The sequence below is a fragment of the Jaculus jaculus genome, chromosome 14, assembly GCF_020740685.1.
Source record: "Jaculus jaculus isolate mJacJac1 chromosome 14, mJacJac1.mat.Y.cur, whole genome shotgun sequence".
Classification (NCBI taxonomy): domain Eukaryota; kingdom Metazoa; phylum Chordata; class Mammalia; order Rodentia; family Dipodidae; genus Jaculus; species Jaculus jaculus.
Genome location: NC_059115.1, coordinates 19,842,283 through 19,912,706, shown reverse-complemented (window position 1 = coordinate 19,912,706; position 70,424 = coordinate 19,842,283). Strand labels below are relative to the sequence as shown.

The following is a 70,424-nucleotide window of genomic DNA, read 5'->3' as shown; positions in this document are numbered from 1 at the left end:
TCTTGTGCAAGAAACCACACTTGGTGTAAGTTCAGTGATCACTGCCACAGCCATGCCATGTCCAGGAGACAGAGTTCCACGCCTCTCCTCCACTTTCTCCAGCTCTAATGCTGCCACATTTTTCTGCCATGGTCCCTCAGCCATACAGGGGTGATCCAATTTATGTCTGAGCATTGCCCACTCTCTCATTCTCAAGACTGTGACCAGTTAGGAGTCTCTATGATCACCAATGCTCACTGCAAGCAGAAGTTTCTTGGACCAAAGTGGACAGTGATTTTAATCTAGAAGCAAAACACAAATACGTAGTAGGCATAAACAGAGCAACGTTACAGTGATAAGAGTACAGTCATCAAAGGACACCTCTGCATGGGTTGGGGCACAAGTGTCAACAGGGAAGGGGGGGGTGTCACTTCAGAGCTCCCAGGGAGAAGCCAACAGTGACAGTTCCATGTTCCTTTTCCTGGTCTCGGACCACCGGCACGTCCTGAGTCAACAAGGAGGGCACTAGTGAAGTGTCAGAGCCCGGCACCATAGACACCGGCACCCCTGCACAACCCATAGGCTCTCACATCAGAGTCAGTGGCTAAAGAATAACAGGTGGGCCTGGTGTACTGGCACACGCCTGTAATTCCAACACTCCAGAGGCAGAAGTGGGAGGGTTGCTGTGAGTTTGAGGCTACCCTGAGTCTACATAGTGAATTCCATGACAGCCTGAGCTAGATTGAGACCCTACCTCAAAAACAAGAAAGAAAAAGAAGAAGAAGAAGATGAACAAACAACAACAACAGGTGGTATAAGACAGCTCTACCCCAGCTGGAAATTGGGGTGCCACACTGGAGAGGGGCAGACCTACTCACCTGGTATAGTAGATCCAAGTGAGGCCATAGATGAGGAGGAAGACAGTTCCCATGACAGACCCCCTGATCAGAGTGAAGACCAGTGGCCAGGAGTCCTTTTGCTTCTCATCTGCAACAGACAGGAAGAGGAAAAAGGAGGACATGACATCCTTGTCCCAGCACTTCTTTCCACCACATATCCCAGCACCTCTCCAGGTGACATGCCAAAACCCCGACAGCTTTCCTGCCCCTTATTTCTGCACAGAGAGGCTCTGCTGAAGGTGCTGGGAGCTCAGCGGGTGCTGAAAAGTTTGGACAGGGGAAGGACAGGGCCAGTTCTGGGTTTATGACCCTTCTGAAGTGAACACTGAGAGACATGGGCTATAGTGGGAGAAATTGTGGAGGAGGGAGAGTGAAGGTGATGAAGGCAAAAGTCTCTGTATGTGGGGAGAACGGGGACAGGGAAGGTAGCAGATAAAGAAGTGGATTAATGAGTCCCTGTTGGGAAGGGACTCTCTCAAGAACTATTGAACAATACAATAGCATAAGTGCAGAAGGAAGAGTATGATGATGAAGAAACCCATTGAATACAGCTCTTGTCTGGTGAGGCAAGACAATATGGATTCAATCCTTAGAACTCATGGGAAATTGCCAAGGAAGTTTGTGAGTGTCTAGAAGCCCAGTGATGGGGAGGCATAGAGAGGTCAATGCTTGATGCTCATTTGGCAGCTTGTCAAGCTTTGGAGAGCTCCACGCCAAAGATACCCCTTCTTTCAGAAAAGGTGAACTGTTCATAAGGAATGATACCACAGGATATAAGGTGGCATCCAAACATACAGGCACACATATGCATGTACACATTCTCATATACATATCTATTCAAGAAAAAGAAGATGTCGCAGATGTTGTTGATGGACAGAGATGCCATATCTATGAGCAGGGTGGGGTGAAGATAAACTTGGCAATGGATAGGAAATTGGGGGAGATGAGGAATAAGCTCAAGGCTTAGTAGGGAAAATGGGTGGATGCTCCTAGCAACGCAGATGGATGGGAAAGCCAAGCTGGGAACAACACACAGAAAATTATGGGCAATTATTTGACCAGGAAAAGGGATAGGGAGGAGACAATAGATATTTCAGGAGAGTGGTACCTGTGGATTTCACCATCAGGAGCATATAGAAATTTTCAGGGAATCCTGGGATGCATAGTGAAAGGGCCTTGTCGCACACAAACAAAATAGAAGAAAAAGAAAAGAACCCTAGAATTTTAGAAGGCAGGTCCTGTGATTCACATAAAGGATGACTGGAAGATAACCAATCTTTGGTTTTCATTATGAGAAAGGCAGTATGATGGTTTAATCACTCTCCAACTTATCACTATCCATATTGTAATGCAGAGAGACTTTCTCCCATTAACCTCTTTTTGAAAGGTTTTATAAACAGAGCACGAAAAAGTGAAATGTACAATATCTCGTCTGAGTAGTGAAGTTTCTGTTTTCACTAACTGTGATTCTTTGAATTAGACGCCCCTGTAAAATCATGTGGGTGAATGCTTGGTCCCTAGCTGGTGGCAATTTGGGCAGTGCAGCCTTGGGGAGGAGGTCTGATGTTGGTGATGGGCGTAGTAGTGGCGTAGCTCCCCTTGTAGTGGCGTAGCTCCCCTTGTCTGAGATCTGCTCCTCTCATACTGCCGTTTTCCACGTGTGGTGGCCGACGTGATGTACAGCCCTTACTCATGTCATGATTTCCCCTGCCATCATGGAGTGTCCCCTCAAGACTGCAATCCAGAATAAAATAACTTTCCTCCATCAGCTGCTTTTGATCAGGAGCTTTGTCCCAGAAATGAGAAGGGAACTGCACATCATCACGTATTTCTATTGTCTGATTGAGACCAACCAAAGTTCTGGACTGTTATGTCAATCCCAGGTGTAGGAACATCAGGCTCTCCTTGAAAGAAAAGTTTTTTAATAGATTCTGAATATTCCCACATCACAAGGAAGACTAGAATATTCTATGACAAAGGGCACTCCTCCACAGCCCCTATTGTCCCTCATTCTTCTCTACACAAGCAAAGTATTAGATAGTGAATTCTTTTTAGCTGTTCACATTCTCAGGAAGTAAATTTGAAGCTCAGAAATTCTCCCTTCAGGACATAAAGCCCATACACTTGCTGGTCACTAGAAAAACTCCAGCTGACCTGTTTTATATCACGAGAGGCTTACCAACCTGAGTCAGAAAATTCCCTGAGGTATGTCATAGTAGTGAAATTCACTGGGCTGCTCTAGGAATGACAGCATTCTCAATCTCTAAACTCCCTTGTTCACCATCTGGCAGTGAGGGAACCCCGACAGTGCCATTCTGGACAAAAACCTTGGCCCCAATGTCTGATGAGGAGAGAGATTTGAGTTAAGACCCTTGTCTGTTTATTAAGGATGGTATAGCAAGAGTCTTTCCTTTGGGAAAAGACATAAAAACTGGTGACGCAGCTGGTGTGCTGAGTTCAGTGAGTGAGAGATGCATATGGAACAAAATAATTTCTGTACTCTATCCTGACCCCTTTACCAAAATACAGTCTGGTCCAGCTTTTATGAAGCTTCTAGAGCAGAAAGATTTGCCAACGTGGAGCTGCTTTTGATTACGTCCTCCCAACTGACAGCCCTGGACAACTGGAGAATAATATTTTTCCCGCTTCACTGCACGTACCAGTATCCAGACACAAAAGTGCCCAGTGCTCTGAGCTCCTCTCCCCATTCACACTATCCTCACAGGCACATGGGTTCTAGTATAACCACCCAAGGAAGTGTTGCACAAAACTGGTGTGTGGTTACTCCAACCTGGTAGACAATGGAACGGTTGTAGTTTGAAGAGGGAAGATGAACACAGCCTTGTGAACTTGATATGCCCAGGCATGAGGGTGGCTGCCAGCATTGGAAATGGAGGAAACAACCTGCTCAGAAAACCCTAGCAAATGTCAATCAATTACCTGGGGCAGGCAGGTTCTAAGGAATATCATGCACTAACCCTAGATATCAGGTCAGGGCTGCCAAGGAAAGATAGGTGACTTGGCCACAAAAGAGGAAAAACACAGTTTAATGTTTAGTGGGACTTGTGCCTTAGTTCCTGGACTCTGAAAATGTCCCATAAGAGAGGTGAAGATTAGGAAAGATCCATGCATGGTCCACTTACCTCTTCTGATTTTGGCCCAGGCCCTGCAAATTTTCTTGTTCCCACTTAAAATGGAGAAATTCTGAGTTGGCTCGTATCTAAAGCAAGTCTGAGACCCCCACACTACATCCATTTCCTTAGAACACCTTAGTTCATAGACCTTCTCTGGAAAAATATTTGCTAGGCTGTTCTTCTTACAGTCACAGTGGTTGGGCAGACATGGACCATGAAGTGGAGGTCTCCAGTCCATGATTTTTTGGGGTCCAAAGGAGGGAGAATTGCAAGTTAGGTCACTCTATGTTACAAAGTGTGTTCATATCAATATGCGTCATGTAGAGAAGCCTTGTCTGGACATAGATGTGACCAAAAGCTGGGTGTATAACTTAGCTGTAGAGTGAATACCAAGAATAACCAACCGCTAACTGCCTAAGTGCATGGCCCAACAGGAGAGTGTTTCCAAGAATACCCTAGCATCTAGGCTTAATCATCAGACCGCCACATGTATTTCATTCTTGAACTGTTTAATGTTCGTTTATGTCTATTTTGTTTGGGTTCACTTAAATTTTATGCCAGGACAAACACCTCACCTAAGTCTGACCTGAAGAACAAGTACATTGTCTTACCAGCAAACTCTTGGGGCCCATTCCCTCCAGTGGCTTTCTTCTTCCCGGCTAGCTGGCTATGGGAAGAAAACAGTGAGGCTCTTGGTGGCAGAGAAAATCCTGGTCTCACAGCCTAAATCAGCTGGAACCAGGCTTTTCTGTGAAGCTAAGGGAAATGTTGTTTGTGGAGGGCCTGTGAAGGATGGACAGGTGCTGACCTTCTCTTGTCTTGCTCCAACCCAGTGGTCACTCACCTTCCATGGCCAGACTCAAGGAGAGACGTTGGGAGCCCACAGTGTTCTGAGCCTGGCAGGCGAAATCTCCTCCCACTTTGAGATGGTGTGGAGACAATTCCAGCAGCCCAGGGTTGGAAAGAAGCAAGGGGTCCAACCTCAGGTTTCCCCAGGTCCAACTCAGTCTAGCAGGGGGATTGCTGTCAGCCACACACAGTAGGCTCAGAGACTTGCCCTCTGGAATGTGGAAAAAGGAGCCATTCTCCAAGACAATAGGCTCTGTAGATAAGGGTCCATGTGACAAAGAGATTATAACAAAGAACACAGGAGACATGGGAGGGAGGTGGACACATCAACATGGACTAGACTACAGGAAATCCATGCTTTCAGCCATCTCCAGCAGAGATGTAAATGTGTCTGGTTTCAGTGAGGGCAATGTGACTGTCACTCTCAGGGAAGAGACATCATGTGACATAGATATATTTTGAGCTTAGGACCTCAGCAAACAAATACACACAAACCCCCACACACAGATATAGACAAAGAGTAATCATTGCACACTGTTTTGATATATCAACGGCACGGCTGCTTTGGATACAAGAAGTCACAAAATGGGGTCCCTCCATGCAGTGGGCACCACAGTCAGGAAGAATGAGGACTGTCTGTGTTACTACCATCCATTGACCCCTCAGATACTCTTCTGGGCAAAGCCAGGCTCATACAACCTGTGCAAGCACCGGTCACTTCTAGGGAGGCGAGTGAGCCCCTGGGGTCAGACTTCTGTGTGTTGTGAATGTTTGCTGTGACCGAGCACTCATATAAAAACCATTGGGGGAATAAAGAGCCAAAGATGAAGATTGATGCATAGATGGATGAGAAAGTCTCAGAATGTGTGGTTCTGCCTTATGAATGTTCCCCTATCCCTTTGGTCGCCAGAGAATGAGTGACACATGCTAAGCAAGCTGAGGGACAATAGATAGGACAGAACACTGTCTCCAACAAGGGATCTCTGCCACTGGAATGCGCTTAGGGTGAGGTAAGGCTAGCCCTGCACCCCCATCACAAGGAAGACTAGAATATTCGATGGCAAGTGCAGACCTCCATGGGCCCTAGTGTTGTCCCTAATTCTTCTCCACACATGCAAAATATTACATAGTGTGTTCTTTTTAGCTGTTCATGTTCTCAGGAAGTAAATTTGAAGCTCAGAAAATCTCCCTCCAGGACATAAAGCACATGCACTTGCTGGTCACTAGAAAAACTCCAGCTGACCTGTTTTTTACATCAAGAGGCTTACCAACCTGAGTCAGAGAATTCCCTGGGGTATGTCATAGCAGTGAAATTCACTGGGCCCCTGTAGGAATGCCAGCATTCCCAATCTTTATCCTTCTATGTTCACCATATGGCAAGGAAGAAACTCTGAGAGTGCCATTCTGGACAGAAACTCTGGCCCCATTGGCTAGGGGATTTGAGTAAGAACCTTGTCTGCTTATCAAGGATGGTATAGGAAAAGTCTTTACTTTGGGAAAAGACATAAAAACTGGTGACGCAGCTTGTGTGCTGATTTCAGTGAGTGAGAGATGCATAAAGGAACAAAATCATTTCTGTGCCCTATCATGGCCACTTCACCAAAATACACTACAATCCAGCTTCTATGAAGCTTCCAGAACAGAAATATTTGCCAATATGGAGCTGTGGTTGATTACAACCTCCCAACTTACAACTCTGGACAAGTGGAGACTGATATCGTTCCTGCTCCACAGCACTTAAAAGCATCCAGACACAAAAGTGCCCAGTGCTCCGAGCCCCTCTTCCCATTCACGCTCTCCTCATGGGTCCTAGGGTAACCACCCCAGGAAGTGTTGCAGAAGAGAGGTGTTTGGTTATTCCAACCTGGTGGACAATGGAATGGGTGTAGTTTGAAGAGGGAAGATAAACACAGCCATGTAAACTTGATAGTCCTAGGCATGAGGGTGGCTGCCTCAATGGAAATGGAGCAGACAACCTGCTCAGAAGGCCCTGGCACAATGTCAATCAATTACCTGGGGCAGGCAGGGTCTAAGGAATATCATGCATTAACCCCAAATATCAGGTCAGGGCCGCCAAAAAAAGATATGTAACTTGGCCACGAAAGAGGAAAGGTTAAAGCTTAGTGGCACTTGTGCCTTAGTTCCTGGACTCTGAAAATGTCCCATAAGAGAGGTGAAGATTAGGAAAGATCCATGCATGGTCCACTTTCCTCCTCAGACTTTGGCCCAGGACCCTGCATATTTTCTTGTTCCCACTTAAAACTATGAAAATATGAGTTGTCCACTATCTAAAGCAACTCGGAGATCCCCCACACTACACCCATTTTATTAGAGCACTTAAGATCACAGACCCTCTCTGAAAAATTCTTTGTTAGGCTGTTCTTATTACAGTCACAGTGGTTTGGCAGATATGGACCATGAAGTGACCTCCCTTCCACATTTTATGGGGTGCAAAGGAGGGAGAATTGCAAGTTCCAGGTCACTCTATGCTACAAAGTGTGTTCATATCAAACTACGTCACATAAAGAAGCCCTGTCTGGACATAGATGTGACCAGAAGCTGGGTGTATAACTCAGCTGTAGCATGAACACCAAGAATAACTGCTAACTGCCTGAGTGCATGGCTCAACAGGAGAGTGTTGCCAAGAATACCCTAGCATCTAGCCTTACTTATCAGACTGCCACATATATTTCAATCTTGAATTGTTTAAAGTTTGTTTATGTGCTATTTTGCTTTGGGTTCCCTTAAATTTTATGCCAGGGCAAACACCTCACCTTATTTCCAGACCTGAACAATGAGTATCTTGTCTTACCAGCACACTAAGGTTGCCCGTTCCCTCCAGTGGCTTTCTTCCTCCCGGCTAACTGGCTATGGGAAAAAAATATTGAGGCTCTTGGTGGCAGAGAAAATCCTGGCCTCAGAGCTTAGCCCAGCTGGAGCCAAGCTGTCCTGTGAAGATAAGAGAACTGTTTTTTGGGGAGAGCCTATGAAGAATGGACAGGTGCTGACATTCTCCTGTTTTGCTCAAACGAAATGCTCACTTACCTTCCATGGCCAGGCTCAAGGAGAGACGTTGGGAGCCCACAGTGTTCTGAGCCTGGCAGGTGAAATCTCCTCCTACTGTGAGATGGTGCGGAGACAATTCCAGCAGCCCAGGGTTGGATGGATTTAAGGGGCTCACAATCAGGTTTCCCCAGAACCAGCTCAGTCTAGCAGGGGGATTGCTGTCAGCCGCACACAGCAGACTCAGAGACTGTCCCTCTGGAATGAGGTGAAATGAGCCATTCTCCAGGAACGTGGATGCTGTAGAGAAGGGTCCAAGTGACAAAGGGATTAAAACAAAGAAAACAGGAGACATGGGAGGGAGTTGGACACATCAACATGGAACATAGACTACAGGAAATCCATGCTTTCAGCCATCTCCAGCAGAGATGTAAATGGGTCTGGTTTCAGTGTGGGCAATGTGACTGTCACTCTCAAAGGTACAGACATCATATGACATAGATCCTTTTTGCCCTTAGGACTTCAGCAAACAAATACACACAAACCCATACACACAGATATAGACAAAGATAATCATTGCACACTGTTTCGATATGAGGTATATCAATGGCACAGCTGCCTTTGATACAAGAAGTCACAGAATGGGTCCCTCCATGCAGTAGGCACCAGAGAAGGAAGAATGAGGACTTTCTGTGTTGCTACTATCCATTGACCTCTTAGATACTCTGCTGGACAAGCCAGGATCATACAACCTGTGCAGACACTGGTCACTTCTAGGGAAGTGAATGAGCAGCTGGGGTCAGATTTCTGTGCATTCTGAATGGTTGCTCTGTGGTCCCGTCTCTTTGAGCAAGCACTCACATAAAAACCATTGGGGGAATAAAGAGTCAAAGATGAATATTGATGCATAGATGGATGAGAAAGGCTTAGAATGTGTGGTTCTCCCTGATGAATGTTACCCTATCCCTTTGGTCACCAGAGAATGAGTGACACGTCCCAACGAAACTGAGGGGACAAGACATAGGAGGGAACACTGTCTCCCAAAGGGGATCCTTGCCACTGGAATGAACCTAGGGAGTGGTAAGTTGACCCCTGCACCCGAAAACCACAGAGGATCTACCTACCTCCTCCAATTCCTTCCCAGGTGGTCACAGTCAGGTTCTGTGGAGCATCTAGGACAGGGAGACATGAAAGGCAATCAGTAGGAGGCTCTGTACCCATACTGCTTAGGAATGGTGAGGGCATGACCCTCCTGACCTGCCCAGAACCCAGATTTTAGCAATCATTACTCAGAATTCAGAAGCTGACCCAGACCCCAATGCTCTGGAGACCCCACTCCATTAGACATCCCAATGTCTTAGCCTAGACTCACATGACACATTGAGATAGGTGGTCGTTCTCCTGGTCACATTGGGTCCAGGTAGAGTCACCATGCAGGTGAGATTGGTGCCATGGTCCTGGGGCCGGGGCATGAGGCTCAACACCAAGGAGCGAGTGGTTCTGGGTCCCAGGGTTGTCACAGAGCCCACAGTCCAGGATACCATGGGGGGTGGGCCCGATTCACATGCCCAGGGAGCAGAGCAGGTCAGGTTGCTGGGCTGGCCAGCCTCTAAGGTCTCTGGGACGTCGATGTGGGGGTTGTGAGTGAGGGCTGGTGAACAGAAGAGGCACTGAGTGAGGATGGATGAGGTCCAGCTGTGGGAAAGTGCAGGCTTTGATCCACCTACACCCACCAAGCTCTGATGATCCAGCCCCAGCCTCCCTGAGGTCAAGGTGACATCCTGGCCTTGTCCTGTGACAACCATAACCTTCCTATGTGGCTGAATAGAGGTTTATGTTGACTTACCTTTCACATTCACAAGTAGATGTTTCTGATAGTTCCACTTTGTATCCCCTCTCTCTAGCCGAAAGAAGTATGACTTCCTGTCCTTCTTCCTGGCATCTCTGATTTCCAGGGTACAGTTGTTGTCCTTTGGATCCCCAACAAGGGAGAATCGGCCCAAAGCAGCCTTCTGGACGGGTTTTTCTGGCTTGTTAGTTGCCACTGGAGAATCATTTCTTGTATTGGATCCTTCCAAGAACCAGAAGCCATAAGCTGGATGTAAGTCAGTCCAATAATCCCGTTGGTAGGAGAAATTGCAGGGCACATGGACACAGAGGCCCTCCTGCACAGTCACCTGACTTGGCACATTCAGCACGTAACCCTCAGGGTATTTCCACACGCCATCCACCCTCTCAGGTCCCCAGAGCAGCAGGAGCAGAAGGAGCGGCAGCATGTCTGGCTGTAGCTCAGGGCCGCCATGGACAGTCTGCTCTATTGGACGCTTCTAGAAGGAACTGGAAGGAGGCCCCACAGGAAGCTGGGGGAGGATGTGACCGTGATTTTCTCAGCAGTCTGTCATGGCACACTCTGCACAGTGGCCTGGACCCTGTCCCCAACATATTACTTTCCAGGGAGAAGATGAGAGATCTTCCAATAGCAGGAACTCCCCATGGGAGGAGGCTCAGTGGGGAAGTGGCAGGTTGAGTGAAGGGTTTACCTGGCCCAGATTCGAGGCCAGCCTTCTTTTTACAATCAGTGACATGAGCAGAGGAGACTGTGCAGAGGTGGCGGTGAGTGTACTTCCTATTCAAACCCACAGGGGCCTGGGAGTATATCTCTGCTGGGAGAGTGATTGCTCTGTAAAGACAAGGCAGTGGGTTCAAAGCCAGCACCTCACAAGCCTAACCAGGTGTTGCATGCCGGTAATCTCAGCATTCGGGAAGCGGGTGGAGGCAGGGGAATCAGGATTTAGGTCATGCTTGGCCACATAGTGAGTCTCAGATGAGCTTGGGATTTATAAGACCTTGTGTGAAAAAATATAAACATATATAATTAAAACAAGCACACCTATGTCATGTACGGGGACATGGCCCACAATAGACAAAAAGGAACTGACTCTGTGGTCTCTGTACAGTGGAACCTGGTAGAGAGGATCGTCAAAAGAGAAGAAGAGACACAGGTTGTTATTCTGTCACAACAGGGGACATCCTGGAGAAGCTTGTGCCCCTCCCTTCTTCTTTTGAGGAACTTTTTATCTTTTTTGGTTTTTCCGAGGTAGGGCCTTACTCTAGCTCAGGCTGTCCTGGACATCACTATGTAGTCTCAGGCTGTCCTCGAACTCTGGGCAATCCTTCTACCTCTGCCTCCCAAGTGCTGGGATTAAAGGCATGAGCCACTATGCCTGGCCTGAGGAATTTTTTATTAAGTATTTATTTATTTATTTGCACAGAGAAAGAGAGAGAGAGAGAGAGAAAGGGACAGTGAATGGGCAATTCAGGACCTCTACCATCTGTAATGATCTCTGGACACTGTGACACTTGGTGCAAACAACCTTACATGGTTACTAGGGAATTAAAGCCAGGTCATTAGACTTTGCAGGCAAGTATCTTAACCACTGAGCAATACCACCAGCACCCCTGAGGTATTTTTAATTTTTATTCCTTCATTTATTTGTGTGTGTGTGTGTGTGTGTGTAAGTACCCAGGAACTCTGCCACTACAAATGAATTCCACATACACAAACCACTTTTGACTTCTGACCTTACACAGATGGCTGTGGATTTGAACTCAGGCCTGCAGACTTTCCACACAGGCACTGAGCTTTCTCTCCAGTCCATGACTACAAAAGATGAAAATAGCATATACACAAAGAATTTAAATTTGCCCAGCGTTTCAATGGCCAGAAGGGCTGGGCTCTCTGATCTGCTTCCTACGGTCTTCAGTTTCTTAAGAAGAGCAGAAGGTTGCAAAGAAGAGGCCTGGGGAAGACACCGAGAGAGGGCACGAAAAAAGGGAACTTGTGACACCCGATCAAGATAAGTGGGCGTCCCATTCAACCCCTTCCCCGAATTTTAGAAGGTAAAGTTAAAATCCCTCCAAAATTCACAGGTTAAGATACTCTTGCCAAGTTTGTAGAGAAGGTTCAGTGTTTAAAGCACTTGCCAGCAATGCCAAAAGACTCAGTTTTGGTTCCCCAGGACCCAATTAAGTCAGAGGTACAAGGTGGCACATGCTTGTGGAGTTTGTTTGCAGTGGTTGAAGATCCTGGAGCAGCCAATCTCTCTCTCTCTCTCTTTCCTTTTTCCTTTCTCTAAAGTAAATAAATAAGTAAATAAATCTTCACCCCCACTGTTATAATAATGGAAGGTAGGGTTTTTGGATGGGGATTCTGCCATGGGGTGGGATCTTTATGAAAGACATGAGTGACCATGATTGTAGAGAGCCTCAAGAGGTCGTTTGCCTCTTTGAGCTCATGAAGACATGGAAGGACACCATCTGTGAGAGGACGTGCCTTCAGCGGACATGTCTTCTCCCATATCTTGCTTTTGGCCCTCCTAACCTCCCTATCCATAAGTAATAAACTTCTGATGTCTGTAAGTCACTCTGTTTTCGCTGAATGCTCCTGCAACCCACCTGACTGGGACAGGAAGTGATTTCCACAAGCTGCATGGGTGCCGAGCCTCACGCGCCATTCTCTGCACAGCAACATCTGGGTGGGAGACACACCGCTCACCGCACGATTTTATAACCTCCATGGCTAGGGAAGCACAGAGTAGAGAAGGGAAGGGATTTTGCTCTGCAGGAGTGGAGCGTCAGATCTGAGGAAAATGAGGGAAAACAGACATGGCAGGGGCTTTCATGTGGTCAATAAGGATTTGTATTCCAGTGGATTCCTCAGTGCTGGATCCCTAATCCTCTGTCTCACTGTCCCTCTACCCTAAAATTTCTCAGCCATATTAGTAGTGCACTCCTTTATGGGACCAACCCCGAGATCAAGATCTAGGGCACAGCCGGCAGGGATGCTCGATGCCTCTCCCAGACATCCTGGTTCAGGAAATCCCTATTCAAAGCCTGGGAAGCATGCGACTCATGACCTAGGTGCCCGCACAGGTTGAGGTGTGTGCAGCACAATGGAGCAGTCTGATCACACTGACCAGAGGACCTATGTCGGGAACCAGAAGGTCGGTAGGGGAAGCAGGGAGAACAAGGTCCTTAGGTGCTAGGGTGTAGGCACTGCAAGAGGTGCAGACTTGTTTTCTCCTCACTGTCCTTCTGTCCACCCTCTGCAATGTCCTAAAGATAATGCTTTGTTCCAAGGCAGAGAAGGTGGAGAGGCCATGCTGCCTCTGCATACACGTTCTCATTGGTCATCCCAACATTCTTCAGTGAGGAGCAACCCCTTCCTCATCACAAAGACAGGGCACCTAATGGCCACAGAGACTCAGTGAGCAGTCATGAAAGCAGCCCAACAGTTGCTTACAACAGGACATTTGTCTTGTCCCTTACAACAGCGAGTCATCATCGTCCTTTCTGTTCCTTTTCTGTGGGCGTGTCTGTCTGAGTGTGTGCGCTTGTACACGTCTGTGTATGCGTACGTGGAGGCCAACGTAGACATTGGGTGTCTTACAACAGCTCCCACCTTAGCTTTTAAAATATTTCTTATTTATTTAATGAAAGAGACATTAGCAGGGATACCAAAGAGAGAGAAAAGATTGGCATGGTGACGCATGCCTTTAATCCATGCACTTGGGGGCAGAGGTAAGAGGAATTCTGAGAGTTCAAGGCCAACCTGAGACTACATGCTGAATTCCAGATCATGCTGGGCTAGTGTGAGACTCTACTTCAGAAAAGTGAGAGAGAGAGTAGAGACACAGACTATGAGAGAGCCACCACCACTTGCAGCTGCAAACAAACTCCAGTGGCATTAGTTTTACTGGGTGCTGGGGAACTTAACCCTGGCCACCCGGATTTGTAAGAATGTGGCCTTTAATACTGAGCCATTTAAAAGTCTGCACTGTTGTTTTTTAGACAGGGTCTTTGATTGAACCTATGAGTCACAGATCCAGCAAGAGCAGCTGGCCAGGGAGCCCCAGGTACCTGTCTGTCTCCACCTCCCCCATGCTGGGATTACTAGCATGGCAATGCCCCCTTCCCCCGTTTCTCCTCCTCCTCCTCTTCCTCCCCCTCCTTCCTCTTCCTCCTCCACCTCCTCCTCATTCTTCTTCTTCTTTTCACAGGATTGCTGCATTCCACACTCAGATCCCCATCCCTGCACAAGACCTTTATCTGCTGAGCCTTCTGCATGGTCCTTCCCTTGTCCTTCAGTGTGCATTAAGACTGCAACACGTTTTTTTGGAGGGGGGGGGTTGAGTTGGCATTTCACTCAAGCTCAGTCTGACCTGGTATTCAATACGGAGTCTCAGGCTGAGCGGGAGCTCAGGGCGATCCTCTTACCTCTGCCTCCCGAGTGCTGGGATTAAAGGCATGCGCCACGATGCCTGGTGAGCCTACAATATTTTCAGCACTAGAGAGCAGAGGATGAGAAGGTCTGAGTCCTGGCAGCACAGTTGAGAAGGAGGCCAAAATCTTCCATACGTTCTCTCATAACCTCAGTGGTGGCATAGGTGATTCAAGTCACTCTAATGGGAGTACAATCTTTGGCCACATCTTAGTGTGACATGTCAAAAGTTCCCAGAGCAAAACTAGGGCTAGAGTGTCTCAGATGTTGTCTGTTGTCTTTGTTTATGGATTTGTTTGTCTTATGTATACCAGGCTTCATTCAAATTCACTACCTGGCAATGACCTTGAACTGCTGAGTCTCTACCTAGACCTCCTGCGTTCTGGGATTACAGCGTGAGTACTGTGTGCAAGGCCAGCGACAGAACCAAGAGCCTCTGCATGCAGGACAAACATATGTCCAGCTGAGGCGCATCACCCAGGCCTGACAGGAAATGAAGCCCAGTGATAAGACACCTGTGGAGTTGGGATTCCTTCACCTTAGCCAGGCTGAATTGTGGTGTCCAGAATATGCCCATTTTCGCACCGATCACAATGCAAAGCAGAAATTGATGAGGCCACAGCACTCAGAAGGTCAGTGGGACCCGAGACCACTGCAGCTTCATGCACGGTCACTGATCCATTAACTCATCTCAGTGGTGTGGCCTAAGGCTGCTCAAATGCTGAGCAGAATTTAGTGTGTTCAGGGAGCCCCATGAAACAGGGAGTGCTGAGAACTCACACAAGGATTTGGAGATATACCACCCTAAGGAAAATGTATGATGGCACACAGAAGACTCTGGGGGATGTCAAAGGTAGCTCTACCGTCTCACCAAGATGTTGTCCCTGATGTATGTGATTTTTGACATGCAGTTGGGTCCTTTTGCCTATTCACAGGAGCCCTTCACCCAAGTGCAAAGTGTAGACTAAGGACCATCTGCATACTTACAATGCTGACTGTCAGTGTATGTGTGAATGTTTGTGTGTGGGGGCATATTTGAGGAAGACAAAGAGAGATGTGGTCAGAAAGACCAAGAAAGATAGTGCAAAGAGATAGACACAGAGAGATGCAGACAGAAATACAGACAATAACATAGACACAGGAGGAAGACCGAGACAGAGTTATAGAGACCAGGAGGCATGGATAGACAGCAGAGATATACACAGGAAACAGACATTGAGACCCTGACACAAGAGGTGGCCAAAGAGCCCACAGCAATGTTTATAAAGAGAATGTGTATACTTGGTTCACAGTTTTGGGATCTCAGAAGGTCTCATAGAGTGACTCCCCATGTGCTTGACGTCTGGTGACACCTTCTGACTGCATCATGACAGGGTGGACAGCAGCTACACAGCAGACAGAGCAAGTGTTCCCTCTTGGATCTTGGTTCTTCTTCTTATGAACCTACTTATGCTGCCATGACGATCCCCATTTGCAGGGCCTCCTCTGATCCTCATGTCCTCTTTAAAAAAGCCCCACTTCAAAAGACAGGTTGTGTGTGATGAGAGACCAAGCGTCCATGTACGGGCATGTGAAAATCATTAGTGTTGATGCATATGCAAATGTTTGTGTACATTCCCTTATGTGTACATGTATTCCACACTCATGGATTCTGTTTCTCTGAAGGGCCTGAAATATACCCAGGAAGGGAACCGATCCATGGTGCAAGGTCTTGTAAGTCATATTTCTTTCTCTCTCATAATCTCAGTGGGAAGAAGAGGCAGTGACATTTATGTTAGTCAGACAGTTGAGGAAGGACTTGTCCATGTGTTCAGAGAACAACTGCTGCTGTCTCGTCAGGGTAGGCTGTGGGAGAGCAAGCTGGGTGAGATCCTGATGGTCAGGGCAAGGAAGATTGTTTAGCATCAGCCACTGTCGTGGCTGGTGATTCTGGTCCCCAAATGCTGTCGACACTCATCCACAGCCAGAACGCTTGATCTGCGCTTCATTCAATGTAGGTGAGGGAAAAATACAGATTCCTAGGCTGGAGAGGTGGCTCAGCACTTAAGTATCTTGTCTACAAAGCCAAACTACCTGGGTTTGATTCCCCAGTGCCCATGTAAAGCCAGATGCACAAGAAGGCACATGCATGTGGAGTTTGATGCAGTGGCTGGAGGGCCTGATATGCCCATGCCTTCAGTCTCTTTTCTATCTGTTCCTACTTGCAAATAAATAAGTAAAACTATATGATTTTTTAATAAAGATACAGATTCATAGTTTATGAGATAACACATGTGGAAAAATCATAAGAGCCACTTCATGTGTTTAAAATTATTGGGTTAGCAAGGGAAGTTGTATGTGGATGAATGTTCATATGTGTGTAGGCACACGTGTGCTTGAGCATGTACATGCTAGAGATAACAGTCATGTGTCATCCTCAGGCAGTCCATGCACTTGGAGCTTCAGAAATGACAAGTGTTTCATTCACCTTCTCATGGCTGGGGTAGAACACCTAAGCCGGAGTAGCTTATGGGAAGAGGATGTTTCTATGAGTATTACAGAGTTGAAGGTACATTTCATTTCATGAGATAAGCATAATAGATCAGATTCTGGGCATCACATTTGCCACAGCAGTTGGGAGGGAACAGCAAGCTAGCGAGCTGAACTCTGAGCAGTGGGAGCGCAGCTTCAATGCCCCAAAGCCAACCCCAGAAGCACACCTGTGCCAGCCTCCACCTCCCAAAATGACACCACCCGGAAATTTGAGAGTGAGGCTTATCAAACATGAGGCTTTGGGGGACATTTCATATTCAAATTTCCACATAGATCTACAACTCACAAAGTCAGGTAAATGTCTGCTGAGTAAGCCCCTTGAATCCTCCTGTCTCTCCCTCCACACAACTGGAACTGAAGTTACATAGGATCATGCGTGGTGTTTATGTGAGCATTGGGATTCCATCTCGGGTCCTGCTCACAAGAAAGCACTGTAGTGAGTGAGCCATAATCAAAGCTAACTAGGGCACTTATAAACATGATTTGTTAGCAGGATGTGGTGGCGCATGCCTTGAATCCCAGCACTTGGGAGGCAGGAGTAGGAGGATTGCTGTGAGTTTGAGACCACCCTGCAACTACATAAAGAATTCCTGGCGAGCCTGAGCTACTGCATTAGCCTACTTCGAAAAACCAAAAAATACAGGATTTATTCATATTTTTATTCATACTAATAAGATTGTGACTTTTTCCTACATGGACACAATGCATTTCTGTCACATTACGTCCCATCACACTTTCATGAATCCTTCCCCACTGCCAATCCTCATCCTCTTCCAACCAGTTTCCCTTCTAATTTCATCTCTTTTTCTCTGTGTGTACGGCTGCCAGTGACTTTCCTTACAGTAACTTGTTCGAGCATGGACAATTTACCAACAGCTTCACCAGTGAAGAAAGTGGCTCTCCCTCCCCTAAAAACTATTATACACAAATCCCCTTGATAACTCCCTCCATCATAAACCATTAATTATACACAAATCGCCCTTCATAACATCCTGCCCCATAAACCGTTAATTATACAGAAAAATCCTCCTTGGTAACTCCCTTCCTCATAAACCATTAATTATGCAAAAATCCCTCCTTGATAACTCCCTCCCATATAATACTATTATTGATACACAAATCTCCCTTCACAGCCCTTTCCTCTTCTTTAACAAAGTATTCATAGGCCCAACCTTTCACAGGTCTTGTGCATGAAACCACACTTGCTGTAAGTTCAGTCATCACTGCCATAGCCATGCCATGTCCAGGAGACAGAGTTCCACGCCTCTCCTCCAGTTTCTCAAGCTCTAATGCTGCCACATTTTTCTGCAATGGTCCCTCAGCCATACAAGGATGATGCACGTTTCCAATTTATGGCTGAGCATTGCCCACTCTCTCATTCTCAAGACTGTGACCAGTTAGGAGTCTCTATGGTCACCAATGCTCACTGCAGGCAGAAGTTTCTTGGACCAAAGTGGACGGTGATTTTAATCTAGAAGCAAAACATAAATACGTAGTAGGCATAAACAGAGGAATGTTACAGTGATAAGAGTACAGTCATCAAAGGACTCCTCTGCATCAGAGCACTGGGCTGAGGGATGGGGGGGGTGTCACTTGAGAGCTCCCAGGGAGAAGCCAACAGTGACAGTTCCATGTTCCTTTTCCTGGTCTCGGACCACCGGCATGTCCTGAGTCAACAAGGAGGGGACTAGTGAAGTGTCAGAGCCCGGCACCATAGACACCGGCACCCCTGCACAACCCATAGGCTCTCACATCAGAGTCAGTGGCTTAAGAATAACAGGTGGGCGTGGTGTACTGGCACATGCCTGTAATTCCCAACACTCCGGAGGCAGAAGTAGGAGGGTTGCTATGAGTTTGAGGCTACCCTGAGACTACATAGTGAATTCCATGATAGCCTGAGCTAGATTGAGACCCTACCTCAAAAACAAGAAAGAAAAAGAAGAAGAAGAAGATGAACAAACAACAACAACAGCAACAACAACAGGTGGTATAAGACAGCTCTACCCCAGCTGGAAATTGGGGTGCCACACTGGAGAGGGGCAGACCTACTCACCTGGTATAGTAGATCCAAGTGAGGCCATAGATGAGGAGGAAGACAGTTCCCATGACAGACCCCCTGATCAGAGTGAAGACCAGTGGCCAGGAGTCCTTTTGCTTCTCATCTGCAACAGAAAGGAAGAGGAAAAAGGAGGACATGACATCCTTGTCCCAGCACTTCTTTCCACTACATATCCCAACACCTCTCCAGGTGACATGCCAAAACCCCGACAGCTTTCCTGCCCCTTATTTCTGCACAGAGACGCACTGCTGAAGGTGCTGGGAGCTCAGCGGGTGCTGAAAAGTTTGGACAGTGGAAGGACAGGGCCAGTTCTGGGTTTATGACCCTTCTGAAGTGAACATTGAGAGATATGGGCTATAGTGGGAGAAATTGTGGAGGAGGGAGAGTGAAGGTGATGAAGGCAAAAGTCTGTGTTTGTGGGAAGAAACGGGACAGGGAAGGTAGCAGATAAGGAAGTGGATTAATGAGTCCCTGTTGGGAAGGGACTCTCTCAAGAACTATTGAACAATACAATAGCATAAGTGCAGAAGGAAGAGTATGATGATGAAGAAACCCACCGAATACAGCTCTTGTCTGGTGAAGCAAGACAATATGGGTTCAATCCTCAGAACTCATGGGAAATTGCCAAGGAAGTTGGTGAGTATCTAGAAGCCCAGTGATGGGGAGGCATAGAGAGGTCAATGCTTGATGCTCATTTGGCAGCTTGTCAAGCTTTGGAGAGCTCCTCACTCAGAGTAATGTTCTGGAGAAGGAAGTCAGCAAGTACCACGGCGGAGGTGAAGGATCTCAGTGCCCTCAAGGGCTCAGTGTCTCAGGTGAGTGACATGGGCACCAACCATGTGCAGCCTCCCTGCCTGGACCCTTCTCTTGAGATGACCCAGGGACTATTTGGCTGACCTGCTCCAAGTTGCTCTTCTGTCTCTTGCTAGGAGCTAGCTAGCCTCTTTAGTCTGCTTTCCCATCTTGCTGATTGCAGACAATTCCCTCCACCTTGCAGGTCGAACACAAGGGAAGCCTAAGCTTCTCTCTGTCCTCCCTTTATTTCATTATGGCCCAGATGTCACTGGGTCTGGAGTTCGTTTGCAGAGGCTGGAAGCCCTGGCGTGCCCGTTCTCTCTCGCTCCCTCTATCTGTCTTTCCATCTGTGTCTATTGCACTCAAACAAATAAATAAATAAATTTAAATAAATGTTTAGGGGGGGGGCTGGAGAGATGGCTGAGCCATTAAGGTGCTTGTGAGAAAAGCCAGAGGACCAAGCTTGATTCCCCAGGACCCACATAAACCAGATGTGCAAGGTGGTGTGTGCATCTAGAGTTCATTTCTAGTGGCTGGAGGCCCTGATGTGTCTATTCTCTACCTGTCTTCCTTCCTTCCTTCCTTCCTTCCTTCCTTCCTTCCTTCCTTCCTTCCTTCCTTCCTTCCTTCCTTCCTTTCTCCCCCCCTATCATAAATAAATACAAGTAAAATATTTTTATTTATTTATTTATTTGAGAGCGACAGACACAGAGAGAAAGACAGATAGAGGGAGAGAGAGAGAGAATGGGCGCGCCAGGGCTTCCAGCCTCTGCAAACGAACTCCAGACGCGTGCGCCCCCTTGTGCATCTGGCTAACATGGGACCTGGGGAACCGAGCCTTGAATCAGGGTCCTTAGGCTTCACAGGCAAGCGCTTAACTGCTAAGCCATCTCTCCAGCCCAAGTAAAATATTTTTAAAATAAGTTTATGGGGTCTAGGGAGATGCCTCAGTAGTTAAAGGCACTTGCTTGCAAAGCCTGATAGCCTGGGTTTGATTCCCCAGTACCCACATAAAGCCAGATGCACAAAGTGTATCTGGAGTATGTTTGCAATGGCAGGAAGCCCTGACATGCTCTCTCTCTCTCCTTTTCTATCTTTCTGTTTCTCAAATACATAAATGAAAACAATCAAGTTTATAGGGTGCTACTCTAGACAAAGGGGCTGGGGGACAGATGTTAAAATGCAAAGGAACTGGATAAAACTGGCTCTTGGTCACTAACTTCTGGTAGTAGGCAGGGAACAGAGACAGGGAACCGAGGAGGTCCAAGATTGAAAGGGACAACTTCAGCAATGACAGGGGTCAAGAGCAGGAGAGCAGGCTTATATGACCCAGTGACATCTGGGCCATAATGAAATAAAGGGAGGACAGAGAGGAGCTAAGGCTTCCTTTGTGTTCGACCTGCAGGGTGGAGGGAATTGTCTGCAATCAGCAAGATGGGAAAGCAGACTAAAGAGGCTAGCTAGCTCCTAGCAAGAGACAGAAGAGCAACTTGGACCAGCTAAGCCAAGTAGTCCCTGGGTCATCTCAAGAGAAGGGTCCAGGCAGGGAGGCTGCACATGGTTGGTGCCCATGTCACTCACCTGAGACACTGAGCCCTTGAGGGCACTGAGATCCTTCACCTCCACCGTGGTACTTGCTGACTTCCTTCTCCAGAACATTACTCTGAGTGAGGACACCAGAGAATCTTTCAGTGTGACAAGATCCAGGGCCACAGTACATGCCTGTACTCTGTGCTTCCTACTAAATCTCTGGAAAGTGCTCTTATCAGAGAAGCTGCTGTTCTGAGGAGCCTCTCTCCCTCAGGAACAATGGGGCCTGAGGGTGACACACAGAAAACATTTACCCAGAATAAGCTCCCCTTGGCTGCCATCCAACCCAAGTCCGTCCAGCTCTGAGCTCAGGGTGGGGTGCCTGGTTTGTCCTTCCCCACCACGGGTCCTCCCTCCCTCCCGTGACCAATGCTCACAACATGAGAATGATGCAGAAGAATGAGAAGACCAGGGCTGTGGTGCCTGCGCCCACGAAGACCCCCCACATCACTCCGGACAGAGCTGCGTTACCTGCGGAGGGAGAGGCACCCTTGAGCCCTCCCTCTTCTCCCACCCTAGTTGGACACTGGGCTTCTGGCTTTCTCTACCTCATGCTCATACACCCAGACTAAGGACCAGAAGGGACAGGGTCCGGGTCAAGTCTAGCAAGGGTGAGGAAGCATCAAGTGCTGCGGCTTGCTTTGATTTTAAGTTCAGTATTTTGGAATTATTTCACATACATTCTTACTTGTTTTAAAAAAATGCATCATGGGCTGGCAATGTATCTCAGTGGTAAAGCACTTCAGTAGCATGCCCAGGCCCCAGGTGACATCTCAAGTATGACAACCAACCAACCAAGCATCAAAACCTGGCATGAGGATAGGTGCCTGTAATCCCAGCTACCTCTGAAGAAGACAGGAGGATCAAAAGTTCAAGGTGAGCTGGGAAACTTAGTGAGACCCTGGAAAAATTGCTCAGTGGTTAAAGGCACTTGCTCTCGAGCTTGATGGCCTGAGTTCAGTCTGGATTTGATTCCCTACTGCCCATGTAAAGCCATATGCACAAAGTGGCACATACATCTGGAGTTCATTAATAGCAAGAGGATGCCTTGGCATGCCCATTCTCTTTAATAAACAAATAAATAATCGTAAATAAATAAATAAAAGGGCTAGGGGTTGGGCTCAGTTGTACAAAGTTGGTTTAGAATCTATGGGGAGGACTAGGGATGTAGTTCAATAGCAGTGCACTTGCCCAGAATGACCTAAGTGCCAGGTTTAACCTTCAGTGCTTATATATGTGTGTGTGTGTGTGTGTGTGTGTGTGTGTGTGTGTGTGTGTGTGTATATATATATATATATATATATGTATGTATGTATATATATGTATGTATGTATACACACACACACACATCTTCTTCAGTTGTTTTATCTATGTTCTTATGACATTTTGTTTTGGTTTCCCTTAAATATTATGTCAAGGGCAAAATCTGACTTCAGTTCAAGCCTACAAAAGCCCAGTACTCTGTGACCCCTGCACACTCTTTGGCACACTCCTTCCACTGGCTTTGTCCCAGTGAAATGGATACAGAAAAATTAAAAACAGGCTGTGGCTGAAAGGAAAATTTTGCACCTTGCAGCTTAGCTCAGGGAGGAAACAAGCTCTCCTGTGAGCTAAGGGAACTGGGTATGGATGGGAGACAGTGAAGAATGAACAGGCACTGTCCTTCTCTTGTCTTGCTCCAACCCAACGGTCACTTACCTTCCATGGCCAGGCTCAAGGAGTGCTGCTGGGAGCCCACAGTGTTCTGAGCCTTGCAGGTGAACTCTCCTCCCACTTTGAGATGGAGTGGAGACAACTCGAGCAAACCAGGGTTGGATGGATGCAAAGGGCCCACACTCAGGTTTCCCCAGAACCAGCTCAGTCTAGCAGGGGGGTTGCTGTCTGCCGCACAGAGCAGACTCAGAGACTGTCCCTCTGGAATTAGGAGAAATGAGCCATTCTCCAGGAATGTGGATGCTGTAGAGAAGGGACCAAGTGACAAAGAGATTAAAACAAAGAACACAAGAGACACGGGAGGGAGGTGGACACATCAACATGGACTAGACTACAGGAAATCCATGCTTTCAGCCATCTCCAGCAAAGATGTAAATGTGTCTGGTTTCAGTGTGGGCAATGTGAATGTCACTCTCAAAGGTAGAGACAGCATGTGATGTAGAATCATTTTGAACTTAGGAACTGATCAAACACACAAGCAAACACACACGTACACACAGATGTAAACATAAGACTAATCATTGCACACTGCTTCATTGTCAGGCATATCAATGACATGGCTGTCATTGATACAAGAAGCCAGAGAATCGGGTCCTTCCATCCCGTGGAAACCACAGTCGGGGGGAATGAGGACTGTCTGTGTACCTACCATGCATTCACCTGTCAGATACTCTGCTGGACAAGCCAGGCTCAAACAACCTGTGCAGGCACTGGTCACTTCTAGGAAGTGACTGAGCTACTGGGGTCAGACTCCCGTGTGTGTTCTGAATGTTTCCTGTGTGGCCCTGTCTCTTTGAGAAAGCATTCAAATAAAAATCATAAGGCGAATGAAAAGCCAAAGATGAAGATTAATGTATCCATGGATGAGAAGGACTTAGAATGTGTCGTTCTGCCTTGTGAATGTCATCTTGTCCCTTTAATCACCAATGAGCAAGCGAAAGAGTGGTAGAATCAGTGACACATACTAATGAAGCTGAGGGGACAATATGTAGGAGGGAACATGACTCCAACAAGGGATCTCTGCCACTGGGGTGAGCTTAGGGTGAGGTAAGGCTAGCCCTGCACCCGCAGACCACAGAGGATCTACCTACCTCCTCCAACTTCTTCCCAGGTGGTCACAGTCAGGTTCTGTGGAGCATCTAGAACAGGAACATGAAAGGCAATCAGTAGGAAGCTCGGTATACACACTGCATAGGGATGGTGAGGGCATGATACTCCTGACCAGCTCCAGCACCAAGATTATAGCACTCATTACTCAGAACACAGAAGATGACCAAGATCCCAATGCTCTGGGGACCCCACTCCATCAGACATCCCAATGTCTCAGCCTAGACTCACATGACACGTTGAGATAGGTGGTCGTTCTCCTGGTCACATTGGGTCCAGGTAGAGTCACCATGCAGGTGAGATTGGTGCCATGGTCCTGGGGCCGGGGCATGAGGCTCAACACCAAGGAGCGAGTGTTACTGGGGCCCAGGGTTGTCACAGAGCCCACAGTCCAGGATACCATGGGGGGTGGGCCCGATTCACATGCCCAGGGAGCAGAGCAGGTCAGGTTGCTGGGCTGGCCGGCCTCTAAGTTCTCTGGGACGTCGATGTGGGGGTTGTGAGTGAGGGCTGGTGAACAGAAGAGGCACTGAGTGAGGATGGGGGAGGTCCAGCTGTGGGAAAGTGCAGGCTTTGATCCACCTCCCCCCACTGAGCTCTGATGATCCAGCCCAGCCTCCCTGAGGTCAAGGTGACATCCTGGCCTTGTCCTGTGACACCCATAACCTTCCTATGTGGCTGAATAGAGGTTTATATTGACTTACCTTTCACATTCACAAGTACTTGTTTCATATAGTTCCACTTTGTATATCCTTTCTCTAGCCGAAAGAAGTATGACTTCCTGTCGTTCTTCCTGGCATCTCTGATTTCCAGGGTACAGTTGTTGTCCTTTGGATCCCCAACAAGGTAGAATCTGCCCACAGCAGCCTTCTGGACGGGTTTCTCTGGCTTGTTAGTAGCCACTGGAGAATCATGGTTTGTACGGGACCCTTCCAAGAACCAGAAGCCATAAGCTGGTTGTGAATCAGTCCAAGAATCCCGGTGGTAGGAGAAATTGCAGGGCACATGGACACAGAGGCCCTCCTGCACAGTCACCTGACTTGGCACATTCAGCACGTAATACTCAGGGTAATTACTCACACCGCACACCCTCTTAGGTCCCCAGAGCAGGAGGAGCAGAAGGAGCGGCCGCATGTCTGGCTGTAGCTCAGGGCCGCCGTGGACAGTCTGCCCTACAGGACGCTTCTAGGAGGAACTGGAAGGAGGCCCCACAGGAAGCTGGGGGAGGATGTGACCGTGATTTTCTCAGCAGACTGTCATGGCACACTCTGCAAAGTGGCCTGGACCCTGTCCCCCAAATATTACTTTCCAGTGAGAAGATGAGAGATCTTGCAGTAGCAGGAACTCCCCATGAGAGGAGACTCAGTGGGGAAGTGACAGGTTGAGTGAAGGGTTTACCTGGCCCACATTCAAGGCCAGGTTTCTTTTTACAATCAGTGACATGAGCAGAGGAGACTGTGCAGAGGTGGCGGTGAGCATACTTCCTATTCAAACCCACAGAGGCCTGGGAGTATATCTCTGCTGGAAGAGTGATTGCTCTGTAAAGACAAGGCAGTGGGTTCAAAGCCAGCACCTCACAAGCCCAACCAGGTGTTGCATGCCGGTAATCTCAGTATTCGGGAAGCGGGTGGAGGCAGGGGAATCAGGATTTAGGTCATGCTTGGCCACATAGTGAGTCTCAGATGAGCTTGGGATTTATAAGACCTTGTGTGAAAAAATATAAACATATATAATTAAAACAAGCACACCTATGTCATGTACGGGGACATGGCCCACAATAGACAAAAAGGAACCGACTCTGTGGTCTCTGTACAGTGGAAGCTGGTAGAGAGGATCGTCAAAAGGGAAGAAGAGACACAGGTTGTTATTCTGTCACAACAGGGGACATACTGGAGAAGCTTGTGCCCCTCCCTTCTTCTTTTGAGGAACTTTTTATCTTTTTTGGTTTTTCCGAGGTAGGGCCTTACTCTAGCTCAGGCTGTCCTGGACATCACTATGTAGTCTCAGGCTGTCCTCGAACTCTGGGCAATCCTTCTACCTCTGCCTCCCAAGTGCTGGGATTAAAGGCATGAGCCACTATACCTGACCTGAGGAATTTTTTATTAAGTATTTATTTATTTATTTGCACAGAGAAAGAGAGAGAGAGAGAGAGAAAGGGACAGTGAATGGGCAATTCAGGACCTCTACCATCTGTAATGAACTCTGGACACTGTGACACTTGGTGCAAACAACCTTACATGGTTACTAGGGAATTAAAGCCAGGTCATTAGACTTTGCAGGCAAGTATCTTAACCACTGAGCAATACCACCAGCACCCCTGAGGTATTTTTAATTTTTATTCCTTCATTTATTTGTGTGTGTGTGTAAGTACCCAGGAACTCTGCCACTGCAAATGAATTCCACATACACAAACCACTTTTGACTTCTGACCTTACACAGATGGCTGTGGATTTGAACTCAGGCCTGCAGACTTTCCACGCAAGCACTGAGCTTTCTCTCCAGTCCATGACTACAAAAGATGAAAATAGCATATACACAAAGAATTTAAATTTGCCCAGCGTTTCAATGGCCAGAAGGGCTGGGCTCTCTGATCTGCTTCCTATGGTCTTCAGTTTCTTAAGAAGAGCAGAAGGTTGCAAAGAAGAGGCCTGGGGAAGACACCGAGAGAGGGCACACAAAAAGGGAACTTGTGACACCCGATCAAGATAAGTGGGCGGCCCATACAACCCCTTCCCCGAATTTTAGAAGGTAAAGTTAAAATCCCTCCAAAATTCACGGGTTAAGATACTCTTGCCAAGTTTGTAGAGAAGGTTCAGTGTTTAAAGCACTTGCCAGCAATGCCAAAAGACTCAGTTTTGGTTCCCCAGGACCCAATTAAGTCAGAGGTACAAGGTGGCACATGCTTGTGGAGTTTGTTTGCAGTGGTTGAAGATCCTGGAGCAGCCAATCTCTCTCTCTCTCTCTTTCGTTTTTCCTTTCTCTAAAGTAAATAAATAAGTAAATAAATCTTCACCCCCACTGTTATAATAATGGAAGGTAGGGTTTTTGGATGGGGATTCTGCCATGGGGTGGGATCTTTATGAAAGACATGAGTGACCATGATTGTAGAGAGCCTCGAGAGGTCGTTTGCCTCTTTGAGCTCATGAAGACATGGAAGGACACCATCTGTGAGAGGACGTGCCTTCAGCGGACATGTCTTCTCCCATATCTTGCTTTTGGCCCTCCTAACCTCCCTATCCATAAGTAATAAACTTCTGATGTCTGTAAGTCACTCTGTTTTCGCTGAATGCTCCTGCAACCCACCTGACTGGGACAGGAAGTGATTTCCACAAGCTGCATGGGTGCCGAGCCTCACGCGCCATTCTCTGCACAGCAACATCTGGGTGGGAGACACACCGCTCACCGCACGATTTTATAACCTCCATGGCTAGGGAAGCGCAGAGTAGAGAAGGGAAGGGATTTTGCTCTGCAGGAGTGGAGCGTCAGATCTGAGGAAAATGAGGGAAAACAGACATGGCAGGGGCTTTCATGTGGTCAATAAGGATTTGTATTCCAGTGGATTCCTCAGTGCTGGATCCCTAATCCTCTGTCTCACTGTCCCTCTACCCTAAAATTTCTCAGCCATATTAGTAGTGCACTCCTTTATGGGACCAACCCCGAGATCAAGATCTAGGGCACAGCCGGCAGGGATGCTCGATGCCTCTCCCAGACATCCTGGTTCAGGAAATCCCTATTCAAAGCCTGGGAAGCATGCGACTCATGACCTAGGTGCCCGCACAGGTTGAGGTGTGTGCAGCACAATGGAGCAGTCTGATCACACTGACCAGAGGACCTATGTCGGGAACCAGAAGGTCGGTAGGGGAAGCAGGGAGAACAAGGTCCTTAGGTGCTAGGGTGTAGGCACTGCAAGAGATGCAGACTTGTTTTCTCCTCACTGTCCTTCTGTCCACCCTCTGCAATGTCCTAAAGATAATGCTTTGTTCCAAGGCAGAGAAGGTGGAGAGGCCATGCTGCCTCTGCATACACGTTCTCATTGGTCATCCCAACATCCTTCAGTGAGGAGCAACCCCTTCCTCATCACAAAGACAGGGCACCTAATGGCCAGAGAGACTGAGTGAGCAGTCATGAAAGCAGCCCAACAGTTGCTTACAACAGGACATTTGTCTTCTCCCTTACAACAGCGAGTCATCATCGTCCTTTCTGTTCCTTTTCTGTGGGCGTGTCTGTCTGAGTGTGTGCGCTTGTACACGTCTGTGTATGCGTACGTGGAGGCCAACGTAGACATTGGGTGTCTTACAACAGCTCCCACCTTAGCTTTTAAAATATTTCTTATTTATTTAATGAAAGAGACATTAGCAGGGATACCAAAGAGAGAGAAAAGATTGGCATGGTGACGCATGCCTTTAATCCATGCACTTGGGGGCAGAGGTAAGAGGAATTCTGAGAGTTCAAGGCCAACCTGAGACTACATGCTGAATTCCAGATCATGCTGGGCTAGTGTGACACTCTACTTCATAAAAGTGAGAGAGAAAGAGTAGAGACACAGACTATGAGAGGGCCACAACCACTTGCAGCTGCAAACAAACTCCAGTGGCATTAGTTTTACTTGGTACTGGAGAACTGAACCCTGGCCACCAGGATTTGCAAGAATGTGGCCTTTAATACTGAGGCATTTAAAAGTCTGCTCTTTGTTTTTATAGACAGGGTCTTTGATTGAACCTATGGGTCACAGATCCAGCAAGAGCAGCTGGCCAGGGAGCCCCAGGTGCCTGTCTGTCTCCACCTCCCCCCATGCTGGGATTATTAGAATGGCAATGCTGCCTTCCCCTGTTTCTCCTCCTCCTCCTGTTCTTCCTCCTCCTCCTCCTTGTTCTTCTTTTCACAGGATTGCTGCATTCCACACTCAGATCCCCATCCCTGCACAAGACCTTTATCTGCTGAGCCTTCTGCATGGTCCTTCCCTTGTCCTTCAGTGTGCATTAAGACTGCAACACGTTTTTTTGGAGGCGGGGTTGACTTGGCATTTCACTCTAGCTCAGTCTGACCTGGAATGCACTACCGAGTCTCAGGCTGGGCTGGAACTCATGGTGATCCTCTTACCTCTGCCTCCCCAGTGCTGGGATTAAAGGCATAGGCCACCACGCCCGGTGAGCCTGCAATACTTTCAGCACTAGAAAGCAGAGGATGAGAAGGTCTGAGTCCTGACAGCCCAGTTGCCAATGAGGCCAAAAACTTCCATACGTTCTCTCATAACCTCAGTGGTGGAATAACTGATTCACGTCACTCTAATGGGAGTACAATCTTTGGCCACATCTTAGTGTGACATGTGAAAAGTTCCCAGAGCAAAACTAGGGGTACAGTGTCTGAGATGTTCTCTGTTGTCTTTGATTATTGATTTGTTTGATAGAGTGTCTTATGTATACCAGGCTTCATTCGAATTCACTACCTGGCAGTGACCTTGAACTGCCGAGTCTCTACCTCCCCCTCCTGAGTTCTGGGATTACAGCGTGAGTACTGTGTGCAAGGCCAGCGACAGAACCAAGAGCCTCTGCATGCAGGACAAGCATATTTCCAGCTGAGGCGCATCACCCAGGCCTGACAGGAAATGAAGCCCACTGAGAAGACACCTGTGGAGTTGGGTTTCCTTCACCTTAGCCAGGCTGAACTGTGGTGTCCAGAATATGTCCAGGTTCACACTGACCACAAAGCAAAGCAGAAATTGATGAGGCCACAATGTTCAGAAGGTCAGTGGGACCCGAGACCACTGCAGCTTCATGCACGGTCACTGATCCATAACTCACCTCAGTGGTGTGGCATAAGGCTGCTCAAATGCTGAACAGAATTTAGGGTGTTCAGGGAGCCCCATGAAACAGGGAGTGCTGATAACTCACACAAGGATTTGGGGACACACCACCCTAAGGAAAATGCATGCTGGCACACAGAAGACCCTGGGGGATGTCAAAGGTAGCTCTTCTGTCTCACCAAGACGTTGTCCCTGATGTATGTGATTTTTGACATGCAATTGGGGCCTTTTGCCTATTCACAGGAGCCCTTCACCCAGTGCAAAGTGTAGACTAAGGACCATCTGCAAACTTACGATGCCGAATGTCAGTGTTTGTGTGTGGGGGCATGTTTGAGGAAGACAAAGAGAGATGTGGTCAGAAAGACCAAGAAAGATAGTGCAAAGACAGATAAAGAGACACAGACAGATACAGACAGAAATATAGACAGCGACATAGAGACAGAAGGAGGAAGACCGGGACAGAGTTATGGAGATCAGCAGGCATGGATAGACAGCAGAGATATTGAGACAAGAAACAGAGATTGAGACCCCGACACAAAGGTGGCCAGATAGCCCACAGCAATGTTCAAAGAGAACGTGTATACTTGGCTCACAGTTTCAGGACCTGGGAAGTTCTCAAAGTGTGACTCTGGGTATGCTTGGCTTCTGGTGACATCTTCTCACTGCATCATGACGGGGTGGACAGCAGCTACACAGCAGACAGAGCAAGTGTTTCCTCGGGTCTTGGTTCTTCTTATAAACCTACTTATCCTGCCATGATGATCCCCAATTGCAGAGCCTCCTCTGATCCTCATGACCTCTTTAAAAAAGCCCCACTTTCAAAGACAGCTTGTGTGTGACGAGAGACCAACCGTCCATGTACGGGCATGTGAAAATCTATAGTGTTGATGCATATGCAAATGTTTGTGTACATGCCCTTATGTGTACATGTATTCCACACTCATGGATTCTTTTTCTCTGAAGGACCTGAAATACACCTAGGAAATGAACCGATCCGTGATGCAAAGTCTTGTAAGTCATATTTCTTTCTCTCATATAATCTCACTGGGAAGAAGAGGCAGTGACAGGTATGTTAGTCGGCCAGTTGAGGAAGGACTTGCCAGTGTGTTCAGGGAACCACTGCTGCTGTCTCGTCAGAGTAGGCTGTGGGAGAGCAAGCTGGGTGAGATCCTGATGGTCAAAGCACGGAAGACTGTTTAGCATCAGCCACTGTCATGGCTGGTGATTCTGGTCCCCAAGGGCTGCTGACACTCATGCACAGCCATAACGCTTCATCTGTGCTTCATTCAACATAGGTGAGGGAATAATACAGATTCCTAGGCTGGAGAGGCGGCTCAGCACTTAAGTATCTTGTCTACAAAGCCAAACTACCTGGGTTTTACTTCCCAGTGCCCATGTAAACCCAGATGCACAAGAAGGCATGTGCATGTGGAGTTTGATGCAGTGGCTGGAGTGCCTGACATGCCCATGCCTTCTGTCTGTTTTCTATCTGTTCCTACTTGCAAATAAATAAGTAAAACTATATAATTTTTTAATAAAGATACAGATTCATAGTTTATGGGATAACACATGTGGAATAACCATAAGAGCCACTGCCTGTGTTTAAAATTATCGGGTTAGCAAGGGAAGTTGTATGTGGATGCATGTTCATATGTGTGTAGACACACGTGTGCTTGAGCATGTACATGCTAGAGATAATAGTCATGTGTCATCCTCAGGTAGTCCATGCACTTGGAGCCTCAGAAATGACAAGTGTTCCATTCACCTTCTCATGGCTGGGGTAGAACACCCAAGCCGGAGTAGTTTATGAGAAGAGGATGTTTCTATCAGGATAAAAGAGTTGAAGGTATGTTTCATCTCATGAGATAAGCATAATAGATCAGATTCTGGGCATCACATTTGCCAGAGCAATTGGGAAGGAACAGCAAGCGAGTGAGCTGAACTCTGGCAAGTGGGAGCCCAGCTTCAATGCCCCAAAGCCAACCCCAGAAGCACACCCATGCCAGCCTCCACCTCCCAAATAGACACCACCTGGAGATTTGAGAGTGAGGCTTATCAAACATGAGGCTGTGGGGGACATTTCATATTCAAATTTCCACATAGATCTACGACTCACAAAGTCAGCTAAATGTCTGCTGAGTAAGCCCCTTGAATCCTCCTGTCTCTCCCTCCACACAACTGGAACTGTAGTTACATAGGATCATGCGTGGCGTTTATGTGAGCATTGGGATTCCATCTCAGGTCCTGCTCACAAGAAAGCACTGTAGTGAGTGAGCCATAATCAAAGCTAACTAGGACACTTATAAAAATGATTTGTTAGCAGGATGTGGTGGCGCACGCCTTGAATCCCAGCACTTGGGAGGCAGAAGTAGGAGGATTGCTATGAGTTTGAGGTCATTCTGCAACTACATAATGAAATTCTGCTCAGCCTGAGCTACTGCATTATCCCACCTCGACAAACCAAAAAATACAGGATGGATTCATATTTTTATTCATACTAATAAGATTGTGACATTTTCCTACATGGACACAATGCATTTCTGTCACATTACCCCCCATCACACTTACATGAACCCTTCCCCACTGCCAATCCTCATCCTCTTCCAACCAGTTTCCCTTCTAATTTCATGTCTTTTTCTCCGTGTATACGGCCGCCAGTGACTTTCCTTACAGTAACTTGTTCGAGCATGGACAACTTACCAATAGCTTCACCAGTGAAGAAAGTGGCTCTCCCTCCCCTAAAAACTATTATACACAAATCCCCCTTTATAACTCCCTCAATCATAAGCCATTAGTTATACACAAATCGCCCTTCATAACATCCTGCCCCAGAAACCGTTAATTACACAGAAAAGTCCTCCTTGGTAACTCCCTTCCTCATAAACCATTAATTATGCAAAAATCCCTCCTTGAATACTCCCTCCCATATAATACTATTATTTATACACAAATCTCCCTTCACAGCCCTTTCCTCTTCTTTAACAAAGTATTCATAGGCCCAACATTTCACAGGTCTTGTGCATGAAACCACACTTGGTGTAAGTTCAGTCATCACTGCCACAGCCATGCCATGTCCAGGAGACAGAGTTCCACGCCTCTCCTCCACTTTCTCCAGCTCTAATGCTGCCACATTTTTCTGCCATGGTCCCTCAGCCATACAGGGGTGATGCACGTTTCCAATTTATGGCTGAGCATTGCCCACTCTCTCATTCTCAAGACTGTGATCAGTTAGGAGTCTCTATGGTCACCAATGCTCACTGCAGGCAGAAGTTTCTTGGACCAAAGTGGACGGTGATTTTAATCTAGAAGCAAAACACAAATACGTAGTAGGCATAAACAGAGGAATGTTACAATGATAAGAGTACAGTCATCAAAGGACACCTCTGCATCAGAGCACTGGGCTGAGGGATGGGGGGGGGTGTCACTTGAGAGCTCCCAGGGAGAAGCCAACAGTGACAGTTCCATGTTCCTTTTCCTGGTCTCGGACCACCGGCATGTCCTGAGTCAACAAGGAGGGGACTAGTGAAGTGTCAGAGCCCGGCACCATAGACACCGGCACCCCTGCACAACCCATAGGCTCTCACATCAGAGTCAGTGGCTTAAGAATAACAGGTGGGCGTGGTGTACTGGCACACGCCTGTAATTCCAACACTCCGGAGGCAGAAGTAGGAGGGTTGCTATGAGTTTGAGGCTACCCTGAGACTACATAGTGAATTCCATGATAGCCTGAGCTAGATTGAGACCCTACCTCAAAAACAAGAAAGAAAAAGAAGAAGAAGAAGATGAACAAACAACAACAACAGCAACACCAACAGGTGGTATAAGACAGCTCTATCCCAGCTGGAAATTGGGGTGCCACACTGGAGAGGGGCAGACCTACTCACCTGGTATAGTAGATCCAAGTGAGGCCATAGATGAGGAGGAAGACAGTTCCCATGACAGACCCCCTGATCAGAGTGAAGACCAGTGGCCAGGAGTCCTTTTGCTTCTCATCTGCAACAGAAAGGAAGAGGAAAAAGGAGGACATGACATCCTTGTCCCAGCACTTCTTTCCACTACATATCCCAACACCTCTTCAGGTGACATGCCAAAACCCCGACAGCTTTCCTGCCCCTTATTTCTGCACAGAGACGCACTGCTGAAGGTGCTGGGAGCTCAGCGGGTGCTGAAAAGTTTGGACAGTGGAAGGACAGGGCCAGTTCTGGGTTTATGACCCTTCTGAAGTGAACATTGAGAGATATGGGCTATAGTGGGAGAAATTGTGGAGGAGGGAGAGTGAAGGTGATGAAGGCAAAAGTCTGTGTTTGTGGGAAGAAACGGGACAGGGAAGGTAGCAGATAAGGAAGTGGATTAATGAGTCCCTGTTGGGAAGGGACTCTCTCAAGAACTATTGAACAATACAATAGCATAAGTGCAGAAGGAAGAGTATGATGATGAAGAAACCCACCGAATACAGCTCTTGTCTGGTGAAGCAAGACAATATGGGTTCAATCCTCAGAACTCATGGGAAATTGCCAAGGAAGTTGGTGAGTATCTAGAAGCCCAGTGATGGGGAGGCATAGAGAGGTCAATGCTTGATGCTCATTTGGCAGCTTGTCAAGCTTTGGAGAGCTCCTCACTCAGAGTAATGTTCTGGAGAAGGAAGTCAGCAAGTACCACGGCGGAGGTGAAGGATCTCAGTGCCCTCAAGGGCTCAGTGTCTCAGGTGAGTGACATGGGCACCAACCATGTGCAGCCTCCCTGCCTGGACCCTTCTCTTGAGATGACCCAGGGACTATTTGGCTGACCTGGTCCAAGTTGCTCTTCTGTCTCTTGCTAGGAGCTAGCTAGCCTCTTTAGTCTGCTTTCCCATCTTGCTGATTGCAGACAATTCCCTCCACCTTGCAGGTCGAACACAAGGGAAGCCTAAGCTTCTCTCTGTCCTCCCTTTCTTTCATTATGGCCCAGATGTCACTGGGTCTGGAGTTCGTTTGCAGAGGCTGGAAGCCCTGGCGTGCCCGTTCTCTCTCGCTCCCTCTATCTGTCTTTCCATCTGTGTCTATTGCTCCCAAACAAATAAATAAATAAATTTAAATAAATGTTTGGGGGGGGGCCTGGAGAGATGGCTGAGCCATTAAGGTGCTTGTGAGAAAAGCCAGAGGACCAAGCTTGATTCCCCAGGACCCACATAAACCAGATGTGCAAGGTGGTGTGTGCATCTAGAGTTCATTTCTAGTGGCTGGAAGCCCTGATGTGTCTATTCTCTACCTGTCTTCCTTCCTTCCTTCCTTCCTTCCTTCCTTCCTTCCTTCCTTTCTCCCCCCCATCATAAATAAATACAAGTAAAATATTTTTATTTATTTATTTATTTGAGAGCGACAGACACAGAGAGAAAGACAGATAGAGGGAGAGAGAGAGACTGGGCGCGCCAGGGCTTCCAGCCTCTGCAAACGAACTCCAGACGCCCCGTGTGCATCTGGCTCACGTGGGACCTGGAGAACCGAGCCTTGAATCAGGGTCCTTAGGCTTCACAGGCAAGCGCTTAACTGCTAAGCCATCTCTCCAGCCCAAGTAAAATATTTTTAAAATAAGTTTATGGGGCCTAGGGAGATGCCTCAGTAGTTAATGGCACTTGCTTGCAAAGACTACAGCCTGGGTTTGATTCCCCAGTACCCACATAAAGCCAGATGCACAAAGTGTATCTGGAGTTTGTTTGCAATGGCAGGAAGCCCTGACATGCTCGCTCTCTCTCTCTCTCTCTCTCTCTCTCTCTCTCTCTCTCTCTCTCTCTAACTCTCCTTTTCCATCTTTCTGTATCTCAAATACATAAATGAAAAACAATCAAGTTTATAGGGTGCTACTCTAGACAAAGGGGCTGGGGGACAGATGTTAAAGAGAAAAGGAACTGGATAAAACTGGCTCGTGGTCACTAACTTCTGGTAGTAGGCAGGGAACAGAGACAGGGAACCGAGGAGGTCCAAGATTGAAAGGGACAACTTCAGCAATGACAAGGGTCAAGAGCAGGAGACCAGGCTTATATGACCCAGTGACATCTGGGCCATAATGAAATAAAGGGAGGACAGAGAGGAGCTTAGGCTTCCTTCGTGTTCGACCTGCAGGGTGGAGGGAATTGTCTGCAATCAGCAAGATGGGAAAGCAGACTAAAGAGGCTAGCTAGCTCCTAGCAAGAGACAGAAGAGCAACTTGGACCAGCTCAGCCAAGTAGTCCCTGGGTCATCTCAAGAGAAGGGTCCAGGCAGGGAGGCTGCACATGGTTGGTGCCCATGTCACTCACCTGAGATACTGAGCCCTTGAGGGCACTGAGATCCTTCACCTCCGCCGTGGTACTTGCTGACTTCCTTCTCCAGAACATTACTCTGAGTGAGGATACCAGAGAATCTTTCAGTGTGACAAGATCCAGGGCCACAGTACCTGCCTGTACTCTGTGCTTCCTACTAAATCTCTGGAAAGTGCTCTTATCAGAGAAGCTGCTGTTCTGAGGAGCCTCTCTCCCTCAGGAACAATGGGGACTGAGGGTGACACACAGAAAACATTTTCCCAGAACTCAGCTCCCCTTGGCTGCCATCCAACCCAGGTCCGTCCAGCTCTGAGCTCAGGGTGGGGTGCCTGGTTTGTCCTTCCCCACCACGGGTCCTCCCTCCCTCCCGTGACCAATGCTCACAACATGAGAATGATGCAGAAGAATGAGAAGACCAGGGCTGTGGTGCCTGCGCCCACGAAGACCCCCCACATCACTCCGGACAGAGCTGCGTTACCTGCGGAGGGAGAGGCACCCTTGAGCCCTCCCTCTTCTCCCACCCTAGTTGGACACTGGGCTTCTGGCTTTCTCTACCTCTTGCTCAGACACCCAGACTAAGGACCAGAAGGGACAAGGTCCTGGTCAAGTCTAGCGAGGGTGAGGATGCATCAAGTGCTGTGGCTTGCTTTGATTTAAGTTCGGTGTTTTGGAATTATTTCACATACATTCTTACTTGTTTTAAAAAAAATGCATCATGGGCTGGCAATGTATCTCAGTGGTAAAGCACTTCAGTAGCATGCCCAGGCCCCAGGTGACATCTCAAGTATGACAACCAACCAACCAACACCTGGCATGAGGACAGGTGCCTGTAATCCCAGCTACCTCTGAAGAAGACAGGAGGATGAAAAGTTCAAGGTGTGCTGGGAAACTTAGTGAGACCCTGTATCAAAATATAAATAAACTGGAGCTGGAAAAATTGCTCAGTGGTTAAAGGCACTTGCTCTCGAGCCTGATGGCCTGAGTTCAGTCTGGATTCGATTCCCTACTGCCCCTGTAAAGCCATATGCACAAAGTGGCACATACATCTGGAGTTCATTAATAGCAGCAGGATGCCTTGGCATGCCCATTCTCTTTAATAAACAAATAAATAATCATAAATAAATAAATAAAAGGGCTAGGGGTTGGGCTCAGTTGTACAAAGTTGGTTTAGAATCTATGGGGAGGACTAGGGATGTAGTTCAATAGCAGTGCATTTGCCCAGAATGACCTAAGTGCCAGGTTTAACCTTCAGTGCTTATATGTGTGTGTGTGTGTGTGTGTGTGTGTGTGTATATGTGTGTGTGTGTGTATATATATGTATGTATGTATACACACACACACACACATCTTCTTCTTCAGTTGTTTTATCAATGTTCTTATGACATTTAGTTTTGGTTTCCCCTAAATATTATGTCAAGGGCAAAATCTGACTTCAGTTCAAGCTACAAAAGCCCAGTACTTTGTGAACCCAGCACGCTCTTTGGCACAGCCCTTCCACTGGCTTTGTCCCAGTGAAATGGATACAGAAAAATTAAAAACAGGCTGTGGCTGAAAGGAAAATTTTACAACTTGCAGCTTAGCTCGGGGAGGAAACAAGCTCTCCTGTGAGCTAAGGGAACTGGGTATGGATGGGAGACAGTGAAGAATGAACAGGCACTGTCCTTCTCTTGTCTTGCTCCAACCCAACGGTCACTTACCTTCCATGGCCAGGCTCAAGGAGTGCTGTTGGGAGCCCACAGTGTTCTGAGCCTTGCAGGTGAACTCTCCTCCCACTTTGAGATGGAGTGGAGACAATTCGAGCAAACCAGGGTTGGATGGATGCAAAGGGTCCACACTCAGGTTTCCCCAGAACCAGCTCAGTCTAGCAGGGGGGTTGCTGTCAGCCGCACAGAGCAGACTCAGAGACTGTCCCTCTGGAATTAGGAGAAATGAGCCATTCTCCAGGAATGTGGATGCTGTAGAGAAGGGACCAAGTGACAAAGAGATTAAAACAAAGAACACGGGAGACATGGGAGGGAGGTGGACACATCAACATGGACTAGACTACAGGAAATCCATGCTTTCAGCCCTCTCTAGCAAAGATGTAAATGTGTCTGGTTTCAGTGTGGGCAATGTGACTGTCACTCTCAAAGGTAGAGACACCATGTAATGTAGAAACATTTTGAACTTAGGAACTGATCAAACACACAAGCAAACACACACACGTACACACAGATGTAGACATAAGACTAATCATTGCACACTGCTTCATTGTCAGGTATATCAATGCCATGGCTGTCATTGATACAAGAAGCCAGAGAATTGGGTCCTTCCATCCCGTGGAAACCACAGTCGGGGAGAATGAGGACTGTCTGTGTACCTATCATGCATTCACCTCTCAGATGCTCTGCTGGACAAAGCCAGGCTCAAACAACCTGTGCAGGCACTGGTCACTTCTAGGGAAGTGACTGAGCTACTGGGGTCAGACTCCCGTGTGTGTTCTGAATGTTTCCTCTGTGGCCCTGTCTCTTTGAGAAAGCATTCAAATAAAAATCATAAGGCGAATGAAAAGCCAAAGATGAAGATTAATGTATCCATGGATGAGAAGGACTTAGAATGTGTCATTCTGCCTTGTGAATGTCATCTCGTCACTTGGGTCACCAATGAGCAAGCGAAAGAGTGGTAGAATCAGTGACACGTACTAATGAAGCTGAGGGGACAATATGTAGGAGGGAACATGTCTCCAACAAGGGATCTCTGCCACTGGGGTGAGCTTAGGGTGAGGTAAGGCTAGCCCTGCACCCGCAGACCACAGAGGATCTACCTACCTCCTCCAACTCCTTCCCAGGTGGTCACAGTCAGGTTCTGTGGAGCATCTAGAACAGGAACATGAAAGGCAATCAGTAGGAAGCTCGGTATACACACTGCATAGGGATGGTGAGGGCATGATACTCCTGACCAGCTCCAGCACCAAGATTATAGCACTCATTACTCAGAACACAGAAGATGACCAAGATCCCAATGCTCTGGGGACCCCACTCCATCAGACATCCCAATGTCTCAGCCTAGACTCACATGACACGTTGAGATAGGTGGTCGTTCTCCTGGTCACATTGCGTCCAGGTAGAGTCACCATGCAGGTGAGATTGGTGCCATGGTCCTGGGGCCGGGGCATGAGGCTCAACACCAAGGAGCGAGTGTTACTGGGGCCCAGGGTTGTCACAGAGCCCACAGTCCAGGATACCATGGGGGGTGGGCCCGATTCACATGCCCAGGGAGCAGAGCAGGTCAGGTTGCTGGGCTGGCCGGCCTCTAAGGTCTCTGGGACGTCGATGTGGGGGTTGTGAGTGAGGGCTGGTGAACAGAAGAGGCACTGAGTGAGGATGGGTGAGGTCCAGCTGTGGGAAAGTGCAGGCTTTGATCCACCTCCCCCCACTGAGCTCTGATGATCCAGCCCAGCCTCCCTGAGGTCAAGGTGACATCCTGGCCTTGTCCTGTGACACCCATAACCTTCCTATGTGGCTGACTAGAGGTTTACATTCACTTACCTTTCACATTCACAAGTAGATGTTTCAGATAGTTCCACTTTGTATTCCCTCTCTCTAGCCGAAAGAAGTATGACATCTTGTTCTTCCTGGCATCTCTGATTTCCAAGGTACAGTTGTTGTCCTTTGGATCCCCAACAAGGTAGAATCTGCCCACAGCAGCCTTCTGGACGCGTTGCTCTGGCTTGTTAGTAGCCACTGGAGAATCACGTTTTGTATTGGACCCTTGCAAGAACCAGAAGCCATAAACTGGGTCTGATTCAGTCCAATAATACTGGGGGTAGGAGAAATTGCAGGGCACATGGACACAGAGGCCCTCCTGCACAGTCACCTGACTTGGCACATTCAGCACTTAATCCTCAGGGTTATTACTCACACCGTACACCCTCTCAGGTCCCCAGAGCAACAGGAGCAGAAGGAGCGCCCGCATGTCTGGCTGTAGCTCAGGGCCGCCGTGGACAGTCTGCCCTACAGGACGCTTCTAGGAGGAACTGGAAGGAGGCCCCACAGGAAGCTGGGGGAGGATGTGACCGTGATTTTCTCAGCAGACTGTCATGGCACACTCTGCAAAGTGGCCTGGACCCTGTCCCCCAAATATTACTTTCCAGTGAGAAGATGAGAGATCTTGCAGTAGCAGGAACTCCCCATGAGAGGAGACTCAGTGGGGAAGTGACAGGTTGAGTGAAGGGTTTACCTGGCCCACATTCAAGGCCAGGTTTCTTTTTACAATCAGTGACATGAGCAGAGGAGACTGTGCAGAGGTGGCGGTGAGCATACTTCCTATTCAAACCCACAGAGGCCTGGGAGTATATCTCTGCTGGAAGAGTGATTGCTCTGTAAAGACAAGGCAGTGGGTTCAAAGCCAGCACCTCACAAGCCCAACCAGGTGTTGCATGCCGGTAATCTCAGTATTCGGGAAGCGGGTGGAGGCAGGGGAATCAGGATTTAGGTCATGCTTGGCCACATAGTGAGTCTCAGATGAGCTTGGGATTTATAAGACCTTGTGTGAAAAAATATAAACATATATAATTAAAACAAGCACACCTATGTCATGTACGGGGACATGGCCCACAATAGACAAAAAGGAACCGACTCTGTGGTCTCTGTACAGTGGAACCTGGTAGAGAGGATCGTCAAAAGGGAAGAAGAGACACAGGTTGTTATTCTGTCACAACAGGGGACATACTGGAGAAGCTTGTGCCCCTCCCTTCTTCTTTTGAGGAACTTTTTATCTTTTTTGGTTTTTCCGAGGTAGGGCCTTACTCTAGCTCAGGCTGTCCTGGACATCACTATGTAGTCTCAGGCTGTCCTCGAACTCTGGGCAATCCTTCTACCTCTGCCTCCCAAGTGCTGGGATTAAAGGCATGAGCCACTATACCTGGCCTGAGGAATTTTTTATTAAGTATTTATTTATTTATTTGCACAGAGAAAGAGAGAGAGAGAGAGAGAGAAAGGGACAGTGAATGGGCAATTCAGGACCTCTACCATCTGTAATGAACTCTGGACACTGTGACACTTGGTGCAAACAACCTTACATGGTTACTAGGGAATTAAAGCCAGGTCATTAGACTTTGCAGGCAAGTATCTTAACTACTGAGCAATACCACCAGCACCCCTGAGGTATTTTTAATTTTTATTCCTTCATTTATTGTGTGTGTGTGTGTGTGTGTGTAAGTACCCAGGAACTCTGCCACTACAAATGGATTCCACATACACAAACCACTTCTGACTTCTGACCTTACACAGATGGCTGTGGATTTGAACTCAGGCCTGCAGACTTTCCACGCAAGCACTGAGCTTTCTCTCCAGTCCATGACTACAAAAGATTAAAATAGCATATACACAAAGAATTTACATTTGTCCAGCGTTTCAATGGCCAGAAGGGCTGGGCTCTCTGATCTGCTTCCTACGGTCTTCAGTTTCTTAAGAAGAGCAGAAGGTTGGAAAGAAGAGGCCTGGGGAAGACACCGAGAGAGGGCACGAAGAAAGGGAACTTGTGACACCCGATCAAGATAAGTGGGAGGCCCATACAACCCCTTCCCCATTTTCAGAAGGTAAAGTTAAAATCCCTCCAAAATTCATGGGTTAAGATACTCTTGCCAAGTTTGTAGAGAAGGTTTAGTGGTTAAAGCACTTGCTAGCAATGCCAAAAGACTCAGTTTTGGTTCCCCAGGACGCAATTAATTCAGAGGTACAAGGTGGCACATGCTTGTGGAGTTTGTTTGCAGTGGTTGAAGACCCTGGAGCAGCCAATCTCTCTCTCTCTCTCTCTCTCTTTCCTTTTTCCTTTCTTTAAGTAAATAAATAAGTAAATAAATCTTCACCCCCACTGTTATAATAATGGAAGGTAGGGTTTTTGGATGGGGTTTCTGCCATGGGGTGGGATCTTTATGAAAGACATGAGTGACCATGATTGTAGAGAGCCTTGAGAGGTTGTTTGCCTCTTTTAGCTCATGAAGACATGGAAGGACACCATCTGTGAGAGGATGTGCCTTCAGCGGACATGACTTCTCCCATATCTTGCTTTTGGCCCCCCTAACCTCCCTATCCATAAGTAATAAACTTCTGATGTCTGTAAGTCACTCTGTTTTCGCTGAATGCTCCAGCAACCCACCTGACTGGGACAGGATGTGATTTCCACAAGCTGCATGGGTGCCGAGCCTCACGCGCCATTCTCTGCACAGCAACATCTGGGTTGGAGACACACCGCTCACCGCACGATTTTATAACCTCCATGGCTAGGGAAGCACAGAGTAGAGAAGGGAAGGGATTTTGCTCTGCAGGAGTGGAGCGTCAGATCTGAGGAAAATGAGGGAAAACAGACATGGCAGGGGCTTTCATGTGGTCAATAAGGATTTGTATTCCAGTGGATTCCTCAGTGCTGGATTCCTAATCCTCTGTCCCACTGTCCCTCTACCCTAAAATTTCTCAGCCATATTAGTAGTGCACTCCTTTATGGGACCAACCCCGAGATCAAGATCTAGGGCACAGCCGGCAGGGATGCTCCATGCCTCTCCCAGACATCCTGGTTCAGGAAATCCCTATTCAAAGCCTGGGAAGCATGCGACTCATGACCTAGGTGCCCGCACAGGTTGAGGTGTGTGCAGCACAATGGAGCAGTCTGATCACACTGACCAGAGGACCTATGTCGGGAACCAGAAGGTCTGTAGGGGAAGCAGGGAGAACAAGGTCCTTAGGTGCTAGGGTGTAGGCACTGCAAGAGATGCAGACTTGTTTTCTCCTCACTGTCCTTCTGTCCACCCTCTGCAATGTCCTAAAGATAATGCTTTGTTCCAAGGCAGAGAAGGTGGAGAGGCCATGCTGCCTCTGCATACACGTTCTCATTGGTCATCCCAACATCCTTCAGTGAGGAGCAACCCCTTCCTCATCACAAAGACAGGGCACCTAATGGTCACAGAGACTGAGTGAGCAGTCATGAAAGCAGCCCAACAGTTGCTTACAACAGGACATTTGTCTTCTCCCTTACAACAGCGAGTCATCATCGTCCTTTCTGTTCCTTTTCTGTGGGCGTGTCTGTCTGAGTGTGTGCGCTTGTACACGTCTGTGTATGCGTACGTGGAGGCCAACGTAGACATTCGGTGTCTTACAACAGCTCCCACCTTAGCTTTTAAAATATTTCTTATTTATTTAATGAAAGAGACATTAGCAGGGATACCAAAGAGAGAGAAAAGATTGGCATGGTGACGCATGCCTTTAATCCATGCACTTGGGGGCAGAGGTAAGAGGAATTCTGAGAGTTCAAGGCCAACCTGACACTACATGTTGAATATCCAGATCATGCTGGGCTAGTGTGAGACTCTACTTCAGAAAAGTGAGAGAGAGAGTAGAGACACAGACTCTGAGAGGGCCACCACCACTTGCAGCTGCAAACAAACTCCAGTGGCATTAGTTTTACTGGGTGCTGGGGAACTGAACCTTGGCCACCCAGAATTGTAAGAATGTGGCCTTTAATACTGAGCCATTTAAAAGTCTGCACTGTTGTTTTTTAGACAGGGTCTTTGATTGAACCTATGAGTCACAGATCCAGCAAGAGCAGCTGGCCAGGGAGCCCCAGGTACCTGTCTGTCTCCACCTCCCCCATGCTGGGATTACTAGCATGGCAATGCCCCCTTCCCCCGTTTCTCCTCCTCCTCTTCTCTTCCTCCTCCTCCTTCCTCTTCCTCCTCCTCCTCCTCATTCTTCTTCTTCTTTTCACAGGATTGCTGCATTCCACACACAGATCCTCATCCCTGCACAAGACCTTTATCTGCTGAGCCTTCTGCATGGTCCTTCCCTTGTCCTTCAGTGTGCATTAAGACTGCAACACGTTTTTTTGGAGGGGGCGTTTGAGTTGGCATTTCACTCAAGCTCAGTCTGACCTGGTATTCAATACGGAGTCTCAGGCTGAGCTGGAGCTCAGGGCGATCCTCTTACCTCTGCCTCCCGAGTGCTGGGATTAAAAGCATGCGCCACGATGCCTGGTGAGCCTACAATATTTTCAGCACTAGAGAGCAGAGGATGAGAAGGTCTGAGTCCTGGCAGCGCAGTTGACAAGGAGGCCAAAATCTTCCATACGTTCTCTCATAACCTCAGTGGTGGCATAGGTGATTCAAGTCACTCTAATGGGAGTACAATCTTTGGCCACATCTTAGTGTGACATGTCAAAAGTTCCCAGAGCAAAACTAGGGCTAGAGTGTCTCAGATGTTGTCTGTTGTCTTTGTTTATGGATTTGTTTTTCTTATGTATACCAGGCTTCATTCAAATTCACTACCTGGCAATGACCTTGAACTGCTGAGTCTCTACCTACACCTCCTGCGTTCTGGGATTACAGCGTGAGTACTGTGTGCAAGGCCAGCGACAGAACCAAGAGCCTCTGCATGCAGGACAAACATATGTCCAGCTGAGGCGCATCACCCAGGCCTGACAGGAAATGAAGCCCAGTGATAAGACACCTGTGGAGTTGGGATTCCTTCACCTTAGCCAGGCTGAATTGTGGTGTCCAGAATATGCCCATTTTCGCACCGATCACAATGCAAAGCAGAAATTGATGAGGCCACAGCACTCAGAAGGTCAGTGGGACCCGAGACCACTGCAGCTTCATGTACGGTCACTGATCCATTAACTCATCTCAGTGGTGTGGCCTAAGGCTGCTCAAATGCTGAGCAGAATTTAGTGTGTTCAGGGAGCCCCATGAAACAGGGAGTGCTGAGAACTCACACAAGGATTTGGAGATATACCACCCTAAGGAAAATGTATGCTGGCACACAGAAGACTCTGGGGGATGTCAAAGGTAGCTCTACCGTCTCACCAAGACGTTGTCCCTGATGTATGTGATTTTTGACATGCAGTTGGGTCCTTTTGCCTATTCACAGGAGCCCTTCACCCAAGTGCAAAGTGTAGACTAAGGACCATCTGCATACTTACAATGCTGACTGTCAGTGTATGTGTGAATGTTTGTGTGTGGGGGCATATTTGAGGAAGACAAAGAGAGATGTGGTCAGAAAGACCAAGAAAGATAGTGCAAAGAGATAGACACAGAGAGATGCAGACAGAAATACAGACAATAACACAGACACAGGAGGAAGACGGGACAGAGTTATAGAGACCAGGAGGCATGGATAGACAGCAGAGATATACACAGGAAACAGACATTGAGACCCTGACACAAGAGGTGGCCAAAGAGCCCACAGCAATGTTTATAAAGAGAATGTGTATACTTGGTTCACAGTTTTGGATCTCAGAAGGTCTCATAGAGTGACTCCACATGTGCTTGACGTCTGGTGACACCTTCTGACTGCATCATGACAGGGTGGACAGCAGCTACACAGCAGACAGAGCAAGTGTTCCCTCTTGGATCTTGGTTCTTCTTCTTATGAACCTACTTATGCTGCCATGACGATCCCCATTTGCAGGGCCTCCTCTGATCCTCATGTCCTCTTTAAAAAAGCCCCACTTCAAAAGACAGGTTGTGTGTGATGAGAGACCAAGCGTCCATGTACGGGCATGTGAAAATCATTAGTGTTGATGCATATGCAAATGTTTGTGTACATGCCCTTATGTGTACATGTATTCCACACTCATGGATTCTGTTTCTCTGAAGGGCCTGAAATATACCCAGGAAGGGAACCGATCCATGGTGCAAGGTCTTGTAAGTCATATTTCTTTCTCTCTCATAATCTCAGTGGGAAGAAGAGGCAGTGACATTTATGTTAGTCAGACAGTTGAGGAAGGACTTGTCAATGTGTTCAGAGAACAACTGCTGCTGTCTCGTCAGGGTAGGCTGTGGGAGAGCAAGCTGGGTGAGATCCTGATGGTCAGGGCAAGGAAGATTGTTTAGCATCAGCCACTGTCGTGGCTGGTGATTCTGGTCCCCAAATGCTGTCGACACTCATCCACAGCCAGAACGCTTGATCTGCGCTTCATTCAATGTAGGTGAGGGAAAAATACAGATTCCTAGGCTGGAGAGGTGGCTCAGCACTTAAGTATCTTGTCTACAAAGCCAAACTACCTGGGTTTGATTCCCCAGTGCCCATGTAAAGCCAGATGCACAAGAAGGCACATGCATGTGGAGTTTGATGCAGTGGCTGGAGGGCCTGATATGCCCATGCCTTCTGTCTCTTTTCTATCTGTTCCTACTTGCAAATAAATAAGTAAAACTATATGATTTTTTAATAAAGATACAGATTCATAGTTTATGAGATAACACATGTGGAAAAATCATAAGAGCCACTTCATGTGTTTAAAATTATTGGGTTAGCAAGGGAAGTTGTATGTGGATGAATGTTCATATGTGTGTAGGCACACGTGTGCTTGAGCATGTACATGCTAGAGATAACAGTCATGTGTCATCCTCAGGTAGTCCATGCACTTGGAGCTTCAGAAATGACAAGTGTTTCATTCACCTTCTCATGGCTGGGGTAGAACACCTAAGCCGGAGTAGCTTATGGGAAGAGGATGTTTCTATGAGTATTACAGAGTTGAAGGTACATTTCATTTCATGAGATAAGCATAATAGATCAGATTCTGGGCATCACATTTGCCACAGCAGTTGGGAGGGAACAGCAAGCTAGCGAGCTGAACTCTGAGCAGTGGGAGCGCAGCTTCAATGCCCCAAAGCCAACCCCAGAAGCACACCTGTGCCAGCCTCCACCTCCCAAAATGACACCACCCGGAAATTTGAGAGTGAGGCTTATCAAACATGAGGCTTTGGGGGACATTTCATATTCAAATTTCCACATAGATCTACAACTCACAAAGTCAGGTAAATGTCTGCTGAGTGAGCCCCTTGAATCCTCCTGTCTCTCCCTCCACACAACTGGAACTGCAGTTACATAGGATCATGCGTGGCGTTTATGTGAGCATTGGGATTCCATCTCGGGTCCTGCTCACAAGAAAGCACTGTAGTGAGTGAGCCATAATCAAAGCTAACTAGGGCACTTATAAACATGATTTGTTAGCAGGATGTGGTGGCGCATGCCTTGAATCCCAGCACTTGGGAGGCAGGAGTAGGAGGATTGCTGTGAGTTTGAGACCACCCTGCAACTACATAAAGAATTCCTGGCGAGCCTGAGCTACTGCATTAGCCTACTTCGAAAAACCAAAAAATACAGGATTTATTCATATTTTTATTCATACTAATAAGATTGTGACTTTTTCCTACATGGACACAATGCATTTCTGTCACATTACGTCCCATCACACTTTCATGAATCCTTCTCCACTGCCAATCCTCATCCTCTTCCAACCAGTTTCCCTTCTAATTTCATCTCTTTTTCTCTGTGTGTACGGCTGCCAGTGACTTTCCTTACAGTAACTTGTTCGAGCATGGACAACTTACCAACAGCTTCACCAGTGAAGAAAGTGGCTCTCCCTCCCCTAAAAACTATTATACACAAATCCCCTTGATAACTCCCTCCATCATAAACCATTAATTATACACAAATCGCCCTTCATAACATCCTGCCCCATAAACCGTTAATTATACAGAAAAATCCTCCTTGGTAACTCCCTTCCTCCTAAACCACTAATTATGCAAAAATCCCTCCTTGATAACTCCCTCCCATATAATACTATTATTGATACACAAATCTCCCTTCACAGCCCTTTCCTCTTCTTTAACAAAGTATTCATAGGCCCAACCTTTCACAGGTCTTGTGCATGAAACCACACTTGCTGTAAGTTCAGTCATCACTGCCATAGCCATGCCATGTCCAGGAGACAGAGTTCCACGCCTCTCCTCCAGTTTCTCAAGCTCTAATGCTGCCACATTTTTCTGCCATGGTCCCTCAGCCATACAGGGGTGATGCACGTTTCCAATTTATGGCTGAGCATTGCCCACTCTCTCATTCTCAAGACTGTGACCAGTTAGGAGTCTCTATGGTCACCAATGCTCACTGCAAGCAGAAGTTTCTTGGACCAAAGTGGACGGTGATTTTAATCTAGAAGCAAAACATAAATACGTAGTAGGCATAAACAGAGGAATGTTACAGTGATAAGAGTACAGTCATCAAAGGACACCTCTGCATCAGAGCACTGGGCTGAGGGATGGGGTGGGGTGTCACTTCAGAGCTCCCAGGGAGAAGCCAACAGTGACAGTTCCATGTTCCTTTTCCTGGTCTCGGACCACCGGCACGTCCTGAGTCAACAAGGAGGGGACTAGTGAAGTGTCAGAGCCCGGCACCATAGACACCGGCACCCCTGCACAACCCATAGGCTCTCACATCAGAGTCAGTGGCTTAAGAATAACAGGTGGGCGTGGTGTACTGGCACATGCCTGAAATTCCAACACTCCGGAGGCAGAAGTAGGAGGGTTGCTATGAGTTTGAGGCTACCCTGAGACTACATAGTGAATTCCATGATAGCCTGAGCTAGATTGAGACCCTACCTCAAAAACAAGAAAGAAAAAGAAGAAGAAGAAGATGAACAAACAACAACAACAGCAACACCAACAGGTGGTATAAGACAGCTCTACCCCAGCTGGAAATTGGGGTGCCACACTGGAGAGGGGCAGACCTACTCACCTGGTATAGTAGATCCAAGTGAGGCCATAGATGAGGAGGAAGACAGTTCCCATGACAGACCCCCTGATCAGAGTGAAGACCAGTGGCCAGGAGTCCTTTTGCTTCTCATCTGCAACAGAAAGGAAGAGGAAAAAGGAGGACATGACATCCTTGTCCCAGCACTTCTTTCCACTACATATCCCAACACCTCTCCAGGTGACATGCCAAAACCCCGACAGCTTTCCTGCCCCTTATTTCTGCACAGAGACGCACTGCTGAAGGTGCTGGGAGCTCAGCGGGTGCTGAAAAGTTTGGACAGTGGAAGGACAGGGCCAGTTCTGGGTTTATGACCCTTCTGAAGTGAACATTGAGAGATATGGGCTATAGTGGGAGAAATTGTGGAGGAGGGAGAGTGAAGGTGATGAAGGCAAAAGTCTGTGTTTGTGGGAAGAAACGGGACAGGGAAGGTAGCAGATAAGGAAGTGGATTAATGAGTCCCTGTTGGGAAGGGACTCTCTCAAGAACTATTGAACAATACAATAGCATAAGTGCAGAAGGAAGAGTATGATGATGAAGAAACCCACCGAATACAGCTCTTGTCTGGTGAAGCAAGACAATATGGGTTCAATCCTCAGAACTCATGGGAAATTGCCAAGGAAGTTGGTGAGTATCTAGAAGCCCAGTGATGGGGAGGCATAGAGAGGTCAATGCTTGATGCTCATTTGGCAGCTTGTCAAGCTTTGGAGAGCTCCTCACTCAGAGTAATGTTCTGGAGAAGGAAGTCAGCAAGTACCACGGCGGAGGTGAAGGATCTCAGTGCCCTCAAGGGCTCAGTGTCTCAGGTGAGTGACATGGGCACCAACCATGTGCAGCCTCCCTGCCTGGACCCTTCTCTTGAGATGACCCAGGGACTATTTGGCTGACCTGGTCCAAGTTGCTCTTCTGTCTCTTGCTAGGAGCTAGCTAGCCTCTTTAGTCTGCTTTCCCATCTTGCTGATTGCAGACAATTCCCTCCACCTTGCAGGTCGAACACAAGGGAAGCCTAAGCTTCTCTCTGTCCTCCCTTTCTTTCATTATGGCCCAGATGTCACTGGGTCTGGAGTTCGTTTGCAGAGGCTGGAAGCCCTGGCGTGCCCGTTCTCTCTCGCTCCCTCTATCTGGCTTTCCATCTGTGTCTATTGCACTCAAACAAATAAATAAATAAATTTAAATAAATGTTTAGGGGGGGGGCTGGAGAGATGGCTGAGCCATTAAGGTGCTTGTGAGAAAAGCCAGAGGACCAAGCTTGATTCCCCAGGACCCACATAAACCAGATGTGCAAGGTGGTGTGTGCATCTAGAGTTCATTTGTAGTGGCTGGAGGCCCTGATGTGTCTATTCTCTACCTGTCTTCCTTCCTTCCTTCCTTCCTTCCTTCCTTCCTTCCTTCCTTCCTTCCTTCCTTCCTTCCTTCCTTTCTCCCCCCCATCATAAATAAATACAAGTAAAATATTTTTATTTATTTATTTATTTGAGAGCGACACACAGAGAGAAAGACAGATAGAGGGAGAGAGAGAGAGAATGGGCGCGCCAGGGCTTCCAGCCTCTGCAAACGAACTCCAGACGCGTGCGCCCCCTTGTGCATCTGGCTAACATGGGACCTGGGGAACCGAGCCTTGAATCAGGGTCCTTAGGCTTCACAGGCAAGCGCTTAACTGCTAAGCCATCTCTCCAGCCCAAGTAAAATATTTTTAAAATAAGTTTTTGGGGTCTAGGGAGATGCCTCAGTAGTTAAAGGCACTTGCTTGCAAAGCCTGATAGCCTGGGTTTGATTCCCCAGTACCCACATAAAGCCAGATGCACAAAGTGTATCTGGAGTATGTTTGCAATGGCAGGAAGCCCTGACATGCTCTCTCTCTCTCCTTTTCTATCTTTCTGTATCTCAAATACATAAATGAAAAACAATCAAGTTTATAGGGTGCTACTCTAGACAAAGGGGCTGGGGGACAGATGTTAAAATGCAAAGGAACTGGATAAAACTGGCTCTTGGTCACTAACTTCTGGTAGTAGGCAGGGAACAGAGACAGGGAACCGAGGAGGTCCAAGATTGAAAGGGACAACTTCAGCAATGACAGGGGTCAAGAGCAGGAGAGCAGGCTTATATGACCCAGTGACATCTGGGCCATAATGAAATAAAGGGAGGACAGAGAGGAGCTAAGGCTTCCTTTGTGTTCGACCTGCAGGGTGAAGGGAATTGTCTGCAATCAGCAAGATGGGAAAGCAGACTAAAGAGGCTAGCTAGCTCCTAGCAAGAGACAGAAGAGCAACTTGGACCAGCTCAGCCAAGTAGACCCTGGGTCATCTCAAGAGAAGGGTCCAGGCAGGGAGGCTGCACATGGTTGGTGCCCATGTCACTCACCTGAGACACTGAGCCCTTGAGGGCACTGAGATCCGTCACCTCCGCCGTGGTACTTGCTGACTTCCTTCTCCAGAACATTACTCTGAGTGAGGACACCAGAGAATCTTTCAGTGTGACAAGATCCAGGACCACAGTACTTGCCTGCACTCTGTGCTTCCTACTAAATCTCTGGAAGGTGCTCTTATCAGAGAAGCTGCTGTTCTGAGGAGCCTCTCTCCCTCAGGAACAATGGGGCCTGAGGGTGACACACAGAAAACATTTTCCCAGAACTCAGCTCCCCTTGGCTGCCATCCAACCCAGGTCCGTCCAGCTCTGAGCTCAGGGTGGGGTGCCTGGTTTGTCCTTCCCCACCACGGGTCCTCCCTCCCTCCCGTGACCATTGCTCACAACATGAGAATGATGCAGAAGAATGAGAAGACCAGGGCTGTGGTGCCTGCGCCCACGAAGACCCCCCACATCACTCCGGACAGAGCTGCGTTACCTGCGGAGGGAGAGTCACCCTTGAGCCCTCCCTCTTCTCCCACCCTAGTTGGATACTGGGCTTCTGGCTTTCTCTACCTCATGCTCAGACACCCAGACTAAGGACCAGAAGGGACAGGGTCCGGGTCAAGTCTAGCAAGGGTGAGGAAGCATCAAGTGCTGCGGCTTGCTTTGATTTTAAGTTCAGTATTTTGGAATTATTTCACATACATTCTTACTTGTTTTAAAAAAAATGCATCATGGGCTGGCAATGTATCTCAGTGGTAAAGCACTTCAGTAGCATGCCCAGGCCCCAGGTGACATGTCAAGTATGACAACCAACCAACCAAGCATCAAAACCTGGCATGAGAACAGGTGCCTGTAATCCCAGCTACCTCTGAAGAAGACAGGAGGATCAAAAGTTCAAGGTGTACTGGGAAACTTAGTGAGACCCTGGAAAAATTGCTCAGTGGTTAAAGGCACTTGCTCTCGAGCCTGATGGCCTGAGTTCAGTCTGGATTCGATTCCCTACTGCTCATGTAAAGCCATATGCACAAAGTGGTACATACATCTGGAGTTCATTAATAGCAGCAGGATGCCTTGGCATGCCCATTCTCTTTAATAAACAAATAAATAATCATTAATAAATAATTAAATAATAAATAATTAAATAATAGGGCTAGGGGTTTGGAGCAGTTGTACAAAGTTGGTTTAGTATCTATGGGAACGACTAGGGATGTAGTTCAATAGCAGTGCACTTGCCCAGAATGACCTAAGTGTCAAGTTTAACCTTCAGTGCCTATATATATATATGTGTGTGTGTGTGTGTGTGTGTGTGTGTGTGTGTGTGTATACATACATATACACACACACACACACACACACACACACACCCTTCTTCTTCAGTTGTTTTATCAATGTTCTTATGACATTTTGTTTTGGTTTCCCATAAATATTATGTCAAGGGCAAAAACTGACTTCAGTTCAAGCCTACAAAAGCCCAGTACTCTGTGACCCCCGCACACTTTTTGGTACACTCCTTCCACTGGCTTTGTCCCAGTGAAACGGATACAGAAAAATTAAAAACAGGCTGTGGCTGAAAGGAAAATTTTACACCTTGCAGCTTAGCTCAGGGAGGAAATAAGCTCACCTGTATGCTAAGGGAAGTGGGTATGGATGGGAGACAGTGAAGAATGAACAGGCACTGTCCTTCTCTTGTCTTGCTCCAACCCAACGGTCACTTACCTTCCATGGCCAGGCTCAAGGAGAGCTGTTGGGAGCCCACAGTGTTCTGAGCCTGGCAGGTGAACTCTCCTCCCACTTTGAGATGGAGTGGAGACAATTCGAGCAAACCAGGGTTGGATGGATGCAAAGGGCCCACACTCAGGTTTCCCCAGAACCAGCTCAGTCTAGCAGGGGGGTTGCTGTCAGCCGCACAGAGCAGACTCAGAGACTGTCCCTCTGGAATTAGGAGAATGAGCCATTCTCCAGCAATGTGGATGCTGTAGAGAAGGGACCAAGTGACAAAGAGATTAAAACAAAGAACACGGGAGACACGGGAGGGAGGTGGACACATCAACATGGACTAGACTACAGGAAGTCCATGCTTTCATCCATCTTCAGAAAAGATGTAAATGTGTCTGGTTTCAGTGTGGGCAATATGAATGTCACTCTCAAAGGTAGAGACAGCATGTGATGTAGGAACATTTTGAGCTTAGGAACTGATCAAACACACAAGCAAACACACACATACACACAGATGTAAACACAAGACTAATCATTGCACACTGCTTCATTGTCAGGTATATCAATGCCATGGCTGTCATTGATACAAGAAGCCAGAGAATTGGGTCCTTCCATGCCGTGGAAACCACAGTCGGGGAGAATGAGGACTGTCTGTGTACCTATCATGCATTCACCTCTCAGATGCTCTGGTGGACAAAGCCAGGCTCAAACAACCTGTGCAGGCACTGGTCACTTCTAGGGAAGTGACTGAGCTACTGGGGTCAGACTCCTGTGTGTGTTCTGAATGTTTCCTCTGTGGCCCTGTCTCTTTGAGAAAGCATTCAAATAAAAATCATAAGGGGAATGAAAAGCCAAAGATGAAGATTAATGTATCCATGGATGAGAAGGACTTAGAATGTGTCGCTCTGCCTTGTGAATGTCATCTTGTCCCTTTAATCACCAATGAGCAAGCGAAAGAGTTATAGAATGAGTGACACGAACTAACGAAGCTGAGGGGACAATAGATAGGAGGGAACACTGTCTCCAACAAGGGATCTCTGCCACTGGGGTGAGCTTAGGGTGAGGAGAGGCTAGCCCTGCTCCCCCAGACCACAGAGGATCTACCCACCTCCTCCAACTCCTTCCCAGGTGGTCACAGTCAGGTTCTGTGGAGCATCTAGAACAGGAACATGAAAGGCAATCAGTAGGAAGCTCGGTATACACACTGCATAGGGATGGTGAGGGCATGATACTCCTGACCAGCTCCAGCACCAAGATTATAGCACTCATTACTCAGAACACAGAAGATGACCAAGATCCCAATGCTCTGGGGACCCCACTCCATCAGACATCCCAATGTCTCAGCCTAGACTCACATGACACGTTGAGATAGGTGGTCGTTCTCCTGGTCACATTGCGTCCAGGTAGAGTCACCATGCAGGTGAGATTGGTGCCATGGTCCTGGGGCCGGGGCATGAGGCTCAACACCAAGGAGCGAGTGTTACTGGGGCCCAGGGTTGTCACAGAGCCCATAGTCCAGGATAAGATGGGAGGTGGGCCCGATTCACATGCCCAGGGAGCAGAGCAGGTCAGGTTGCTGGGCTGGCCGGCCTCTAAGGTCTCTGGGACGTCGATGTGGGGGTTGTGAGTGAGGGCTGGTGAACAGAAGAGGCACTGAGTGAGGTTGGGTGAGGTCCAGCTGTGGGAAAGTGCAGGCTTTGATCCACCTCCCCCCACTGAGCTCTGATGATCCAGCCCAGCCTCCCTGAGGTCAAGGTGACATCCTGGCCTTGTCCTGTGACACCCATAACCTTCCTATGTGGCTGAATAGAGGTTTACATTGACTTACCTTTCACAATCACAAGTACAAGTTTCTGATAGTTCCACTTTGTATTCCCTCTCTCTAGCCGAAAGAAGTATGACATCTTGTTCTTCCTGGCATCTCTGATTTCCAAGGTACAGTTGTTGTCCTTTGGATCCCCAACAAGGTAGAATCTGCCCACAGCAGCCTTCTGGACGCGTTGCTCTGGCTTGTTAGTAGCCACTGGAGAATCACGTTTTGTATCGGACCCTTGCAAGAACCAGAAGCCATAAGCTGGTTGTAAGTCAGTCCAAGAATCCCGGGGGTAGGAGAAATTGCAGGGCACATGGACACAGAGGCCCTCCTGCACAGTCACCTGACTTGGCACATTCAGCACGTAATTCTCAGGGAAATTCCACACGCCATCCACCCTCTCAGGTCCCCAGAGCAGCAGGAGCAGAAGGAGCGGAAGCATGTCTGGCTGTAGCTCAGGGCCGATATGGACAGTCTGCTCTATTGGACGCTTCTAGAAGGAACTGGAAGGAGGCCCCACAGGAAGCTGGGGGAGGATGTGACCGTGATTTTCTCAGCAGTCTGTCATGGCACACTCTGCACAGTGGCCTGGACCCTGTCCCCCACATATTACTTTCCAGGGAGAAGATGAGAGATCTTCCAATAGCAGGAACTCCCCATGGGAGGAGGCTCAGTGGGGAAGTGGCAGGTTGAGTGAAGGGTTTACCTGGCCCAGATTCGAGGCCAGGCTTCTTGTTACAATCAGTGACATGAGCAGAGGAGACTGTGCAGAGGTGGCGGTGAGCGTACTTCCTATTCAAACCCACAGAGGCCTGGGAGTATATCTCTGCTGGAAGAGTGATTGCTCTGTAAAGACAAGGCAGTGGGTTCAAAGCCAGCACCTCACAAGCCCAACCAGGGGTTGCATGCCGGTAATCTCAGTATTCGGGAAGCGGGTGGAGGCAGGGGAATCAGGATTTAGGTCATGCTTGGCCACATAGTGAGTCTCAGATGAGCTTGGGATTTATAAGACCTTGTGTGAAAAAATATAAACATATATAATTAAAACAAGCACACCTATGTCATGTACGGGGACATGGCCCACAATAGACAAAAAGGAACCGACTCTGTGGTCTCTGTACAGTGGAACCTGGTAGAGAGGATCGTCAAAAGGGAAGAAGAGACACAGGTTGTTATTCTGTCACAACAGGCGACATACTGGAGAAGCTTGTGCCCCTCCCTTCTTCTTTTGAGGAACTTTTTATCTTTTTTGGTTTTTCCGAGGTAGGGCCTTACTCTAGCTCAGGCTGTCCTGGACATCACTATGTAGTCTCAGGCTGTCCTCGAACTCTGGGCAATCCTTCTACCTCTGCCTCCCAAGTGCTGGGATTAAAGGCATGAGCCACTATACCTGGCCTGAGGAATTTTTTATTAAGTATTTATTTATTTATTTGCACAGAGAAAGAGAGAGAAAGAAAGGGACAGTGAATGGGCAATTCAGGACCTCTACCATCTGTAATGAACTCTGGACACTGTGACACTTGGTGCATACAACCTTACATGGTTACTAGGGAATTAAAGCCAGGTCATTCGACTTTGCAGGCAAGTATCTTAACTACTGAGCAATACCACCAGCACCCCTGAGGTATTTTTAATTTTTATTCCTTCATTTATTTGTGTGTGTGTGTGTGTGTGTGTGTGTGTGTGTGTGTGTAAGTACCCAGGAACTCTGCCACTACAAATGAATTCCACATACACAAACCACTTTTGACTTCTGACCTTACACAGATGGCTGTGGATTTGAACTCAGGCCTGCAGACTTTCCAGACAGGCACTGAGCTTTCTCTCCAGTCCATGACTACAAAAGATGAAAATAGCATATACACAAAGAATTTAAATTTGCCCAGCGTTTCAATGGCCAGAAGGGCTGGGCTCTCTGATCTGCTTCCTACGGTCTTCAGTTTCTTAAGAAGAGCAGAAGGTTGCAAAGAAGAGGCCTGGGGAAGACACCGAGAGAGGGCACGAAAAAAGGGAACTTGTGACACCCGATCAAGATAAGTGGGCGTCCCATACAACCCCTTCCCCGAATTTTAGAAGGTAAAGTTAAAATCCCTCCAAAATTCACGGGTTAAGATACTCTTGCCAAGTTTGTAGAGAAGGTTCAGTGTTTAAAGCACTTGCCAGCAATGCCAAAAGACTCAGTTTTGGTTCCCCAGGACCCAATTAAGTCAGAGGTACAAGGTGGCACATGCTTGTGGAGTTTGTTTGCAGTGGTTGAAGATCCTGGAGCAGCCAATCTCTCTCTCTCTCTCTTTCCTTTTTCCTTTCTCTAAAGTAAATAAATAAGTAAATAAATCTTCACCCCCACTGTTATAATAATGGAAGGTAGGGTTTTTGGATGGGGATTCTGCCATGGGGTGGGATCTTTATGAGAGACATGAGTGACCATGATTGTAGAGAGCCTCGAGAGGTCGTTTGCCTCTTTTAGCTCATGAAGACATGGAAGGACACCATCTGTGAGAGGATGTGCCTTCAGCGGACATGTCTTCTCCCGTATCTTGCTTTTGGCCCTCCTAACCTCCCTATCCATAAGTAATAAACTTCTGATGTCTGTAAGTCACTCTGTTTTCGCTGAATGCTCCAGCAACCCACCTGACTGGGACAGGATGTGATTTCCACAAGCTGCATGGGTGCCGAGCCTCACGCGCCATTCTCTGCACAGCAACATCTGGGTTGGAGACACACCGCTCACCGCACGATTTTATAACCTCCATGGCTAGGGAAGCACAGAGTAGAGAAGGGAAGGGATTTTGCTCTGCAGGAGTGGAGCGTCAGATCTGAGGAAAATGAGGGAAAACAGACATGGCAGGGGCTTTCATGTGGTCAATAAAGATTTGTATTCCAGTGGATTCCTCAGTGCTGGATCCCTAATCCTCTGTCTCACTGTCCCTCTACCCTAAAATTTCTCAGCCATATTAGTAATGCACTCCTTTATGGGACCAACCCCGAGATCAAGATCTAGGGCACAGCCGGCAGGGATGCTCGATGCCTCTCCCAGACATCCTGGTTCAGGAAATCCCTATTCAAAGCCTGGGAAGCATGCGACTCATGACCTAGGTGCCCGCACAGGTTGAGGTGTGTGCAGCACAATGGAGCAGTCTGATCACACTGACCAGAGGACCTATGTCGGGAACCAGAAGGTCGGTAGGGGAAGCAGGGAGAACAAGGTCCTTAGGTGCTAGGGTGTAGGCACTGCAAGAGATGCAGACTTGTTTTCTCCTCACTGTCCTTCTGTCCACCCTCTGCAATGTCCTAAAGATAATGCTTTGTTCCAAGGCAGAGAAGGTGGAGAGGCCATGCTGCCTCTGCATACACGTTCTCATTGGTCATCCCAACATCCTTCAGTGAGGAGCAACCCCTTCCTCATCACAAAGACAGGGCACCTAATGGTCACAGAGACTGAGTGAGCAGTCATGAAAGCAGCCCAACAGTTGCTTACAACAGGACATTTGTCTTCTCCCTTACAACAGCGAGTCATCATCGTCCTTTCTGTTCCTTTTCTGTGGGCGTGTCTGTATGAGTGTGTGCACTTGTACACATCTGTGTATGCGTACGTGGAGGCCAACGTAGACATTGGGTGTCTTACAACAGCTCCCACCTTAGCTTTTAAAATATTTCTTATTCATTTAATGAGAGAGACATTGGCAGAGATACCAAAGAGAGAGAAAAGAGGGGCATGGTGACGCATGCCTTTAATCCATGCACTTGGGGGCAGAGGTAAGAGGATTTCTGAGAGTTCAAGGCCAACCTGTGACTACATATTGAATTCCAGATCATGCTGGGCTAGTGTGAGACTCTACTTCAGAAAAGTGAGAGAGAGAGTAGAGACACAGACTATGAGAGGGCCACCACCACTTGCTGCGGCAAACAAACTCCAGTGGCATTAGTTTTACTGGGTGCTGGGGAACTGAACCCTGGCCACCTGGATTTGTAAGAATGTGGCCTTTAATACTGAGCCATTTAAAAGTCTGCCCTTTGTTTTTTTAGACAGGGTCTTTGATTGAACCTATGGGTCACAGATCCAGCAAGAGCAGCTGGCCAGGGAGCCCCAGGTACCTGTCTGTCTCCACCTCCCCCATGCTGGGATTACTAGCATGGCAATGCCCCCTTCTTCTGTTTCTTCTTCCTCCTCCTCCTCCTCCTCTTCTCCTTCTCCTTCTTCCTCTTCCTCTTCCTCTCCTCCTCCTCCTCTTCCTCCTTTTTCTTCTTCTTTTCTTCTCCTTCTCCTCCTCCTCCTTCTTTTTCTTCTTCTTCCTTTCACAGGATTTCTGGGTTCTACACTCAGATCCTCATCCCTGCACAAGACCTTCATCTGCTGAGCCATCTGCATGGTCCTTCCCTTGTCCTTCTGTGTATTAAGCCCGTGACCCATTTTTGGGAGGAGGGTTGACGTAGCATTTCACTCTAGCTCAGGCTGACCTGGAATTCACTACCGAGTCTCAGGCTGGGCTTGAACTCACGGCGATCCTCCTACCTCTGCTTCCCGAGTGCTGGGATTAAAGGAATGCGCCACCACGCCCGGCGAGCCTGCAATACTTTCACCACTAGAAAGCAGAGGATGAGAAGGTCTGAGTCCTGGCAGCCCAATTGACAAGGAGGCCAAAATCTTCCATACGTTCTCTCATAACCTCAGTGGTGGAATAACTGATTCACGTCACTCTAATGGGAGTACAATCTTTGGCCACATCTTAGTGTGACATGTGAAAAGTTCCCAGAGCAAAACTAGGGGTACAGTGTCTGAGATGTTCTCTGTTGTCTTTGATTATTGATTTGTTTGATAGAGTGTCTTATGTATACCAGGCTTCATTCGAATTCACTACCTGGCAGTGACCTTGAACTGCCGAGTCTCTACCTACCCCTCCTGAGTTCTGGGATTACAGCGTGAGTACTGTGTGCAAGGCCAGCGACAGAACCAAGAGCCTCTGCATGCAGGACAAGCATATTTCCAGCTGAGGCGCATCACCCAGGCCTGACAGGAAATGAAGCCCACTGAGAAGACACCTGTGCAGTTGGGTTTCCTTCACCTTAGCCAGGCTGAACTGTGGTGTCCAGAATATGTCCAGGTTCACACTGACCACAAAGCAAAGCAGAAATTGATGAGGCCACAGCACTCAGAAGGTCAGTGGGACCCGAGACCACTGCAGCTTCATGCACGGTCACTGATCCATTAACTCACCTCAGTGGTGTGGCATAAGGCTGCTCAAATGCTGAACAGAATTTAGGGTGTTCAGGGAGCCCCATGAAACAGGGAGTGCTGATAACTCACACAAGGATTTGGGGACACACCACCCTAAGGAAAATGCATGCTGGCACACAGAAGACCCTGGGGGATGTCAAAGGTAGCTCTTCTGTCTCACCAAGACGTTGTCCCTGATGTATGTGATTTTTGACATGCAATTGGGGCCTTTTGCCTATTCACAGGAGCCCTTCACCCAGTGCAAAGTGTAGACTAAGGACCATCTGCAAACTTACGATGCCGAATGTCAGTGTTTGTGTGTGGGGGCATGTTTGAGGAAGACAAAGAGAGATGTGGTCAGAAAGACCAAGAAAGATAGTGCAAAGACAGATAAAGAGACACAGACAGATACAGACAGAAATATAGACAGCAACATAGAGACAGAAGGAGGAAGACCGGGACAGAGTTATGGAGATCAGCAGGCATGGATAGACAGCAGAGATATTGAGACAAGAAACAGAGATTGAGACCCCGACACAAAGGTGGCCAGATAGCCCACAGCAATGTTCAAAGAGAACGTGTATACTTGGCTCACAGTTTCAGGACCTGGGAAGTTCTCAAAGTGTGACTCTGGGTATGCTTAGCTTCTGGTGACATCTTCTCACTGCATCATGACGGGGTGGACAGCAGCTACACAGCAGACAGAGCAAGTGTTTCCTCGGGTCTTGGTTCTTCTTATAAACCTACTTATGCTGCCATGATGATCCCCAATTGCAGAGCCTCCTATGATCCTCATGTCCTCTTTAAAAAAGCCCCACTTTCAAAGACAGGTTGTGTGTGACGAGAGACCAACCGTCCATGTACGGGCATGTGAAAATCTATATTGTTGATGCATATGCAAATGTTTGTGTACATGCCCTTATGTGTACATGTATTCCACACTCATGGATTCTTTTTCTCTGAAGGACCTGAAATACACCTAGGAAATGAACCGATCCGTGATGCAAAGTCTTATAAGTCATATTTTTTCTCTCATATAATCTCAGTGGGAAGAAGAGGCAGTGACAGGTATGTTAGTCAGCCAGTTGAGGAAGGACTTGCAAGTGTGTTCAGGGAACCACTGCTGCTGTCTCGTCAGAGTAGGCTGTGGGAGAGCAAGCTGGGTGAGATCCTGATGGTCAAAGCAAGGAAGACTGTTTAGAATCAGCCACTGTCATGGCTGGTGATTCTGGTCCCCAAGGGCTGCTGACACTCATGCACAGCCATAACGCTTGATCTGTGCTTCATTCAACATAGGTGAGGGAATAATACAGATTCCTAGGCTGGAGAGGCGGCTCAGCACTTAAGTATCTTGTCTACAAAGCCAAACTACCTGGGTTTTACTTCCCAGTGCCCATGTAAACCCAGATGCACAAGAAGGCATGTGCATGTGGAGTTTGATGCAGTGGCTGGAGTGCCTGACATGCCCATGCCTTCTGTCTCTTTTCTATCTGTTCCTACTTGCAAATAAATAAGTAAAACTATATAATTTTTTAATAAAGATACAGATTCATAGTTTATGGGATAACACATGTGGAATAACCATAAGAGCCACTGCCTGTGTTTAAAATTATCGGGTTAGCAAGGGAAGTTGTATGTGGATGCATGTTCATATGTGTGTAGACACACGTGTGCTTGAGCATGTACATGCTAGAGATAATAGTCATGTGTCATCCTCAGGTAGTCCATGCACTTGGAGCCTCAGAAATGACAAGTGTTCCATTCACCTTCTCATGGCTGGGGTAGAACACCCAAGCCGGAGTAGTTTATGAGAAGAGGATGTTTCTATCAGGATAAAAGAGTTGAAGGTATGTTTCATCTCATGAGATAAGCATAATAGATCAGATTCTGGGCATCACATTTGCCAGAGCAATTGGGAAGGAACAGCAAGCGAGTGAGCTGAACTCTGGCAAGTGGGAGCCCAGCTTCAATGCCCCAAAGCCAACCCCAGAAGCACACCCATGCCAGCCTCCACCTCCCAAATAGACACCACCTGGAGATTTGAGAGTGAGGCTTATCAAACATGAGGCTGTGGGGGACATTTCATATTCAAATTTCCACATAGATCTACGACTCACAAAGTCAGCTAAATGTCTGCTGAGTAAGCCCCTTGAATCCTCCTGTCTCTCCCTCCACACAACTGGAACTGTAGTTACATAGGATCATGCGTGGCGTTTATGTGAGCATTGGGATTCCATCTCAGGTCCTGCTCACAAGAAAGCACTGTAGTGAGTGAGCCATAATCAAAGCTAACTAGGACACTTATAAAAATGATTTGTTAGCAGGATGTGGAGGCGCACGCCTTGAATCCCAGCACTTGGGAGGCAGAAGTAGGAGGATTGCTATGAGTTTGAGGTCACTCTGCAACTACATAATGAAATTCTGCTCAGCCTGAGCTACTGCATTATCCCACCTCGACAAACCAAAAAATACAGGTTGGATTCATATTTTTATTCATACTAATAAGATTGTGACATTTTCCTACATGGACACAATGCATTTCTGTCACATTACCCCCCATCACACTTACATGAACCCTTCCCCACTGCCAATCCTCATCCTCTTCCAACCAGTTTCCCCTCTAATTTCATCTCTTTTTCTCCGTGTATACGGCCGCCAGTGACTTTCCTTACAGTAACTTGTTCGAGCATGGACAACTTACCAATAGCTTCACCAGTGAAGAAAGTGGCTCTCCCTCCCCTAAAAACTATTATACACAAATCCCCCTTTATAACTCCCTCAATCATAAGCCATTAGTTATACACAAATCGCCCTTCATAACATCCTGCCCCAGAAACCGTTAATTACACAGAAAAATCCTCCTTGGTAACTCCCCTCCTCATAAACCATTAATTATGCAAAACTCCCTCCTTGATAACTCCCTCCCATATAATACTATTATTTATACACAAATCTCCCTTCACAGCCCTTTCCTCTTCTTTAACAAAGTATTCAGAGGCCCAACCTTTCACAGGTCTTGTGCATGAAACGACACTTGGTGTAAGTTCAGTCATCACTGCCACAGCCATGCCATGTCCAGGAGACAGAGTTCCACGCCTCTCCTCCACTTTCTCCAGCTCTAATGCTGCCACATTTTTCTACCATGGTCCCTCAGCCATACAGGGGTGATGCACGTTTCCAATTTATGGCTGAGCATTGCCCACTCTCTCATTCTCAAGACTGTGACCAGTTAGGAGTCTCTATGGTCACCAATGCTCACTGCAGGCAGAAGTTTCTTGGACCAAAGTGGACAGTGATTTTAATCTAGAAGCAAAACATAAATACGTAGTAGGCATAAACAGAGGAATGTTACAATGATAAGAGTACAGTCATCAAAGGACACCTCTGCATCAGAGCACTGGGCTGAGGGATGGGGGGGGTGTCACTTAAGAGCTCCTAGGGAGAAGCCAACAGTGACAGTTTCATGTTCCTTTTCCTGGTCTCGGACCACCGGCACGTCCTGAGTCAACAAGGAGGGGACTAGTGAAGTGTCAGAGCCCGGCACCATAGACACCGGCACCCTGCACAACCCATAGGCTCTCACATCAGAGTCAGTGGTTTAAGAATAACAGGTGGGCCTGGTGTACTGGCACACACCTGTAATTCCAATACTCCGGAGGCAGAAGTAGGAGGGTTGCTATGAGTTTGAGGCTACCCTGAGACTACATAGTGAATTCCATGATAGCCTGAGCTAGATTGAGACCCTACCTCAAAAACAAGAAAGAAAAAGAAGAAGAAGAAGATGAACAAACAACAACAACAACAGCAACAACAACAGGTGGTATAAGACAGCTCTACCCCAGCTGGAAATTGGGGTGCCACACTGGAGAGGGGCAGACCTACTCACCTGGTATAGTAGATCCAAGTGAGGCCATAGATGAGGAGGAAGACAGTTCCCATGACAGACCCCCTGATCAGAGTGAAGACCAGTGGCCAGGAGTCCTTTTGCTTCTCATCTGCAACAGAAAGGAAGAGGAAAAAGGAGGACATGACATCCTTGTCCCAGCACTTCTTTCCACTACATATCCCAACACCTCTCCAGGTGACATGCCAAAACCCCGACAGCTTTCCTGCCCCTTATTTCTGCACAGAGACGCACTGCTGAAGGTGCTGGGAGCTCAGCGGGTGCTGAAAAGTTTGGACAGTGGAAGGACAGGGCCAGTTCTGGGTTTATGACCCTTCTGAAGTGAACATTGAGAGATATGGGCTATAGTGGGAGAAATTGTGGAGGAGGGAGAGTGAAGGTGATGAAGGCAAAAGCCTGTGTTTGTGGGAAGAAACGTTACAGGGAAGGTAGCAGATAAGGAAGTGGATTAATGAGTCCCTGTTGGGAAGGGACTCTCTCTAGAACTATTGAACAATACAATAGCATAAGTGCAGAAGGAAGAGTATGATGATGAAGAAACCCACCGAATACAGCTCTTGTCTGGTGAAGCAAGACAATATGGGTTCAATCCTCAGAACTCATGGGAAATTGCCAAGGAAGTTGGTGAGTATCTAGAAGCCCAGTGATGGGGAGGCATAGAGAGGTCAATGCTTGATGCTCATTTGGCAGCTTGTCAAGCTTTGGAGAGCTCCTCACTCAGAGTAATGTTCTGGAGAAGGAAGTCAGCAAGTACCACGGCGGAGGTGACGGATCTCAGTGCCCTCAAGGGCTCAGTGTCTCAGGTGAGTGACATGGGCACCAACCATGTGCATCCTCCCTGCCTGGACCCTTCTCTTGAGATGACCCAGGGACTATTTGGCTGACCTGATCCAAGTTGCTCTTCTGTCTCTTGCTAGGAGCTAGCTAGCCTCTTTAGTCTGCTTTCCCATCTTGCTGATTGCAGACAATTCCCTCCACCTTGCAGGTCGAACACAAGGGAAGCCTAAGCTTCTCTCTGTCCTCCCTTTCTTTCATTATGGCCCAGATGTCACTGGGTCTGGAGTTCGTTTGCAGAGGCTGGAAGCCCTGGCATGCCCGTTCTCTCTCGCTCCATCTATCTGTCTTTCTCTCTGTGTCTATTGCTGTCAAATAAATAAATAAATAAATAAATAAATAAATAAATAAATAAATAAATAAACAAATAAATTTAAATAAATGTTTATGGGTGGGGGGGGGGCTGGAGAGATGGCTGAGCCATTAAGGTGCTTGTGAGAAAAGCCAGAGGACCAAGCTTGATTCCCCAGGACCCACATAAACCAGATGTGCAAGGTGGTGTGTGCATCTAGAGTTCATTTGTAGTGGCTGGAGGCCCTGATGTGTCTATTCTCTACCTGTCTTCCTTCCTTCCTTCCTTCCTTTCTTCCTTCCTTTCTTCCTTTCTTCCTTCCTTCCTTCCTTCCTTCCTTCCTTCCTTTCTCCCCCCCAACATAAATAAATACAAGTAAAATATTTTTATTTATTTATTTATTTGAGAGCGACAGACACAGAGAGAAAGACAGATAGAGGGAGAGAGAGAGAGAATGGGCGCGCCAGGGCTTCCAGCCTCTGCAAACGAACTCCAGACGCGTGCGCCCCCTTGTGCATCTGGCAAACGTGGGACCTGGGGAACCGAGCCTTGAATCAGGGTCCTTAGGCTTCACAGGCAAGCGCTTAACTGCTAAGCCATCTCTCCAGCCCAAGTAAAATATTTTTAAAATAAGTTTATGGGGCCTAGGGAGATGCCTCAGTAGTTAAAGGCACTTGCTTGCAAAGCCTGATAGTCTGGGTTTGATTCCCCAGTACCCACATAAAGCCAGATGCACAAAGTGTATCTGGAGTTTGTTTGCAATGGCAGGAAGCCCTGACATGCTCTCTCTCTCTCCTTTTCTATCTTTCTGTATCTCAAATACATAAATGAAAAACAATCAAGTTTATAGGGTGCTACTCTAGACAAAGGGGCTGGGGGACAGATGTTAAAATGCAAAGGAACTGGATAAAACTGGCTCTTGGTCACTAACTTCTCGTAGTAGGCAAGGAACAGAGACAGGGAACCGAGGAGGTCCAAGATTGAAAGGGACAACTTCAGCAATGACAGGGGTCAAGAGCAGGAGAGCAGGCTTATATGACCCACTGACATCTGGGCCATAATTAAATAAAGGGAGGACAGAGAGGAGCTAAGGCTTCCTTTGTGTTCGACCTGCAGGGTGGAGGGAATTGTCTGCAATCAGCAAGATGGGAAAGCAGACTAAAGAGGCTAGCTAGCTCCTAGCAAGAGACAGAAGAGCAACTTGGACCAGCTCAGCCAAGTAGTCCCTGGGTCATCTCAAGAGAAGGGTCCAGGCAGGGAGGCTGCACATGGTTGGTGCCCATGTCACTCACCTGAGACACTGAGCCCTTGAGGGCACTGAGATCCGTCACCTCCGCCGTGGTACTTGCTGACTTCCTTCTCTAGAACATTACTCTGAGTGAGGACACCAGAGAATCTTTCAGTGTGACAAGACCCAGGGCCACAGTACCTGCCTGTACTCTGTGCTTCCTACTAAATCTCTGGAAGGTGCTCTTATCAGAGAAGCTGCTGTTCTGAGGAGCCTCTCTCCCTCAGGAACAATGGGGCCTGAGGATGACACACAGAAAACATTTACCCAGAATCAGCTCCCCTTGGCTGCCATCCAACCCAAGTCCGTCCAGCTCTGAGCTCAGGGTGGGGTGCCTGGTTTGTCCTTCCCCACCACGGGTCCTCCCTCCCTCCCGTGACCAATGCTCACAACATGAGAATGATGCAGAAGAATGAGAAGACCAGGGCTGTGGTGCCTGCGCCCACGAAGACCCCCCACATCACTCCGGACAGAGCTGCGTTACCTGCAGAGGGAGAGGCACCCTTGAGCCCTCCCTCTACTCCCACCCTAGTTGGACACTGGGCTTCTGGCTTTCTCTACCTCTTGCTCAGACACCCAGACTAAGGACCAGAAGGGACAGGGTCCTGGTCAAGTCTAGCGAGGGTGAGGAAGCATCAAGTGCTGTGGCTTGCTTTGATTTAAGTTCGGTGTTTTGGAATTATTTCACATACATTCTTACTTGTTTTAAAAAAAATGCATCATGGGCTGGCAATGTATCTCAGTGGTAAAGCACTTCAGTAGCATGCCCAGGCCCCAGGTGACATGTCAAGTATGACAACCAACCAACCAAGCATCAAAACCTGGCATGAGGACAGGTGCCTGTAATCCCAGCTACCTCTGAAGAAGACAGGAGGATCAAAAGTTCAAGGTGTGCTGGGAAACTTAGTGAGACCCTGGAAAAATTGCTCAGTGGTTAGAGGCACTTGCTCTCGAGCCTGATGGCCTGAGTTCAGTCTGGATTCGATTCCCTACTGCTCATGTAAAGCCATATGCACAAAGTGGTACATACATCTGGAGTTCATTAATAGCAGCAGGATGCCTTGGCATGCCCATTCTCTTTAATAAACAAATAAATAATCATTAATAAATAATTAAATAATAAATAATTAAATAATAGGGCTAGGGGTTTGGCTCAGTTGTACAAAGTTGGTTTAGTATCTATGGGAACGACTAGGGATGTAGTTCAATAGCAGTGCACTTGCCCAGAATGACCTAAGTGTCAAGTTTAACCTTCAGAGCCTATATATATATATATGTGTGTGTGTGTGTGTGTGTGTGTGTGTGTGTGTGTGTATACATACATACACACACACACACACACACACACACACACACACACACCCTTATTCTTCAGTTGTTTTATCAATGTTCTTATGACATTTTGTTTTGGTTTCCCATAAATATTATGTCAAGGGCAAAATCTGACTTCAGTTCAAGCCTACAAAAGCCCAGTACTCTGTGACCCCCGCACACTTTTTGGTACACTCCTTCCACTGGCTTTGTCCCAGTGAAACGGATACAGAAAAATTAAAAACAGGCTGTGGCTGAAAGGAAAATTTGACACCTTGCAGCTTAGCTCAGGGAGGAAACAAGCTCTCCTGTATGCCTATGAAAGTGGGTATGGATGGGAGACAGTGAAGAATGAACAGGCACTGTCCTTCTCTTGTCTTGCTCCAACCCAACGGTCACTTACCTTCCATGGCCAGGCTCAAGGAGAGCTGTTGGGAGCCCACAGTGTTCTGAGCCTGGCAGGTGAACTCTCCTCCCACTTTGAGATGGAGTGGAGACAATTCGAGCAAACCAGGGTTGGATGGATGCAAAGGGCCCACACTCAGGTTTCCCCAGAACCAGCTCAGTCTAGCAGGGGGGTTGCTGTCTGCCGCACAGAGCAGACTCAGAGACTGTCCCTCTGGAATTAGGAGAAATGAGCCATTCTCCAGGAATGTGGATGCTGTAGAGAAGGGACCAAGTGACAAAGAGATTAAAACAAAGAACACAGGAGACATGGGAGGGAGGTGGACACATCAACATGGACTAGACTACAGGAAATCCATGCTTTCAGCCCTCTCCAGCAAAGATGTAAATGTGTCTGGTTTCAGTGTGGGCAATGTGAATGTCACTCTCAAAGGTAGAGACACCATGTAATGTAGAAACATTTTGAACTTAGGAACTGATCAAACACACAAGCACACACACACACACGTACACACAGATGTAAACATAAGACTAATCATTGCACACTGCTTCATTGTCAGGCATATCAATGACATGGCTGTCATTGATACAAGAAGCCAGAGAATCGGGTCCTTCCATGCCGTGGAAACCACAGTCGGGGGGAATGAGGACTGTCTGTGTACCTACCATGCATTCACCTCTCAGATGCTCTGGTGGACAAAGCCAGGCTCAAACAACCTGTGCAGGCACTGGTCACTTCTAGGGAAGTGACTGAGCTACTGGGGTCAGACTCCCGTGTGTGTTCTGAATGTTTCCTCTGTGGCCCTGTCTCTTTGAGAAAGCATTCAAATAAAAATCATAAGGGGAATGAAAAGCCAAAGATGAAGATGAATGTATCCATGGATGAGAAGGACTTAGAATGTGTCGTTCTGCCTTGTGAATGTCATCTTGTCCCTTTAATCACCAATGAGCAAGCGAAAGAGTGGTAGAATCGGTGACACGTACTAATGAAGCTGAGGGGACAATACGTAGGAGGGAACACTGTCTCCAACAAGGGATCTCTGCCACTGGGGTGAGCTTAGGGTGAGGTAAGGCTAGCCCTGCACCCGCAGACCACAGAGGATCTACCTACCTCCTCCAACTCCTTCCCAAGTGGTCACAGTCAGGTTCTGTGGAGCATCTAGAACAGGAACATGAAAGGCAATCAGTAGGAAGCTCGGTATACACACTGCATAGGGATGGTGAGGGCATGATACTCCTGACCAGCTCCAGCACCAAGATTATAGCACTCATTACTCAGAACACAGAAGATGACCAAGATCCCAATGCTCTGGGGAACCCACTCCATCACACATCCCAGTGTCTCAGCCTAGACTCACATGACACATTGAGATAGGTCGTCAAACTCCTGGTCACATTGGGTCCACGTAGAGTAACTATGCAGGTGAGATTGGTGCCATGGTCCTGGGGCCGGGGCATGAGGATCAACACTAAGGAGCGAGTGTTACTGGGGCCCAGGGTTGTCACAGAGCCCATAGTCCAGGATAAGATGGGAGGTGGGCCCGATTTACATGCCCAGGGAGCAGAGCAGGTCAGGTTGCTGGGCTGGCCGGCCTCTAAGGTCTCTGGGACGTCGATGTGGGGGTTGTGAGTGAGGGCTGGTGAACAGAAGAGGCACTGAGTGAGGTTGGGTGAGGTCCAGCTGTGGGAAAGTGCAGCCTGTGATCCACCTCCCCCCACTGAGCTCTGATGATCCAGCCCAGCCTCTCTGAGGTCAAGGTGACATCCTGGCCTTGTCTTGTGACACCCATAACCTTCCTACTTGGCTGAATAGAAGTTTACATTGACTTACCTTGAACATTCACACGTAGATGTTTCTGATAGTTCCACTTTGTATCCCCTCTCTCTAGCCGAAAGAAGTATGACTTCCTGTCCTTCTTCCTGGCATCTCTGATTTCCAGGGTACAGTTGTTGTCCTTTGGATCCCCAACAAGGTAGAATCTGCCCACAGCAGCCTTCTGGACGGGTTTCTCTGGCTTGTTAGTAGCCACTGGAGAATCATGGTTTGTATGGGACCCTTCCAAGAACCAGAAGCCATAAGCTGGTTGTGAGTCAGTCTAAGAATCCCGGGGGTAGGAGAAATTGCAGGGCACATGGACACAGAGGCCCTCCTGCACAGTCACCTGACTTGGCACATTCAGCACGTAATCCTCAGGGTTATTACTCACACCGTACACCCTCTTAGGTCCCCAGAGCAGCAGGAGCAGAAGGAGCGGCCGCATGTCTGGCTGTAGCTCAGGGCCACCGTGGACAGTCTGCCCTACGGAACGCTTCTAGGAGGAACTGGAAGGAGGCCCCAGAGGAAGCTGGGGGAGGATGTGACCGTGATTTTCTCAGCAGACTGTCATGGCACACTCTGCAAAGTGGCCTGGACCCTGTCCCCCAAATATTACTTTCCAGTGAGAAGATGAGAGATCTTGCAGTAGCAGGAACTTCCCATGGGAGGAGGCTCAGTGGTGAAGTGACAGGTTGAGTGAAGGGTTTACCTGGCCCAGATTCAAGGCCAGGTTTCTTTTTACAATCAGTACATGAGCAGAGGAGACTGTGCAGAGGTGGCGGTGAGCTTACTTCCTATTCAAACCCACAGAGGACTGGGAGTATATCTCTGCTGGAAGAGTGATTGCTCTGTAAAGACAAGGCAGTGGGTTCAAAAACAGTACCTCACAAACCCAACCAGG

The 70,424-nt window shown here is 47.8% G+C and overlaps 3 protein-coding genes and 2 pseudogenes across 3 annotated transcripts; all 5 read right to left on the bottom strand.

The window, feature by feature from the left end:
- Positions 1–223: 223 nt before the first annotated feature.
- On the bottom strand, positions 224–10,156 carry LOC123454635 (sialic acid-binding Ig-like lectin 8). Its single transcript, XM_045133359.1, has 6 exons — positions 9,711–10,156; positions 9,237–9,515; positions 8,989–9,036; positions 7,907–8,164; positions 858–966; positions 224–281 (listed from the first exon to the last, which is right to left on the bottom strand). The coding sequence occupies exons 1-6, from the start codon at positions 10,138–10,140 to the stop codon at positions 224–226; spliced, it is 1,182 nt and encodes a 393-aa protein (XP_044989294.1). The 5' UTR covers positions 10,141–10,156.
- A 7,648-nt stretch (positions 10,157–17,804) lies between these two features.
- On the bottom strand, positions 17,805–25,093 carry LOC123454726 (sialic acid-binding Ig-like lectin 8). The gene is made up of 6 exons (XM_045133725.1): positions 24,645–25,093; positions 24,172–24,450; positions 23,925–23,972; positions 22,819–23,076; positions 18,730–18,838; positions 17,805–18,147 (listed from the first exon to the last, which is right to left on the bottom strand). Exons 1-6 carry the CDS (start codon positions 25,072–25,074, stop codon positions 18,090–18,092), a joined length of 1,182 nt encoding a protein of 393 aa, XP_044989660.1. The 5' UTR covers positions 25,075–25,093; the 3' UTR covers positions 17,805–18,089.
- A 7,322-nt stretch (positions 25,094–32,415) lies between these two features.
- On the bottom strand, positions 32,416–39,974 carry LOC123454728 (annotated as a pseudogene).
- Positions 39,975–48,102: 8,128 nt separating this feature from the next.
- LOC123454634 (sialic acid-binding Ig-like lectin 12) lies at positions 48,103–54,902 on the bottom strand. Its single transcript, XM_045133358.1, has 7 exons — positions 54,474–54,902; positions 54,001–54,279; positions 53,754–53,801; positions 52,646–52,861; positions 51,329–51,422; positions 50,942–51,023; positions 48,103–48,180 (listed from the first exon to the last, which is right to left on the bottom strand). The coding sequence occupies exons 1-7, from the start codon at positions 54,898–54,900 to the stop codon at positions 48,103–48,105; spliced, it is 1,224 nt and encodes a 407-aa protein (XP_044989293.1). The 5' UTR covers positions 54,901–54,902.
- Positions 54,903–62,848: 7,946 nt separating this feature from the next.
- Positions 62,849–69,968, bottom strand: LOC105945101 (annotated as a pseudogene).
- Positions 69,969–70,424: the final 456 nt, after the last annotated feature.

What these genes read in the sequence shown, in the direction of transcription:
- LOC123454635 (XM_045133359.1), bottom strand. Translation starts at nt 10,140, where the DNA reads ATGCTGCCGCTCCTTCTGCTCCTGCTGCTCTGGGGACCTGAGAGGGTG. An exon ending in TCTACTTGTGAATGTGAAAG is followed by an intron (nt 9,516 to 9,710) that starts GTAAGTCAACAT and finishes TCTGTTCACCAG; the next exon opens with CCCTCACTCACAACCCCCAC. An exon ending in ACTTGGATCTACTATACCAG is followed by an intron (nt 282 to 857) that starts GTGAGTAGGTCT and finishes TTTTGCTTCTAG; the next exon opens with ATTAAAATCACTGTCCACTT.
- LOC123454726 (XM_045133725.1), bottom strand. Translation starts at nt 25,074, where the DNA reads ATGCGGCCGCTCCTTCTGCTCCTCCTGCTCTGGGGACCTAAGAGGGTG. An exon ending in CACCTATCTCAACGTGTCAT is followed by an intron (nt 23,973 to 24,171) that starts GTGAGTCTAGGC and finishes TTCCTGTTCTAG; the next exon opens with ATGCTCCACAGAACCTGACT. An exon ending in CTGGGAAGAAGTTGGAGGAG is followed by an intron (nt 23,077 to 23,924) that starts GTAGGTAGATCC and finishes CCTTCTCTACAG; the next exon opens with CATCCACATTCCTGGAGAAT.
- LOC123454634 (XM_045133358.1), bottom strand. Translation starts at nt 54,900, where the DNA reads ATGCTTCCGCTCCTTCTGCTCCTGCTGCTCTGGGGACCTGAGAGGGTG. An exon ending in CACCTATCTCAACGTGTCAT is followed by an intron (nt 53,802 to 54,000) that starts GTGAGTCTAGGC and finishes TTCCTGTTCTAG; the next exon opens with ATGCTCCACAGAACCTGACT. An exon ending in CTGGGAAGGAGTTGGAGGAG is followed by an intron (nt 52,862 to 53,753) that starts GTGGGTAGATCC and finishes TCCTAATTCCAG; the next exon opens with AGGGACAGTCTCTGAGTCTG.